Raw genomic sequence first — 72,089 nt, 5'->3', positions numbered from 1 at the left:
TGTCAGCGTGAGGTGGATTAGATTGTGATGTTTTTTTTTGTTTTTTTTTCATGGTTGTGGATGCTGTACTGCAGAAGTGTCAAAACTTTCTTCAATCCAGCTTAAAAGACTTTGGGCTTCTCCTTCCCTGTCATTTAGTTCTACTTTCAAATAACCCATTTCCTGAACACTCGGATTTTAATGCATCTAAAAGAACGAGTGTTCTTGTTTAAACTCACAGAGAATCTCTTTTACTGTCACTGTGGCATATAAAAGTAATTGTGGGTTTTCTCCTCTGGGTTTCTGAGGAAAAAGGACAGGAAGAGGAGCAGATAGTCTGGATGACTTTTAGTTTAATCGTCATCCTTTTCTCTTGAAGACGTGGTGGGTAGAGCCGTAAAGTAAAGATGTGGCACTGACTATTTCCCTTGAATGCGCTTTTTGCGGCTTGCGGTACTTTATTCTTCTATTTTTGTGTTTCATGTTTGCAAGATAGGCAGATCTTAATCTAAACTCTTAACATAGACAGTCACTTTCATCTGGCTCCATTTAAATGAGTGACCTTGCTCTGTTCCACTTATACTTAATGAAGGGATGTGCTTTTATTATTATTTTTTTACATATTGCATCTGCTCTGATGTCCTTTGGGAGACAGAAAGTACGCACTTGTCCGCGCAGTAACGTCTGCATGACAACATGCGCTTGCTATTTGTCCGGGAACGGTCGTTGCTGGTAATGAGACTAAGTGTGGCGAGGCGGACAGACAAATGAATGAAACGGCTACAGAATCACTGGCTCTGTTTGATTTGCCTCCACTAATTCAAATGGACCATCTGATAAACTGAGAGGATGGGATGTACATCAGAATAGCAAGAGGCGTCTCTTTGTTGTTCCCCATTCACAAGCATATCACACCCCAACCCCCACGAGAACACCCAGAGGGGAGAATGTTTCCTTATGTGTGTGTCTCTGCGTGTGTGTGTGTGTGTGCGTGTGTGTGTGTGTGAGAGAGAGAGAGAGAGAGCGAGAGAGAGAGAGAGAGAGAGAGAGAGAGAGAGAGAGAGAGAGAGAGAGAGAAAGAATGAGCCTGGTTGCTAAGAGGTGCGAGTTTTCGGGAGGTCCTGTTGAAAGCGAATGAAGGAGTACTTGTGTCAACATTCTGACGGCAATGATGAGCCACAAAGCCCCCTGGCCAAGCAGCCGAATGGCTCCAACAGCAGCCTGTAAGAAAGCAGGAGGTGCTCTCTCACGGCGCCCTTTCGCTCACTGCGTCCTACATCATTGGCTGATTATTGATCTCAGGCAGCTCTGCCTTTCCTTTTGTTTGAACAGGCTTGCAAATTTTGCAAGAGAAATGGAGGGAAAAAAAGGTTCAAACATTAGAAACTCAAATGCTTGTACTGTAAAAGAGTAAATGTCGAGTTAGTTTGCATGCTACTTTTGAAAATGGCTTGACTTTGAGGTCACTTCCTGCAAAGACACTGTAAATACCTCGCAGTGCCTTTCCTCTCAGCATGCATAAAAATTTGGTATGCTCTTCAGGAACTTATGCAAATTTTTAACAGCAAACTTAATCATCTGCCATGAGCTTTCCATAATCTTTTTTTTAAAGGATCTGGCAACGACAAGAACTAACGTGTCCTTCCACTGTTTCCAAGATTCTGAAGACGATCATCTGATCAGATATTGACCATATGAAGGTGCATTTTGATTGTGAAACTTGTTCCATTTTGCTGTTGCTGTTTCTTTCTCGCAGTTTCTGTTTATCAAAATTCTTACGCAAAGTGGGTCACTCCTCCAATAGCAAGAATCTTTGACAGTGTCTTGCTTAGTGTCTGAATGTGAAAGTGACAGAGGTTCTAGTCACAAGAAGAAAACAATAATCAACAGTTCTGTCAGTAATAACATTTTATGACCTACATAAAGTCACAAAGTCCACATGAAGGTGAACTATGACAAACATTATGGGGATTTTTGCAGATACGGACTGCGCGTCACTTTTGTTTTTAAAGAAGAAGGAGACTGTTCTGGCTAACATGAATTTGAAGAGATATTAATCACAATTTTTTCCACGTGAAGCTGAATATTGATGACTGCAAGGTCAAAAGAAATAAAAGACATTCACAGTCACCTAGAAAGCGTTTTTCATAACCTTAAGCCTTTTGTCTAGAGTCTAGACTCTAGAGCTTGAGAAAGTAGAGGTGTTTTGAGGTATTGATCTTACCTCAATACAGCAGCTAAAAGTGCAGCACTATAATTTTTAATTCATTGTTAAAATAAAATTGTTAAGGTTTTAAAAAATAGCAACCACTAAATATTTTAAAAATACATTTATTTAGTGTAATTTCTTCAGAAAACCTCATGGCCCCGGTCTAGAACCGCCCCTGGCCTGCAGGTCTGGCTCTGGTGCACTTTTCTTAGTAAGTGTTTTTCTTTATTGATTGGAAGCGAGGTTATCCAAACTGCTAAACACACAGAAATTAATGTAATGTAGAAAATATTTATGTATTTAGTGTTGATCTGTTAGTATGATTTGTTCTTTAACTGGACACTTATTTTGGCTAATGCTATTATTTATTAAATATCCAAACTCAGCATCCTAAGCAATAATAATAGTCAAACTAAAATCAAAATAAGATACTGAATCAAAATGTTCTGTGCCATATCAGAGGATGAAGAGATGCTGATTTCTGATTCTTTAGGTTCTGCGGTTCTTCTCCTGATCCAGTCTGTCTGACAAACAGCAGCAAACTGCGCCATGACGGACACTTTGTTTTGTCTTTATATTTACACAGCATCCATCCTCACTGAATTGTTCAGCTGATAATGCGCATCTTTTCACTCACGTCTGTATTTTACAGCGTTTTTTCTTCTACGGATATGAAATCAGGCAGAGGACATTTTAAAAAGACGCAGGTTGATAGCAGCTCACTGCGGCTGCGCAGTGTCCGTCTCTAGGCAACCGTGACCTTCAGCGTGGGTCCGTGGCGTTCAGGGGTCCTTCAGCTCCCGCCACGACAGTGTAGCTGACCTTAATATTGCCAGTGTTTTATTTTGGCCATTATTGTCAAACTGAGTGTTGATGTTTCTTATCGGCGTGTCTATCGGACAGTTATGTGTCGGTTCAATACGGGACGTACATTGAACGGCCAAATATGGGACGACGCTGTATTTTACGGGATGGGTGGCAATCCTATTCAGAGGTGCTGACGTAAAGTTTTAGGGGTGGGCAAGATACGTCACTGCTTTACATTAACAAGGAGAGACAGATGAACATTTCACTGTTCATCCGAGAAATGGTGAACTAAAACTTCCTGGACGTCAGACAACATCCGGGTCTCATTATGTGTCTCTGCTTATTTCCAGGCCCAAATGAGCAACTTCATGTTTAGAAACAAGCCGAGAAAATGCACAACCCGAGATTTAAATAAATAAGCCTAAAATCACTGATAACAATCGGACTTGACAGAAACTCAAAAGAGTTCCTGACTGTCCAGCAACAAAACGCGCATCTCTCTCCTCCCTCCATTGTTTACGTTTCTGTTGCTGCTGACAACTGTTGCATAGAAACGGCGGTCGCTCCCCAACATGCATAGAGGAAATAACATTACTAAAGAAAATAGTGACGAACAGTGATTTGGATAAGTAACTTTAATCTGATTACTGCATTTGAAATAGTAACGCATTAGATTACTCGTTACTGAAAGAAGAGGTCGCACAGATCGTCAGAACACTTGATTTGTCGGCCCATTACGTCACGCGCTGCCTGTATTCTTGTGCTGAGACGTCATAGGTTGTGATGTCACATACTGCTTTGTTGTGTAACACTGGGTATAAATAACTCCAGCTGGTTCAAGACAGTTGTAGAAGAGTGAAGAGCAAGACCAGTTAAGCAACAATGGATTTGAGGAGAGAAATGCGATTTTTAATCAATGTGAACACAATCCCGGCAATTGAAGAATATGTTTCTCAAATTCAAGAAGAGGCCTGGCTAGACCTGGACCATTTGTACCAGGACGAGGGAGTGACAGAGAGGACAAGGTACCTGGTCCAATATTTGACAGACGTTTTCTCCAACTTGGTAAAGGACGTTTCTGAGAACCTGGGCTACGGATATGGCGACCTAAAAGTTATGTTTGGTAGCCAGGTCTCTCAGGCCTTTGCCCGGGCGATGGGAGACGACACGGTCATCCACGGAGAGTGTGCTGCAGTGATCGACATGCTTTTCTTGAAGCATCTCATCACTGCAGCACACTCTCCGGTGGATGACGAAGACCCCGTGTCTCTTCTTCGGCCGGGCTTAGGCCTCAGTTCCTTGGTGCGAGCTGTCATCAGTATCGTCCACGAACTGGTGACAGCAAGACGCGCCAAGGGACTGAGGGCGTCCTTAGAGGAGCAGAGCAAGGACACAGTGCGATTATTTGTTAAGTCGTTGCTGTGTCTAGGCATCAGGGAGTCCAAGACACGGAGGTGTTTTGACTCCCTGATGGAGGTACAGGAGCGCATGGTTGATAACATCTATGCTGCCATCGAGGGCCATCCGGTAGAAATCCAGGTGGACTGGGTCCCTAGACTCACAAAAAAGGTTTTTAGGGACCTCAGGACAACTTGTGAATGTTCTGCCGGATGGGCTCTGGGCTTCATGGAGCACGAGGTCGTTGACGATATAATCGTCCGCTGCCTTTTGAACCAATTGGAGAAGCACCAGAAAAAAAGAGCCGGCTTTTTTACGAGACTTTTTTCTGGTGCACATAACATCTTTAAAAGGTATGTCACCAAGTGACATACCTTTTAAATGTCACTTGGTGACATACCTTTTAAAGATGTTATGCGACTATTGATCTCGGCTCCATGACGCCCCCCTGTGCCTCGGCCTCTCTGCTCCTCAGTCGTTCCAGGTATCAAGTCGCCTCTCTGTTCCTCCCTCGTCCTGGTATAGAGACGACACCCGGTTCCCCCGTCGATCTTTCCCCCGAGACGCCTCTCCGTGCCTTCATCGGTCCCGACCCCAAGAAGCCTCCATGTCCGATTCATTGAACTTTATCTTTAAATGTTTCTTAAAAATGGATGCACAGTTGGTAGCACTGTTGCCTTGCAGCAAGAAGGTCCAATTCTCGGCCCGGGGTCTTTCTGTATGGAGTTTTTATCATCTCCCTGTGCATGGTGGGTTCTCTCCGGGTACTCCGGCTTCCTCCCAGTTTAAAAAGATGATTATTAAGCACCAGCACCACTTGTGACCCCTCTATGGATAAAATTGTATTTTACAAAATGATCCAGATTTTTTAAAATTGGAATATGTCACTTTGACCTCCAATTTAACACAGAGGGAGATGGCAGCCAAAAACATACATTTTTATTATGAAATAATAAAAAATGTAATTGTAATGGTCCAGGTCTTTTATCTGCATGGGGGAAATAAAAGAAGTTGGTTCAAGACAGTTGTAGAAGAGTGAAGAGCAAGATCAGTTCAGCGACGACCAGCATGTAGAGACCCTGGGTTTGCTGTCAGAGCGCAGAGCACAGCAGCTCCATAACTCAGATTGCTGCACAGATTTGTGACACTTGTCTTAATCTTGCAGATTATAATGGCGTTGAGTTGTGCAGCTTTACGGACGCGTTCATTCATGGCTGCTTTTCCGCTTATTGCGCTGCTCATATTGGTCTCGATGTTTGCAGTTTTCTGGAGCGCAACGTGAAACTCAACGCCGCTCACAGGTAAAATAAGTAGATATTTATATTACAACCACATTTATATTAGCTATAATTTAATTGGTGAAAATCATGTCATTCCATTTTCGCCCGAGAAGAAATTTTTTTTCCTTCGTCCTCATTATGCTGTCCAACAACCATAATGAGGAAGATAGAGGAACAAAAGTCTCGACATCTGTCAGTTTACATAAATGACGGTGGCAGTAAAAGTCCAGACAATAAACAGTCCAAGAGATAATTTAAGGGAGAGTTTAAGGTAGTTAATTTCTGGTGGAAATTGCAGGGAAGCAAACTGGAAATCTACCTTAAGTCTTAATCACCAGAACATAAAGTAGTCTCTTGTTTTAAAATTAAAATGTTCTTAAGTGTGATGTGTTTTAAATATTTCTGGTTTTCTATAAGTACAATTATTTCACAGAGCACACTAACCTGCTCTTAACATTTTGGAGACTATGTTTCAACAATAGATTTATTCAGTTCTGAGTGAAGCTTACTGCTCCACCCTGAAGGAAAATACAAATGTTACTCATGTGTGATTTATCTTTTACACAACATTTGCATCCACTCGTTAGAGAAAGTCTTGTCTGGAGCAAGTTAAGTTTTTGACTAATATTTATAGCAGCTATCTTGGATTGAAGAAAGGTAGGGCTTTAAGATTTGTGTGATTTTAAGGTGTACACAGATTATAATTCTTTCTTTGACATAAAGTAAACATAGTTCTAAAATCTGTGTGAGTGTTGGAGGGTTGTGAGAAATGAGACTCATTCAATGTCTTCTCAGTATTTCACTCCTGTGTCTCTGATCAATTATATGCAGCTGTTTGAATCGATGCATATATATATATTGTACTAAATGTCTCTGGATATATTAATAGATTCTTAATTTTCAATTCACTCGGTATGGATGTATGGAAAAATAATCGTCAGTTATTCACCCGTCTTGCTTTTTTTTTATAGCTGTTCGGAGATCTTCTTAGTAGAGAAATGTCTGTAAAATTATGCATGTACATTATCGGTACATGCATCTAAAATGACCACTGTTTGTACATTCCTCCACAACTCATTTGGGCTTAGATCTCTGGCCCTAAGAAGACATTTGTCCAGATGTTTGGGGAGGAGAAGAACATATTACTTTGGAGTATTTCCCACATACTGTGTTGTGTGGCCAACTCTGTGCTGACCTCAAACATCAAAACAGCCAACATCTAAAAATAGGCTTAATTGTTCCTCAGTCCTGTGTCTGATGGGCTCATAGAAACCAACTGAGACAAAGCATCAGGCCCTCATTTTCATGCAATAACGAACCAATACAATTGATGGTTTTCATGATACTAAGGATCAGAAGACCAGATGCATTATTGGTATTTTTTTTTTCATAAATGCAATTTTTATTTTTAATTTTGATGGCTGAAAACCACCACAGAGAAACAATTTCTGTGCAGTAATATTTTATTTCAACTATACGTGCCGTGTTAAAAAAAAAATAAAAACATGAAACAAAAAAAAAACTCAAAAACAAAACATTATTATTTACACATTCACAGTACAACTTTACACATATCTACAGGCCCAAATACTCTGGAGATAAAATATACAGCTGGCTGTGCATAGCCATTATGCACAGTATTTAAAACAAACATACGTGAGATAAAATGTTTCATCTGCACATACATTAAAGTCTGACTGAAATATAAAGGCTTCAGTTTGGATTGCAACGAAAAGACCCAGGTCATATTGCAATGTACAAGGCAGTTGAGCAGTGTTTGATGAGTGCATGTCTGTGATGTCAGTGTGCATGTGTCGAATAGAAAACAGAGCATAAACACTGGTTAGATGACGGGCAGAAAGCCTCTACATACAATCATCACTTGTAAACAAAACGTGGCTTTGGGCTAAACAGGCAACTGACACTCAAAAAGACAAAAACAAAACAAAAAAAAACTGCAAAAGTCACCCAAATCATGTACCCACTGCTACAAGAAATGATCCCCCCAAATCGTCCTTTCTGGCAAACAGAAACAGTCCCCTTCCCAACACGTCTTGGGAATTACAGAATCTGCCCCACTGCCGGCTATGCCAAGGGACAGCTTTCATCTGAACATTTGAATACTGTGTTAATAATACATTGGCTGAGAGCAGGACGGGCTGCGTCGAGCCTTCTACTCAACAGTGCAATGCCTTGACCGCCCCTGCATCCTATAGTTCTGAAAGTACATTCACTGCATGGCACCACTTTGACGTGGAATATCACAAATCTTTGCAACACTGGCAGTAAAAGGGAATAAATAATTTTCACCCAATAAGTATTTTTTACTGTACAGCAGCTAAAAGTGCAGCACTATAATTTTTAATTCATTGTTAAAATAAAATTGTTAAGGTTTTAAAAAATAGCAACCACTAAATATTTTAAAAATACATTTATTTAGTGTAATTTCTTCAGAAAACCTCATGGCCCCGGTCTAGAACCGCCCCTGGCCTGCAGGTCTGGCTCTGGTGCACTTTCTTAGTAAGTGTTTTTCTTTATTGATTGGAAGCGAGGTTATCCAAACTGCTAAACACACAGAAATTAATGTAATGTAGAAAATATTTATGTATTTAGTGTTAATCTGATTTGTTCTTTAACTGGACACTTATTTTGGCTAATGCTATTATTTATTAAATATCCAAACTCAGCATCCTAAGCAATAATAATAGTCAAACTAAAATCAAAATAAGATACTGAATCAAAATGTTCTGTGCCATATCAAAGGATGAAGAGATGCTGATTTCTGATTCTTTAGGTTCTGCGGTTCTTCTCCTGATCCAGTCTGTCTGTTACACAGCAGCAAACTGCGCCATGACGGACACTTTGTTTTGTCTTTATATTTACACAGTATCCATCCTCACTGAATTGTTCAGCTGATAATGCGCGTCTTTTCACTCACGTCTGTATTTTACAGCGTTTTTTCTTCTACGGATATGAAATCAGGCAGAGGACATTTTAAAAAGACGCAGGTTGATAGCAGCTCACTGCGGCTGCGCAGTGTCCGTCTCTAGGCAACCGTGACGTTCAGCGTCGGTCCGTGGCGTTCAGGGGTCCTTCAGCTCCCGCCACGACAGTGTAGCTGACCTTTATATTGCCTGTGTTTTATTTTGGCCATTATTGTCAAACTGAGTGTTGATGTTTCTTATCGGCGTGTCTATCGAACAGTTATGTGTCGGTTCATTACGGGACGCACATTGAACGGCCAAATATGGGACGACGCTGTATTTTACGGGATGGGTGGCAATCCTATTCAGGGGTGCTGACGTAAAGTTTTAGGGTGAGCAAGATACGTCACTGCTTTACATTAACAAGGAGACAGATGAACATTTCACTGTTCATCCGAGAAATGGTGAACTAAAACTTCCTGGACGTCAGACAACATCCGGGTCTCATCATGTGTCTGCTTATTTCCAGGCCCAAATGAGCAAATTCATGTTTAGAAACAAGCCGAGAAAATGCACAACCCGAGATTTAAATAAATAAGCCTAAAATCACTGATAACAATCGGACTTGACAGAAACTCAAAAGAGTTCCTGACTGTCCAGCAACAAAACGCGCATCTCTCTCCTCCCTCCATTGTTTACGTTTCTGTTGCTGCTGACAACTGTTGCATAGAAACGGCGGTCGCTCCCCAACATGCATAGAGGAAATAACATTACAGAAGAAAATAGTGACGAACAGTGATTTGGATAAGTAACTTTAATCTGATTACTGCATTTGAAATAGTAACGCATTAGATTACTCGTTACTGAAAGAAGAGGTCGCACAGATCGTCAGAACACTTGATTTGTCGGCCCATTACGTCACGCGCTGCCTGTATTCTTGTGCTGAGACGTCATAGGTTGTGATGTCACATACTGCTTTGTTGTGTAACACTGGGTATAAATAACTCCAGCTGGTTCAAGGCAGTTGTAGAAGAGTGAAGAGCAAGAGCAGTTAAGCAGCAATGGATTTGAGGAGAGAAATGCGATTTTTAATCAATGTGAACACAATCCCGGCAATTGAAGAATATGTTTCTCAAATTCAAGAAGAGGCCTGGCTAGACCTGGACCATTTGTACCAGGACGAGGGAGTGACAGAGAGGACAAGGTACCTGGTCCAATATTTGACAGACGTTTTCTCCAACTTGGTAAAGGACGTTTCTGAGAACCTGGGCTACGGATATGGCGACCTAAAAGTTATGTTTGGTAGCCAGGTCTCTCAGGCCTTTGCCCGGGCGATGGGAGACGACACGGTCATCCACGGAGAGTGTGCTGCAGTGATCGACATGCTTTTCTTGAAGCATCTCATCACTGCAGCACACTCTCCGGTGGATGACGAAGACCCCGTGTCTCTTCTTCGGCCGGGCTTAGGCCTCAGTTCCTTGGTGCGAGCTGTCATCAGTATCGTCCACGAACTGGTGACAGCAAGACGCGCCAAGGGACTGAGGGCGTCCTTAGAGGAGCAGAGCAAGGACACAGTGCGATTATTTGTTAAGTCGTTGCTGTGTCTAGGCATCAGGGAGTCCAAGACACGGAGGTGTTTTGATTCCCTGATGGAGGTACAGGAGCGAATGGTTGATAACATCTATGCTGCCATCGAGGGCCATCCGGTAGAAATCCAGGTGGACTGGGTCCCTAGGCTGACAAAAAAGGTTTTCAGGGACCTCAGGACAACTTGTGAATGTTCTGCCGGATGGGCTCTGGGCTTCATGGAGCACGAGGTCGTTGACGATATAATCGTCCGCTGCCTTTTGAACCAATTGGAGAAGCACCAGAAAAAAAGAGCCGGCTTTTTTACGAGACTTTTTTCTGGTGCACATAACATCTTTAAAAGGTATGTCACCAAGTGACATACCTTTTAAATGTCACTTGGTGACATACCTTTTAAAGATGTTATGCGACTATTGATCTCGGCTCCATGACGCCCCCCTGTGCCTCGGCCTCTCTGCTCCTCAGTCGTTCCAGGTATCAAGTCGCCTCTCTGTTCCTCCCTCGTCCTGGTATAGAGACGACACCCGGTTCCCCCGTCGATCTTTCCCCCGAGACGCCTCTCCGTGCCTTCATCGGTCCCGACCCCAAGAAGCCTCCATGTCCGATTTATTGAACTTTATCTTTAAATGTTTCTTAAAAATGGATGCACAGTTGGTAGCACTGTTGCCTTGCAGCAAGAAGGTCCAATTCTCGGCCCGGGGTCTTTCTGTATGGAGTTTTTATCATCTCCCTGTGCATGGTGGGTTCTCTCCGGGTACTCCGGCTTCCTCCCAGTTTAAAAAGATGATTATTAAGCACCAGCACCACTTGTGACCCCTCTATGGATAAAATTGTATTTTACAAAATGATCCAGATTTTTTAAAATTGGAATATGTCACTTCGACTTCCAATTTAACACAGAGGGAGATGGCAGCCAAAAAAATACATTTTTATTATGAAATAATAAAAAATGTAATTGTAATGGTCCAGGTCTTTTATCTGCATGGGGGAAATAAAAGAAGTTGGTTCAAGACAGTTGTAGAAGAGTGAAGAGCAAGATCAGTTCAGCGACGACCAGCATGTAGAGACCCTGGGTTTACTGTCAGAGCGCAGAGCACAGCAGCTCCATAACTCAGATTGCTGCACAGATTTGTGACACTTGTCTTAATCTTGCAGATTATAATGGCGTTGAGTTGTGCAGCTTTACGGACGCGTTCATTCATGGCTGCTTTTCCGCTTATTGCGCTGCTCATATTGGTCTCGATGTTTGCAGTTTTCTGGAGCGCAACGTGAAACTCAACGCCACTCGCAGGTAAAATAAGTAGATATTTATATTACAACCACATTTATATTACATATAATTTAATTGGTGAAAATCATGTCCATTCCATTTCGCCCAGGAAGAAATTTTTTTTCCTTCGTCCTCATTAGCTGTCCAACAACCATAATGAGGAAGATAGAGGAACAAAAGTCTCGACATCTGTCAGTTTACATAAATGACGGTGGCAGTAAAAGTCCAGACAATAAACAGTCCAGAGATAATTTAAGGGAGAGTTTAAGGTAGTTAATTTCTGGTGGAAATTGCAGGGAAGCAAACTGGAAATCTACCTTAAGTCTTAATCACCAGAACATAAAGTAGTCTCTTGTTTTAAAATTAAAATGTTCTTAAGTGTGATGTGTTTAAATTTCAGGTTTTCTATAAGTACAATTATTTCACAGAGCACACTAACCTGCTCTTAACATTTTGGAGACTATGTTTCAACAATAGATTTATTCAGTTCTGAGTGAAGCTTACTGCCACCCTGAAGGAAAATACAAATGTTACTCATGTGTGATTTATCTTTTACACAACATTTGCACTCGTTAGAGAAAGTCTCCTCTGGAGCAAGTTAAGTTTTTGACTAATATTTATAGCAGCTATCTTGGATTGAAGAAAAGTAGGGCTTTAAGATTGTGTGATTTTAAGGTGTACACAGATTATAATTCTTTCTTTCACATAAAGTAACATAGTTTCTAAAATCTGTGTGAGTGTTGGAGGGTTGTGAGAATGAGACTCATTCAACGTCTTCTCAGCATTCACTCCTGTGTCTCTGATCAATTATATGCAGCTGTTTGAATCGATGCATATATATATTGTACTAAATGTCTCTGGATATATTAATAGATTCTTAATTTTCAATTCACTCGGTATGGATGTATGGAAAAATAATCGTCATTTATTCACCCGTCTTTTTTTTTATATAGCTGTTCGGAGATTCTTAGTAGAGAAATGTCTGTAAAATTATGCATGTACATTATCGGTACATGCATCTAAAATGACCACTGTTTGTACATTCCTCCACAACTCATTTGGGCTTAGATCTCTGGCCCTAAGAAGACATTTGTCCAGATGTTTGGGGAGGAGAAGAACATATTACTTTGGAGTATTTCCCACATACTGTGTTGTGTGGCAACTCTGTGCTGACCTCAAACATCAAAACAGCCAACATCTAAAAATAGGCTTAATTGTTCCTCAGTCGTGTGTCTGATGGGCTCACAGAACCAACTGAGAAAAGCATCAGGCCCTCATTTTATGCAATAACGAACCAATACAAATGATGTTTTCATGATTCTAAGGATCAGAAGACCAGATGCATTATTGGTATTTTTTTTTTCATAAATGCAATTTTTATTTTAATTTTGATGGCTGAAAACCACCACAGAGAAACAATTCTGTGCAGTAATATTTTATTTCAACTATACGTGCCGTGTTAAAAAAAAAATAAAAAACATGAAACAAAAAAAACCCCAAAAACAAAACATTATTATTTACACATTCACAGTACAACTTTACACATATCTACAGGCCCAAATACTCTGGAGATAAAATATACAGCTGGCTGTGCATAGCCATTATGCACAGTATTTAAAACAAACATACGTGAGATAAAATGTTTCATCTGCACATACATTAAAGTCTGACTGAAATATAAAGGCTTCAGTTTGGATTGCAACGAAAAGACCCAGGTCATATTGCAATGTACAAGGCAGTTGAGCAGTGTTTGATGAGTGCATGTCTGTGATGTCAGTGTGCATGTGTCGAATAGAAAACGGAGCATAAACACGGTTAGATGACGGGCAGAAAGCCTCTACATAACAATCATCACTTGTAAACAAAATGTGGCTTTGGGCTAAACAGGCAAACTGACACTCAAAAAACAAAAACAAAACAAAAAAAAAAAACTGCAAAGTCACCCAAATCATGTACCCACTGCTACAAGAAATGATCCCCCAAATCGTCCTTCTGGCAAACAGAAACAGTCCCCTTCCCAACACGTCTTGGGAATTACAGAATCTGCCCCACTGCCGGCTATGCCAAGGACAGCTTTCATCTGAACATTTGAATACTGTGTAATAATACATTGGCTGAGAGCAGGACGGGCTGCGTCGAGCCTTCTACTAACAGTGCAATGCTTGACCGCCCCAACATCCTATAGTTCTGAAAGACATTCACTGCATGGCACCACTTTGACGTGGAATATCACAAATCTTTGCAACACTGGCAGTAAAAAGGGAATAAATAATTTTCACCCAATAAGTATTTTTTACTGTACAGCAGCTAAAAGTGCAGCACTATAATTTTTAATTCATTGTTAAATAAAATTGTTAAGGTTTTAAAAAATATCAACCACTAAATTTTAAAAATACATTTATTTAGTGTAATTTCTTCAGAAATCCTCATGGCCCCCGTCTAGAACCGCCCCTGGCCTGCAGGTCTGGCTCTGGTGCACTTTCTTAGTAAGTGTTTTTCTTCATTGATTGGAAGTGAGGTATCCAAACTGCTAAACACACAGAAATTAATGTAATGTAGAAAATATTTATGTATTTAGTGTTAATCTGTTAGTATGATTTGTTCTTTAACTGGACACTTATTTTGGCTAATGCTATTATTTATTAAATATCCAAAACTCAGCATCTAAGCAATAATAATAGTCAAACTAAAATCAAAATAAGATACTGAATCAAAATGTTCTGTGCATATCAGAGGATGAAGAGATGCTGATTTCTGATTCTTTAGGTTCTGCGGTTCTTCTCCTGATCCAGTCTGTCTGTTACACAGCAGCAAACTGCGCCATGACGGACACTTTGTTTTGTCTTATATTTACACAGCATCCATCCTCACTGAATTGTTCAGCTGATAATGCGCGTCTTTCACTCACGTCTGTATTTTACAGCGTTTTTTCTTCTACGGATATGAAATCAGGCAGAGGACATTTTAAAAAGACGCAGGTTGATAGCAGCTCACTGCGGCTGCGCAGTGTCCGTCTCTAGGCAACCGTGACGTTCAGCGTCGGTCCGTGGCGTTCAGGGGTCCTTCAGCTCCCGCCACGACAGTGTAGCTGACTTTATATTGCCAGTGTTTTATTTTGGCCATTATTGTCAAACTGAGTGTTGATGTTTTTATCGGCGTGTCTATCGAACAGTTATGTGTCGGTTCAATACGGGACGCACATTGAACGGCCAAATATGGGACGACGCTGTATTTTACGGGATGGGTGGCAATCCAATTCAGGGGTGCTGACGTAAAGTTTAGGGGTGGGCAAGATACGTCACTGCTTTACATTAACAAGGAGAGACAGATGAACATTTCACTGTTCATCCGAGAAATGGTGAACTAAAACTTCCTGGACGTCAGACAACATCCGGGTCTCATCATGTGTCTCTGCTTATTTCCAGGCCCAAATGAGCAAATTCATGTTTAGAAACAAGCGAGAAAATGCACAACCCGAGATTTAAATAAATAAGCCTAAAATCACTGATAACAATCGGACTTGACAGAAACTCAAAAGAGTTCCTGACTGTCCAGCAACAAAACGCGCATCTCTCTCCTCCCTCCATTGTTTACGTTTCTGTTGCTGCTGACAACTGTGCATAGAAACGGCGGTCGCTCCCAACATGCATAGAGGAAATAACATTACAAAAGAAAATAGTGACGAACAGTGATTTGGATAAGTAACTTTAATCTGATTACTGCATTTGAAATAGTAACGCATTAGATTACTCGTTACTGAAAGAAGAGGTCGCACAGATCGTCAGAACACTTGATTTGTCGGCCCATTACGTCACGCGCTGCCTGTATTCTTGTGCTGAGACGTCATAGGTTGTGATGTCACATACTGCTTTGTTGTGTAACACTGGGTATAAATAACTCCAGCTGGTTCAAGGCAGTTGTAGAAGAGTGAAGAGCAAGAGCAGTTAAGCAGCAATGGATTTGAGGAGAGAAATGCGATTTTTAATCAATGTGAACACAATCCCGGCAATTGAAGAATATGTTTCTCAAATTCAAGAAGAGGCCTGGCTAGACCTGGACCATTTGTACCAGGACGAGGGAGTGACAGAGAGGACAAGGTACCTGGTCCAATATTTGACAGACGTTTTCTCCAACTTGGTAAAGGACGTTTCTGAGAACCTGGGCTAGGATATGGCGACCTAAAAGTTATGTTGGTAGCCAGGTCTCTCAGGCCTTTGCCCGGGCGATGGGAGACGACACGGTCATCCACGGAGAGTGTGCTGCAGTGATCGACATGCTTTTTCTTGAAGCATCTCATCACTGCAGCACACTCTCCGTGGATGACGAAGACCCCGTGTCTCTTCTTCGGCCGGGCTTAGGCCTCAGTTCCTTGGTGCGAGCTGTCATCAGTATCGTCCACGAACTGGTGACAGCAAGACGCGCCAAGGGACTGAGGGCGTCCTTAGAGGAGCAGAGCAAGGACACAGTGCGATTATTTGTTAAGTCGTTGCTGTGTCTAGCATCAGGGAGTCCAAGACACGGAGGTGTTTTGATTCCCTGATGGAGGTACAGGAGCGAATGGTTGATAACATCTATGCTGCCATCGAGGGCCATCCGGTAGAAATCCAGGTGGACTGGGTCCCTAGGCTGACAAAAAAGGTTTTCAGGGACCTCAGGACAACCTGTGAATGTTCTGCCGGATGGGCTCTGGGCTTCATGGAGCACGAGGTCGTTGACGATATAATCGTCGCTGCCTTTTGAACCAATTGGAGAAGCACCAGAAAAAAAGAGCCGGCTTTTTTACGAGACTTTTTCTGGTGCACATAACATCTTTAAAAGGTATGTCACCAAGTGACATACCTTTTAAATGTCACTTGGTGACATACCTTTTAAAGATGTTATGCGACTATTGATCTCGGCTCCATGACGCCCCCCTGTGCCTCGGCCTCTCTGCTCCTCAGTCGTTCCAGGTATCAAGTCGCCTCTCTGTTCCTCCCTCGTCCTGGTATAGAGACGACACCCGGTTCCCCCGTCGATCTTTCCCCCGAGACGCCTCTCGTGCCTTCATCGGTCCCGACCCAAGAAGCCTCCATGTCCGATTCATTGAACTTTATCTTTAAATGTTCCTTAAAAATGGATGCACAGTTGGTAGCACTGTTGCCTTGCAGCAAGAAGGTCCAATTCTCGGCCCGGGGTCTTTCTGTATGGAGTTTTTATCATCTCCCTGTGCATGGTGGGTTCTCTCCGGGTACTCCGGCTTCCTCCCAGTTTAAAAAGATGATTATTAAGCACCAGCACACTTGTGACCCTCTATGGATAAAATTGTATTTTACAAAATGATCCAGATTTTTTAAAATTGGAATATGTCACTTTGACTTCCAATTTAACACAGAGGGAGATGGCAGCCAAAAACATACATTTTTATTATGAAATAATAAAAAATGTAATTGTAATGGTCCAGGTCTTTTATCTGCATGGGGGAAATAAAAGAAGTTGGTTCAAGACAGTTGTAGAAGAGTGAAGAGCAGATCAGTTCAGCGACGACCAGCATGTAGAGACCCTGGTTTACTGTCAGAGCGCAGAGCACAGCAGCTCCATAACTCAGATTGCTGCACAGATTTGTGACACTTGTCTTAATCTTGCAGATTATAATGGCGTTGAGTTGTGCAGCTTTACGGACGCGTTCATTCATGGCTGCTTTTCCGCTTATTGCGCTGCTCATATTGGTCTCGATGTTTGCAGTTTTCTGGAGCGCAACGTGAAACTCAACGCCGCTCACAGGTAAAATAAGTAGATATTTATATTACAACCACATTTATATTAGCTATAATTTAATTGGTGAAAATCATGTCATTCCATTTTCGCCCGAGAAGAAATTTTTTTTCCTTCATCCTCATTATGCTGTCCAACAACCATAATGAGGAAGATAGAACAAAAGTCTCGACATCTGTCAGTTTACATAAATGACGGTGGCAGTAAAAGTCCAATAAACAGTCCAAGAGATAATTTAAGGGAGAGTTTAAGGTAGTTAATTTCTGGTGGAAATTGCAGGGAAGCAAACTGGAAATCTACCTTAAGTCTTAATCACCAGAACATAAAGTAGTCTCTTTTAAAATTAAAATGTTCTTAAGTGTGATGTGTTTTAAATATTTCAGGTTTTTTATAAGTACAATTATTTCACAGAGCACACTAACCTGCTCTTAACATTTTGGAGACTATGTTTCAACAATAGATTTATTCAGTTCTGAATGAAGCTTACTGCTCCACCCTGAAGGAAAATACAAATGTTACTCATGTGTGATTTATCTTTTACACAACATTTGCATCCACTCGTTAGAGAAAGTCTCCTCTGGAGCAAGTTAAGTTTTTGACTAATATTTATAGCAGCTATCTTGGATTGAAGAAAGGTAGGGCTTTAAGATTTGTGTGATTTTAAGGTGTACACAGATTATAATTCTTTCTTTCACATAAAGTAAACATAGTTCTAAATCTGTGTGAGTGTTGGAGGGTTGTGAGAAATGAGACTCATTCAATGTCTTCTCAGTATTTCACTCCTGTGTCTCTGATCAATTATATGCAGCTGTTTGAATCGATGCATATATATATATTGTACTAAATGTCTCTGGATATATTAATAGATTCTTAATTTTCAATTCACTCGGTATGGATGTACAGAAAAATAATCGTCAGTTATTTACCCGTCTTGCTTTTTTTTTTATAGCTGTTCGGAGATCTTCTTAGTAGAGAAATGTCTGTAAAATTATGCATGTACATTATCGGTACATGCATCTAAAATGACCACTGTTTGTACATTCCTCCACAACTCATTTGGGCTTAGATCTCTGGCCCTAAGAAGACATTTGTCCAGATGTTGGGGAGGAGAAGAACATATTACTTTGGAGTATTTCCCACATACTGTGTTGTGTGGCCAACTCTGTGCTGACCTCAAACATCAAAACAGCCAACATCTAAAAATAGGCTTAATTGTTCCTCAGTCGTGTGTCTGATGGGCTCACAGAAACCAACTGAGACAAAGCATCAGGCCCTCATTTTCATGCAATAACGAAACCAATACAAATGATGGATTTCATGATTCTAAGGATCAGAAGACCAGATGCATTATTGGTATTTTTTTTTTCATAAATGCAATTTTTATTTTTAATTTTGATGGCTGAAAACCACCACAGAGAAACAATTTCTGTGCAGTAATATTTTATTTCAACTATACGTGCCGTGTTAAAAAAAAATAAAAACATGAAACAAAAAAACCCCAAAAACAAAACATTATTATTTACACATTCACAGTACAACTTTACACATATCTACAGGCCCAAATACTCTGGAGATAAAATATACAGCTGGCTGTGCATAGCCATTATGCACAGTATTTAAAACAAACATACGTGAGATAAAATGTTTCATCTGCACATACATTAAAGTCTGACTGAAATATAAAGGCTTCAGTTTGGATTGCAACGAAAAGACCCAGGTCATATTGCAATGTACAAGGCAGTTGAGCAGTGTTTGATGAGTGCATGTCTGTGATGTCAGTGTGCATGTGTCGAATAGAAAACAGAGCATAAACACTGGTTAGATGACGGGCAGAAAGCCTCTACATACAATCATCACTTGTAAACAAAATGTGGCTTTGGGCTAAACAGGCAACTGACACTCAAAAAAACAAAAACAAAACAAAAAAAAAAAACTGCAAAAGTCACCCAAATCATGTACCCACTGCTACAAGAAATGATCCCCCAAATCGTCCTTTCTGGCAAACAGAAACAGTCCCCTTCCCAACACGTCTTGGGAATTACAGAATCTGCCCCACTGCCGGCTATGCCAAGGGACAGCTTTCATCTGAACATTTGAATACTGTGTTAATAATACATTGGCTGAGAGCAGGACGGGCTGCGTCGAGCCTTCTACTCAACAGTGCAATGCCTTGACCGCCCCAACATCCTATAGTTCTGAAAGTACATTCACTGCATGGCACCACTTTGACGTGGAATATCACAAATCTTCGCAACACTGGCAGTAAAAGGGAATAAATAATTTTCACCCAATAAGTATTTTTCACTGTCCTTTTGGGGGACTTAAACTCCCAAGTGGAATTAATCAAAAACTTTTTTAGACAGACATCCTGCTAAATTTCAAATTGCTTGTAGAAAAACATTTGCAGAACATGTGACACATACAGAGAACCAATTAACATTGCCAACGATACATACTGTACTAATTTGTTTTGTGTAATAAGGCACACAATGCACAGATTCAGGTTCAGTTGCCTAAAAATATTTATACCCTTTATTTATATTATTTAAGTATATACAGGACCTTGTCATTCCCAGCATGACTTATTTGGACACATTAGTGAATGTTGAGTTGATTGTACACTGGCCTTTTGCAGAAAAAAACTGCACTAGAAACACAGGCTGTGGAGCACGTGACAAGAATATTATGTCGCTGGACTGTACTGACTTCAGATTTGTTTTTCCTCCTTCGGTTTATTGCAGGGGCAAACTCCTGGTAGCCTTGTGTTATTAGGGGGCATAAGTCTAGAGAACAGAAGTAGGCTGAAATGTCAACATTGTATAAAATTCTTTTGCTACTTTCACAGTGGTACATTTAATGAGAGACAAGAAACACTTGAAAATAATGTTTAAAAGTATTTCAAAGCTGGGCGAGATTATGTATTTTAATACTACTACTAATGATAGAAGACCAGTAGAACTCCTAGACTTGGGCAATTAAGATAAGGATACATTTCAGTCCTGGAGAAAAACATTCTATCCAATGTTCTAGTCTCAACAGTGTGTTGATCTGTACTTTTCCACCTCTGTTTACAGTATAACACATATACTCAGACACAAGCAAATGTCCACACCCACATCAGCCGTCCTAGCATTGGTTGAGGAAACAATGCATTAATGACGAATGCTCTGTCTAAAACCCATAGCAGCAAATGTCAAGAAGTCAAATTTCCCAGTGAGTAACAGAGTTCCTGCTTTCAGCATACACCCAACTTAAGCAACTTCAGCCCAACCCAACCAAATGATCATTAGTGTGTGACACAAAAATGGATGCATCCTCGATTCAGATTGTAATATTGGAATAAAAGACAGTGACTCGAGTCTTCAACACATCTTGAGGTGCTTTCACTGACATGTGGAAACTCAAGACCAAATATGTACGCTACCTTTTCAGAAAGCTACTTCTCTGGTCGACTGAGACACGTTCAAGCGTTCACATCCTTTTTCACCTTGCCTGGTACTCAGTTTAGTTGCTTGTAGTCAGATGTAGCTAAAGCAGAATGCACACAATGAATATTAACTTTATTTCCCCAGGCGTATCACAACCACAGTCATCGCCTACCTCTTCTCTGATCAGTTCACATTAGTGGGAAAACAGTGCTCAAGGGCAGTGACAATTGAGAACCATTCTTCAAGTATTCTACTACTTTTGCCCACACACGTGTGCCTCACTGGCCTGTTGAGGATGCCCTAAACCTTATACCTTACATTGGAACAGGTGGCACCAAACCCCAGGAACACCAACAATGGTGAGCAGCAAATTCACCATTGTCTGCTATTCATTTCCATGTGGCTACTGGGTGCAGGGAAGCAGTTGGGGTTGGAGGGAGGCCCAGTAGGTTTCTTTGGCCATGTGGTGTTTTGCCTTCCCAGTGCAAGTGAATGCACATGCCATTTAAAGAGCATTTAAACACCTCAAGTTGATACACAAACACACACAAGGCCTTATCCCATCCAGTCACCCCAAGCCCTTGAGCACAAAGCTCTACAGACCAAGAGTCTGTTTAGAAATGTCCATGGTTGTCCATGTTAATAACTGTACTTGTTGACCACTCGCATCTGTGGAGTCTGTGGAGGAAACCCATTGGGCTTTGGGGGCACATCTGGCTTTAATGATGGGGTCCTTTTAAGCCCTGTTCGGGGAAGCGAGCCATGCCCACTGTAGCTGCTCTGTCGAGAAACAGAAGGTGGGTGGGGTGAGTGCATCCCTGGTGCCACCATTGCACCATGAGAGTCAAGTCTAGAAGGGGGTGTTGGGGGCATGTATCCCCCTCTGTTCATACTGTGCTGGCGAGACACAGACACCCCCATGGTTACTCCACTTGGTGAGGTCGATAAGGACTGCCTGTGAGAGGCACTCCGGTGGAGTTGGTAACCCCCTCTTTGCCTTTCAAGTGTCCCACCCATGCTTAAGCTTCCTGTGGGTGTAGTGGGAGTGGAGGGCATGGGAACATCAACCCTTTTAGTGGGGCTGTGCCTTGGTAGAGAGGAGGAGGGAGAATACAAGGAAGCTTCACGGCTGGGCACAGCTGGGGGTACTTCAGTCAGTTCCTCCATTGGCTCCAGCATGAGATGAGGCCTTGGGCGAGGCCCTGATTCTTCTTGTAGAATGGCTTTTGGGTTGGCCACAGAGTCATTAAGATGTTTTAAAAGGTCATTCAGGGTATTCCTGGCATCCACAGACCTCTTCTGATCTTTTCTGTTTCCTTTACAATCTGGAATCTTTAATTGCTTTTCAGAAGAATGTGGCAAAGTTTCATCCCCATGGTCAAGGTTAGGCTGGTCATGTGTAGCATTGGGCAGCACAACTGCACTGGGGATGTTGGAGTGTCCCAGAGCAATATGAGGGTGGTTGGAACTTGCATTAGAAGGTGCAGGTGAAGAAGAAAGAAACTGTGGACTCTTTGCTGATGGGTGGGCTTCCTTACGGGGCCCGCTGACCTTTCCATGACCCTTTTCCCACTGGTTCTTGATGGGCTGTAGGCCTTTCTGCTGAAGTACAGGAGTGGACTCTGGAGTGGGTAGAGCAGCCAGTTCTGGGGGCTGACAGCCATCCCGCAGAATCATTGTCTTAGTGTCACCATTGGGCGTATTCAAGTCTTTACCATTGCTCAGCAGATTGGTGAACAGCTTGGGAGAATCAATGTTGGTTTGGTATTCCTAAGATCATGAAGTAAAGGAAACACAGTAAGATAAGACACAGCTTTGCTTAATTTTTAGGTACTTGTTAAAACATGTTGAAGAATAAATTATTTTTTCTGGTTGTACCTTTACAGGGCTGTCAAATAGGCCATTGAGTTTGACAAAACTCCCAGTTGAGTCAGAGCAGGATGGTGCAGACTCCATGTCCTTGTGGACGTGCCTTGGTTTACGAAGGACGGAGTCTCGATAGCAGAAAACCATCAGCCCAGCCAGGAGAGCCCCCATCAGAAAAGCAGCAAAAACGCAGGTGATGAGGATGTTCATGTGGACCATCTGGTTACTGTCACCAGTACGGATATCCCATACACCTACAATACAGTGATACAATGGTTAACACCTCAACAAATACAATTCCCATTGGGGTTATTGAATGACACCATATACCAGAAGAAATGTTTGTGTGTGAAACAGTCATCCTGGATTTTTCATTTTTACACTTCTCCCATACAAAGCACCTACATGCAAGTCAACTACTTCCAAATTCTTCAAACTAGTAAAGCACAGATGAAGGACACATACGGTGAAATTTGGCAGTCACTGCTCTGTAACCGCATCCATTTCATCTACAGGAAGCACTGTTAGTTCAAAAGAGTTGACTTGACCAGCATTCCACAAGAGACTGTCATGCTTCGAAGCATCAATAGGAAGAGAGTACTCTCTTATCTGAGATGGAGCCAAATTGACTTTTTTTTTTTTTTTTTGCAGCAGGGTCTTGGTTGGAGAATAGAGATTCAATGTTTGCATTCAGAGCATTCAGGAAGCTTCTGCTCCACACAAGGTTTGTTAGTAACCACAGACACGGAAGGGGGTTAGTGATCCACTGTACAGCCACAGCAGTGGTGTGGCATAGGAGGCCCAGTCAATTATCTACCAGCCAGGATAAACTGTCACTAAAGATAACTAAAAGATTTCTAAAAAAAAAAAGGATAGAAACAAATAAAGAAAGAAGGTGATAGGAAGTAAATAACTTGACAGAGAACAAAAAAAAAGCAAAGAAAATGAAAGTGGTGACACAAAACTAGAACAGACAAAAGCAACACAAATAATGTCGAAATTCTGTGCATTATGTGCTCTCCACAATTATTGGCACCCCGGGTAAAGATAGCGACAACACCAAAAATCATGGAAACACGTTATGGAGACATCTGCTGAGACTTTTCTTTTTTGCAGTACTCAAACAGGTGAGTTTGGATTCTGTATGTTTTTCAGCCTTTTTCTAATTGAAATAGTGCTCTGACTACAAATATAGATAAGTTCATATGTGTATCTATTATAGTCATTTGCTGAATTGTAAGATAAACACAAATTTGTCAAGCTTTAAAGACACTCTCCTGTATGTTCCACTCAGAAAAATGACTGAAAAAAAGGATTGTGTGGTAATATTTATACCCCAGGTCATGGATTAAACTTTAAATACTTCTAAACTTCTTATTATTTATTTAAGAATAGGCATATATTCATAAACCCAACATATATGCATATATTTATATAAATACACATAATACACAAAAAACACTTATTTAATAGGATTTCTGTGTAAATTGTGACACTGGGTATTCAGAAAAAAGTAAATGATAACACTGAATAAATGTAGTCAAATTAAAGTTTGTTTTCTCAAAGCTAAGGCATTTTTAAGGCTTTCGATCTATCTCTACCAAGGTTGCCAATAGATATGAAAGACGCTTCTTGCTTTTTGCTGGTAACTATTAGACCAGCTGTAACGCAGCATTTTTGGCCTCCCTAAGAGCCTTACCCTCTGGCCCCCCTGGGAGAGAGTTTAAAGAATGGGATGTGGCTGGGTCATCCTGTAGCACAAAGCCTGAGCCGTAGAGCTCTGGACGAGGCCCTGAGCTGGGGCTTTGACTGGGTATGAGTACTGGGGGCTGTATGGGCCCACTGGGTTGGACAGTGACTGGTGCAGATGAAAACGCCATGTCTGTGGTGACAAACAAACGGTTAACAAATTGTGCAGGAGTGTAAAGCATACTGTTATCCCAATTAGTAGGCATGAGCAGAGCATTTGTGAGAGAGAAAAAAATAATGAAAAAAACAAAAAGAAAGCAAAACAAGCAAAAAAAACAACAACAACACACATTTACAGACCCAAAACAATGCATCACTGAATATTCTACACAAGAAGAAAAATATTGGATTAAAGTGTTCAGAGGAGTTGGTACACAACATTACGAATGCTAAGAGTTGAACGGTTGGCATGCATAAGAGAAGATGGATGAATCAGGAAAGAAAGTGATGCTATGAGTGGTTCTGTGCTGTGGTTAGAGCACCTATGTGGACTACGTGGTTTGTGACGGTGAAAAATGAAGCGTTAGCATTCAGTAGTTGTTTGGAACAAGAGATGAAAAGTAGCAAGGATGGAAAGAATAAGGGTGGGAAATGCTGAACTCAAGGGAAGAAACCAGTTGAGTAAAAGATCAAACTAACCAGAGGTAGGGTCGCCAAATGATTTGTAATCTGGTGCTGAAGTAGTGCCCAAAAACACTAAAAACAATTAAAAGGACAAGAAATCATTATAAGGGATTTCAGAGGTAAAAATAAAACTGAACACTTAAAACCTGCTTTGACAATATTTAGCTTCCTAGCAGTGTTTTTATTTTTATTTATTCTGACTGGAAGCCCTCTGGTTCTGATCAATACTGAGGTTCAGCCTTGGTCATGTTTAGCCAATACACATGAAGAGAAAATTGCATTTAAGTGAGATTCCTCAGGATTACAATTGTCCACTCATAAAATGTAATAAGACGTCCATCATTTGCATGAGCTAAAGCATGACCTTTTAATTGTACATGTCCATGTGTGGGCATTACAGGCAGCCATAGTTACAGGTGGCCATGTACTGTATGTAGATGTGTGTGTTAATACTGCGAATACATGTAAGGGGTAAAGTTACTGGAGTGGTTACTGGTTGTGAGTGTGCAGGCTTATGGGTGTATGCAGAGATGGGTTTGTGTTTCATTTTGGTACAGTCTGTGTAGGTGTGAGCACAACTGAATGTGTTTGTCCGCGTTGCAGGATCAATGGCACGGCATGGGGATGAGAGTCATACCTTGACAGTCTCCAAGGTGAGTGGTATTTCCATATTCAACATCCTGTTCGTATCCTTTCCTGAAAATACGGAGGGAAAAAACTTGGCTGTTACTTAAAAAGTTGCAAACGGCTCACGCAGTCTTGTTTTCTCATAGTTGGTATTTTGTTCTCTTTTTTTTGGCAACCGGCGCTTGAACTCACACAACACCAGGCTGTATCCTCTCACAGGATCCATGAGGCTTCCAGCCACAGTAAGGATCTCTTGATGCAATGCATGACCTGGCAGGAAAACAGTGGAAAACAAGCTTAATGATTATGGAAAGAACATCGTTATCATTTATGACTGACTGAACATTAACCATACAGCAGCCTAAGGTCAAACCACTATGATGCCCTTTATGATGTTTACATGAAAAACACCTCAAATAAGGTCAAACACCCAAGAGCGACAGTACCACCCCGTGCAATGAGTACGGTCTCACTTACTTTTGGCAGGAGGAATGCCTTTCACAGCGACTCAGGGGAATACGGATGACACAGCTTGAAAAGGCAACATAAAGGCTGTGTGTGTTATTGTCCACATGAAGCGACAGGACGCGCTTGTCATCCTCACGGTTAGACGGGCACCTGGAAGGAGACGATAGAAACCTGTCACCAAACTCAATCCTCTAAGTGACAGTCGATGGAGACACTTGAGGTGTAACTTTTTGTCCAAGCCTAACAGCGATTACATTTTTTACATGTGACGCTTCATCAGATAAATAATCACTTGCACTGCAATTGTGGAGAATGCGGGCAGGCAGACGCTGCCATGTGTGCCGGGCGCTTTTATTTTAAGAGCTGCTGACTCACCAACCGAAAGACACAAAGGGGAAGAGAAACGGAGAAGAAAAGCAAATACAGGTAGGGAAGAAGGTTAATGTAGACCTACTTGGCCCTGTTGAAGACATCAATCTCCTCCAGCAACAGACTCTCATTCAGGGACAGAAGGGAAGTCTTCGCTAAGACCTTAAGAACGACCCCCGACTCGGCGCCAATGAAGACCACCGTGTAGTTCTTGTGGGGTCCTGCTTGGCCGTCTACAGCCAGCGCTGTTAGTCGGTACCTTCATAAATAGCAGAGAAACATCAATGAAATTATTATATTGCTAAATAAAGTTTATCTTGAACATCGTAAGTTTAATCAAAACCAAATGCCAAAAAGTCAAAATACAAGGCAAAGCAATAGCTCTCAAGAAACACATTTCTTCACAACTCACTGTGTGTCTAGTCCTGCACACTCTTACTGATATTTAAACGTCATCTGGGTGCAGCTTTCCCTGGTATTGCAAAACGGCTATCTATTTGGGACTGAACCAAAGATCTACAGTGGGAAACATTTAAGGCAAACAGAAGTGTCACAACACACATCCCTGCCTCTATATGGACCCATAATTTATAGCACCCAAAGGGGGGTGCAGCCCAATTAAATGCACGCGTGTCATCTTTTATCTAAGTGAATATTTTGTTTAGCTTTTAAATAGAACGGACATTTTATTAACTCCCAGTATTTGTAAGTAAAAAATGTAAACTGGAAAACATGTTTGCACCAAAAAGTTGTGATATTCACCCCATAAAGATAAGAGCTTGTTTTTTTTGTGCATGCCTCATGTGTGATTCCAAGTTTTGTGAACTTCAAGTTGAGATTGTTTTATATTTTGAAAATATTGTTTTTCACTATTGATATTTTGGTGAGTATATAGCTATCACTTGAGTAATGAAGATCAACACAAACCTTCCTTACTGAAAAGGCATGTTCTTTTCCCATAGCCATCTGAATTACACATAGTTTATCCTAATGTGAGACTCTTATGTATATAGACAATCGTTGTTTTTCTTTTTGATTTAAAAACCTTTTGGTCCCTCTGAAAATCATAAATAGTCATAACATGACATAAAAAAAGGACAAAAAAAAAACTAGAGAAACATTTTAGGTTTCAAACAGGTTAAAGGAAGCCTGTATCCACAAATGTGACATATAAACATGTCAGTAATTACATAAAAAAACTTGGAACAGTACCATATATCATACTGACACATACATCCATAAATTTGTGTGTCAGAGTGTAGGACTTGTGTTTCCATCCACAGATGTTTTTCCATGTCTGCTTACCGGACACGTGTCTTGGTGAACCAAGGCTCGTCCCCAATCGAAGGCACAGCTGTGTCCATAAGGGGGTGGGACTTGATGAACTGCAGGGTGTCGTCTGGAAACTCCACAGAGCTCTTAAAGGATGCAGCCTGACCATGACCTGCACAACTCCCAGGCCTAAGAAACGGAGAGTGCAAATGCACAGAGGGCAAAAGGTCAAAGATCGGGCCTATACAGTCAAACACAAAGGAGCAATTATAACATACAATGAGATGAATGAAAGACGCCGGGACAGTTTAGGGAGGGGGGGAGTAGCAGGTGTCTTTTGGGGTATGGAAAAGGCCTCAGCTGGAAGCATAAAATATACATATGCATGATTATTCCTCATCAATGATTTACAGGGGTAATGAGGTGCAACGCAGACTTTGTGTTTTGGACGCAAGGCAAGGCTGCCGATATAAGTGCCAACACTAAACTAGCTAAATATTCAATGCATTTAATTATCCCAAATTAATAATTTAATCACCAGCAGATGGCAAGTGTGTGTGCTGGGTCAAAGCTAATAACCTGGTGGCTTGCTTGTGAAAAAGGTTTGATTTCACTGGGTTTAACCATGACAAAGAAGGACTAAGAAAGAGAAAATTGAGGTGGTTAACAGCTGCTGCTCAAAAAAAACTTCACTAACTCATAATATGCTTTAACCACTTTTCTGCGCATGCCCTTTCCCTGTTGGGATCGTGTGCTGAACAGTATTGCCTTGAGTTAAAATTCTAACCGAGGTTTCGGCAGCTTCTCCTCTGGAAACGGCGTCCACACAGAGTCAGGGGTCTTCTGCTCCTTGAACCGGCCCATGAAAACTTTCTCTATATCAGTCATGGAGAAGGCACACACTGCTGACCCCGGAATACTGTGAAAGGGATATGGCACCAGTCAATGGGGATATTTGAAGAAGCATACAGGCCAAGATCCTCCCTCTGTGCCTCACCTGTTCATCTGTGTGGTGAACACGCCCACCACGGAGGGAACGCCGTTGACATCGATGATGTCGGTGATGGACTGAAGCACGTCGAAGTAGAAGAAGGACTCCCCCGGCACGGAACAGTTCAGCCTCGCCTTCACGAAAGAGGTCCAGTGCTTCTCCAGCACTCGCTGCGACCCCCCGACGTCATTTTTACAGATCCGGGCCACTCGGGAATAAACAACCTGCGGGGGAAAAAAAGATGGTTGGAGAGAGGACTGAGGCGAGCGGAAGAGGAAGGCATCTTCGTGAGTGTCACTAAAAACACTTCAGGTTCTTGAATAATAAATAACTCCATCCTGTAGCAACTCAGCACAAATCACTTAACACACACAACTCATATTTAACTCAGTGTGAGGAGACTGTTCACCCGAATGAAACAAACACAAAAAAATTTACTTAAGCAGCATTGTGCAAAAGTATGTCTGATTGCACATATTACAGGGGCAGAGAGCATAAATGAGGTACATGAAGCAGTCAGCTTAGACGCTTTTAATAATTCACAAGTGCAAACCTCCATCAGAAGCCAGGTGTCACCCCAGCATTAGTAGAAGTAAAATATTTAGTAGCTAGTGGCTGATGGAAGACGCCAGCTTCCTGTGGCTGGCCCAGCTCCACCCAGGGTGAGGTATGGTCAAATGCAAAGCTGGTCTCCGACGTGGACCGTCCTAATTCCCCTCACATGACTGTGTGTGTTGGGAGTGTGAGGGAGACACAAAATAAAAAGCCTGTAGGGGGAAAATCCTTTTACTGTGTAATGGTCTTACATTCGAAAGTCATTCCCAGTGAACGCTGGATGTTGAAATTTCACTTTGAACTGGGATGTGGTTTATAGCCGTCTTTCCATCACCACTGAGGCTCATTTATCGCAGCGATTCTAACCCATCCATTAAAGCAGGGAAGCCCTGCACACTGTGTTTTGGAGGAACATCTACGGTGTTTAGATCAGAGGTTGGACAGTCTTACCTTTCCCAGATTGCTGTGCTCCACGGCAATCTCCCGGTAGAAAAAGTACACGTAATTCCCAAACTCGGCTGCATGCAGGAAATGAGGTTCTGAGGTGAAGAGAGAGCGGGGGGAGGGGGGGACACAGGCAGAGTTAAAGTGTATTTCTGCACCGTCACCACTGCTGTGCATGTTGAATATTTCAGAGATTTGTACAAGGCCGTATATGACAGGGGTGACCTAGATTGCCTGGGAGAGAACAGGCCATATTCCCGTGAAGCTTGGCAAGGCAGGAAAGCTCTCCATCACTCCAAAAACAGCTCTGACAGTCACGTACGTACATGCTAAGGCACCATGGGCATTTATTTTTTTGGCATGTATTTCCAGAGAAGAATTCAGAGTGACAGATGGCTTTTTTATTACTAAATGATACACTACTATAGTTTTTGCTGGAAATGTTTCCTCCTCTGCAACAATATTCTCAAGACTTGGTTGAAAATCAGCCAATGACATGAATCACCTTCCCTTAAAGGGATTTAGTTTATAGTTAGATTTTTATTCATACAGTTCAGTTCAGCTTTTACGCTAGGAGTTTTTACATCTTTTTGATTGATCACAGAAACGGCACTTTATGGAGCCCAACCAAACAAGATCAACCAGGAGATGAATCTGTATGTCCTCATGGCGGTTAATAAACCTCCTCATGCATTGGCTACACAATGAGATTTCTGGTAACTGTGTCGTAAATTGTGAAATGGACTTGTAGAGGACTTCATAAAACAAGCATGTGTGGAAGTAGTTTAATGAAAAAAGCTTGGCATGCAAGAAACCTCAGCTAAAAATGGTCTCATTTACATTTCAAGTTCAAATCAGTACATTAAAGTATCCAAAATGGATAGCTGGAATCTTGTCGTCCAAAGACCTATTTTAAGATCAAAGTAGATTTTTACTGATGCCACCAAAGTGACTCTTCTTAATACCTCAGCAGAGTCAAAAGCTCATCATCTGCCATTTAAGGTTTTTTTTCTGGCTTAATGTAATATGCTAATTTTCTGAGAAACTACACTTTTCATTTTTATCAGCCACAAGATGCAATTATTAAAGTGAATAGAAATGAAGGCTTGAAATGTTCACCCACTGTGTGAAGGAATACACGTGTTAAGTTTCACTTTTTTACGATATTCTAATTGACTGACGTGCACCTGCACTGTTCTGCACAATTGAAAAGCACAGAAAGGGCCATTTTCTCACCTTTCAGCCATTTGGAGTCATATTTGATGGTTCTGAGTGCTGATCCGTCACCCATACTACGGTAGATGACAGAGTCACTGGCCTGGAAGTCAGCAACTGTTGCAGAATACAGCTTTCCCTCTGAGAAGCCAAAAACAAATACATAAACGCTCACAAAAAGGAGAAAGAACAGATACCACTGCTTCTTGCCGCTTTTTTCTTTTATCACACTTAATTGGCTGAGCCGTTATCGCTGCAGGTAATTTTGCCGTGGCAAAGACACAGAGGTGATAATGAGAACATAAGTAGAAACCCATTAGTTGTTCTCCTGCAAGACTACATGTGGGCGCGGGAGGGTCTGTGTTCAACCCGTACCAGCGAAGAGCGCCACGTTGGTCTGCTTGGAGTCGAACGGGCACCGCGCCAAACCATTGATCTCCTCCCCGTCAAACTCGAGGTTATCCAGCTAAAGGAAACACAGAGATCACTCACACATCAGAGGAGACCCAGCGGAAACATGGGCACATCTAAGCAGCTGCATAAATTAGTCAAATTTGTGCAGCTATAAACGTGTTTGAAATGAAAAGCTGAAACTGTCCCGGTCCACTGACCCTGTAGTATCTGCACATGGGGTTGAAGCCATTGGTACCACAGATAAACACCAGGTCATCATTTCTGGGAACCAGCACTTTAATAAAGTTGTGGCACTCATCCTGGAAACAAACACACACACACACACACATAATGAAAATCCACCCGCTTCTTTCATCACAGTGGACACTTTGTCCCTTTTTTTTCTCCATACTTACTCTATGTTTTCCCTTCACAGCACACATCTCTCTGTCACCTTGGCCCGATCGCCATGTTAACTTCTGTAAAGACACACACAGCGTATTAGACATGTGCATGTCAAACAAAATACACAGACTTGCACTCAGAACCAGCCCCTCCCTCATCCCCCCGTCTCCGTTTTTCCACTCTCATTTTACAACCTGTCCGGTTTGTGATGAATGGTTCAGTATTTTCTTAGGAGCCCTTTCAGAGTTTGTGGATTGAGAAAGCAGCTTGTGGCAAGAATCTTACCCGGTAAGAAATGATCTCATTCCTGTAGGATTCTCTCAGACTGACGAGGTACACCTGATCCCTGCAAACACACAACAACGTCACGCGCACGCTTCAGTCAGAACAACAAGGAAAACGCTGAGAGGTTCCAATGCCGTGGTTATTTTAATCTTCTTTTTTTTTGCAATTTTTTAAGGCTCTGGGTCAATTCACAACTTCACCAATTTGTAACCCAGTTTGCACTACCATTTTCTCTATTCTCAATTAAATTTCACACCTGTAAAAAAAAAAAAATCATTTTGTAACCTCAAACTAAAACCAGAGGGTATCAGAATGTTTGCTTTTTGTTTTTTTTTTTAAAAAGAGAAAAATACTGAAATAGGTCTCCTTCAACATACTTTAATCTCATTAAAATTTTAATACAAATAAAAATTACATGTGAACTAAACACATTATTAAACTCTGATCTCATTGACTGCAGTTCTAATTTGCATTGTGGTCAGAATGCAAATTCTGACCACAATGCAGAATTATCTCTTTAGCATCGGGTGATGAAAAAATTTATTCCAGCTATTATTCTAAAGGCATTTAGAAAAATAGCTGCACAATCGCAGTACAAATATTTGACACCAATTTTGCTTAATTTCAAGTACATGGATGAGGAAAATTTCACATTTCAGACCAAAAGAAAGTTGGTATTGGCCCAATCGGACTCTTCAGGCAGAAAACTGCGATCGGTGCACCGCCAGCTAAGAGTGATGGCACTCTGATATGGTAAATTTATGACAAATTACGATCCCCACATCAAACCAAAGCAGTTTAGTTATGTCCAACTGGTAGACAATATTCAATTAAGTCACACTCTGAGTAAATATTTTGCCATAATAAGAAAAATCAATATCCAGTATGAAATATTTTTCTCATCTGACCTTATTTTCATTTTAAAAATAAATTACAGATTCAGAACTCAGTACCAGAAAAGCTCCAAATTGATACCAGGTGGGGAAAAAAAGCACAAAATAAGATGGTAGATATATTCATTTACGTGAACTGTGTTCTGTTGATGATGGCGTGCCAACAGAGACCATAATGTCTCTCTTGGCAGGCAGAAGGTCTTAGGACTGCAATGTGGGCAGCATATGTCCACAACATATTTTATCTACACCTGCTGAGCTGGATGTACATCGCCATAACTCAATGTTAAAAACACAAAGGTCAAAGAAAAAGGGGGATTTTCAATAACAAGCTAGACATCGTCAGCATACAGGGAAACTTCATGTTCAGGATTACCTCTATTGAATATCCTGAATGCTCTCTCTGTATGAGTATTACCAAGGGTTCGATAAGTTAACTCAAATGCCGATGGCTTGTTTAAGGTGGTCCGTAAAAACAAGCAACAGAGGGTAGATACAAGTAGATAATCAATGAATTATAATTTGAAAATGCTAGTAAAAACCATCCCAACACAGCAAGCAGATCAATATGGTGAATGGTTTCCTTTGCATAAGGAGATGAAAAAATGCATTCCAGCATGTTGTCTGCAGAACACTGAAATGGCTCCGAGGAAATAGAGACAGGCAACAATTAGGGCTCGCTTTGGTTGATCTGGATTTATTTTCATTCATTGGACGATTGATCAGCCCTTGGACAACATATTTCTGATTAATTTTTTTACTGAAGGCACAAACTGGCAGGAATAGGATCACACCTGACAACAAAGCACCATGTGGTGGTGGCTGCAGGGACTTTAGAGAGACTTTTCATATTGTTGGTGTCAAAGCAATTTTGAGCAACAACATTAGTGCTAGCTCTGGCCATAAATACAAAAAAAGACATGTAAGGATGCCAAGAAACCCCCCTGAAAGCACGTCAGGCGGGCGTGATGGACGCCTTTGCTGAATCAATACCAGCCATATACATCAGATGCAGGGCTGGAAGCCACAGATCCAATAACACTAAGAGCTTTTTCACCCGCATGCTTGTGTTTACGTGCCAAGCAGTGACTGAGTATATTGATGTGGGGGGATGTGAGAAAGGGAAAGACGACAGATCGAGATGGCAAATGTGTGTGCGCGTTAAAAATACCTGCCAGCGATGAATAGCGTGTCCTGTATTTTGGTCATCAGCTGAAAGTCGAGGCGATGCTGGGAGTCGTTGACAGAGGGCCTGCCTCTGAACACAGGGTACCGCCGAGTAACTGCAGAGAAATCAGTCGGAATAAATCTCACTGCGTTAACGTGACTGCTTTGATTAAAATTAAGTTTATATTAAGGCTTGTATTTAAGTCACTGCAAATCACAGTTGCACTATTGTGTACGTTCTCAACAATCGAACCTGTATGTCATTAGTTTCCTGTGTTGGGCGGAGGCTGCTGATGTCAGCGCTTTTGCTTCGTTGTTCGGAAATGGAAATGAAATCTTCCTAACGCTACAACTGGACATACAGCAGAGTGATTTTATGAATGTGGCACCATGGAGTGTGAACTGCTGACAAGGCAAAAAGGATGGGACTCTGCATTTTGTGTTAATTCGGTGTAGTAAATTAAATGAATAAAAAAATCTGGAGACTGCAGAGGTGGGGAGGTGTTACATGTGATATGAGCGTTTTGCGCGTGTCCACTCACAGTGCGCGTCAACGACGTCGAGGGGCACGATGTCCTCCGGGAAGCTGACTGCGAGGAGAGTGCGTGAGGCTGCCAGCAACAGCAGAAGCCTGCTGAGCAGAAGCGCAGCTCCCTGGCCCATGGCTGCTCACAGACGACGCTTCCTGTTGCACACTGCTGGAGATGTTACCTGGAGACATGGAGAAAAAACGCAGGCTTGTTGTTTCGTTGGATGTTGGTGGATTTCGTGCTACGGCTCATCAGTGACGTCAACTCTAGTCCTACACACGCATCTCTCCGAGAAAAGCAGGCGAACGTATTAAAAAGAAAAGTTCAGCTGTGACGTAATGATGCACACTTAAGGTTGCCTCTGATTTATTGATGACTGGGTTGTCGATGGCGAGGCTTGGCCACTTTCCTCCCCCAGCCTCTTGCTGCATCTGCTCTCTAAAAGGAAGGTCAGCCAAATGGAGCGGTGGGGGGGGCTTCTCGGTGTGTGTTGGAGGCAGCGGAAGCTCACCCTGCGAGGGACGCCTGCTGTCGCCGTACATCTGTGCTCTGATTCGTTTTACCTGGCCGGGCCCAGCACTAATCAGCGCATTGGCGCTTTATCACCACTGGTAGCGCAGCCTCTGCTCTGACCTCAGCAGAGTTTTATCAGTGCTCTGCTGGCAGGTGTCACTCTGTGCTTTCTGTGGCGGTGGTCTGCTCTATTTTTATAGCAGCACAGTGATTCTCTCACTTGCGACTGCACTGCGACATGTGTACACTTGTTTTGACACGGTTGTAATTTTAGGAGATAATGGTTTGCACAGTGTCTGATTGGAGATGTGATATGCCCACGGCTGCAACGGCAATAATTTATCGTGGGCGTGGCGGGGGGTTTAATGTGTAAGCCGGTGTGTGAAGGAGTACTTTAGGGACAGACTCTGTCTGTGCATATTAATGACTGGTGTACATTCAAATATTTATAAGGCAAACAAATTATTCATGGAGGTAAAGCCTGAACGGATATAAACAATTTACTGAGAGACGTCACACAGGCAGGGGGATGGATTAGCGTGGAGCACACTGAGGTACCCAGACACATACATGAGGCTGCGCATGCATAATCACACTTTCAAATGCTAGAATGCAAGGGCTGTGTTGGACGCACAAATAGGAACGCGCACACAGAGAGAAAGTATCGACTCATTTTTCAATTAGCCCCAAAGCACACCTGCTCCACTGCTGTCTGTGTGCCCGGCCCTGCCAAGCCATTAGCGCTTTGATTGATCCACACAGGAAACATGGCTGATCAGCGGCCAGAAAAGACAAATCTATAGCCCTCACCCTAATTAACGTAGCAATGTGAAGACGTTGTAAACTGAAATATGATTGGTTCAACTTATCAAAAGAACCACATATTTGATGCCGCCGCCGGAGTGATTCTTCAGGTACAGAAAAACCTTCACCACACGGGTGTCAGGTACCAAATTAGACTGTGGAATCAAAGGAGGAGCGTCATGTGAGCACGAAGAGTGCATAAAGACGGCCTTTATGCTAACACATTTATATAAAACATGCTGCTTTTTCACCCTGATCCTGTGTTGATCGAAACAGTTAGTGCTGGCTGATCAAAGGGAAGGGTTGTTAGCTGGAATTAGAGTAAAGCCCATGTGTTTTAGTCATGAGCAGTGTGTAATCATGGCTATTCAGCGCTCTGTGGGATACTGAGGCCTTTGAAAGAGCAGTGTCATTAACTCTGAGTAATGTAATGCCTGTACGAGATGATGCTTAAGCTTCATCAGTCCACATAATAGTTAAATTAGGGGTTTGATGTGTCAGCAGAAATTGAAAGATTTCTGGGACCAGAGGGTTATTTTCACAGACATCTATACCGAGCACCTGTTAGGATCCTAATCAGAAGGAGAAGTGATGTTGCTACTCTGTAAAAAAAAAAAATAATAATAATAAATGCCTGCTGGTGTCCCTTAAAAGCATCACATCTTTTTTTTTCAACTACCTTCCTTGGATGCACTCTTGCACTGAGAATTGTGCTATTTTAAAATCTCGTGCAATAAACTGCTGAGTTTCGAAGAGAAGCTTGGGACAGGAATAGATACCAAATGCTCAACAGTGGGGGGAAAGCGGGAGAGCTATGAAAAGTAAATAAACTGAGCTGTGCAGTTCTACTTTATGGTGCTTTCATGAAAGCTGCAGGTACACATATCCCAAACTCGGCGGTGTTCGCAGGTAGATCATTTTTTCACTTGTCAAAAATTTTGCAGCGCTTCTCTCCATTGCCTCGTCAAAAACATTCCAGTTTTTTTTTTTTTTTTTTTTTTTTTTGTTTTGTTTCTTTTACTAAACAACCCAGGAGGAAAACACTCCGGGGTGACACTCGGATATAATCTTCCTTGCACGGCTATCGCCACCGAGCTCTGAAGGAACTTTCTACAGAAACTTTAGTGTAAGGTCAGTGATCTAAAATTTCGTCTTATTCTCCTATGAGGCCCAGTTTGTTTTCAGTTGCCTTCGCGCTCTCTGGTTCCTGCCCTCCAGTGTGTGCACGGGGCCGTGTGCACGTAGCTGTGCGTGTGCGTGCGCGCACAGCGCCTCAACAAGTCTGGAGACGCTCGACTTGTCACGCAACTCAGTGCCATTCAGCGCTGCCTCGCTCTGCCTCTGTTATTACAGGCTTTTCAGTGTCCTACAACCACGCACTTTCACTGCCGACGCCGCTGGCTCCGGTCCACGGTGTTATACATGGGGAGGGGGGAAAAGATAGGGGGAAGGGATCTGCTGAATTTCTGTTTCTACTGACAGTGGGTGACTTGGGTCTCTAGCCCAGTTATGCTGGTTGCAGCTCCAGCTTTAATGTTCCCAGCTTAATGCGACAGATTAACACTTATCCTCCTCTTAGCTGTGTTTTCACTGGCACATGCAACCTCACCTCCATTGTGACACTGGATGGAAGTCGTCGGGGGTTTTTTTTTCTTGCAAGGAGGGATTGGGGATCACAAGAAAGTGTGGCAAACAGCAATGCATGAGATTTCGTAAATTGTGTGCGAACTTGTGGCGTGGATGTAATCCCAGCAGAACAACGGCTGCTGCTCCTCCGCTTGTCATCTCACACTACGTGAGCTGTGAACCTAACGCAGAAAACCAGATAACTAAGGAGTGGGGCGTCAGGCATTCCTCCGCCCTGTGCATGCCAGCATGCGTGACTTTCAGGCCTAAAGCTGTGCACATCCTGTAACATGGTTTTTGGTGCTCTCCTACTTGGCTCGGTGAAATTAATCCAGATGCAGCTCCACTGGAAGGCTGAGTCGGCCAGATGATTAGAGCAGCTACAAAACACGCTCAGAAACTAAATCTATTCCCTTCCCATTTCAGTAATAAGCATAGCACTCCTAACTGCCAGCTATTTATGCCAGGATTACGTCTGACGGGCTTGGTCGGACTTGTTGCTTCAGAGATTCGGCACAAAGGGAAGTTGTTTGCTTCCTTGAATGCACGCTTCCAAACTTTTCCTCTGAAGCTCGACGAACAGGGGAGTGAAACAGGAGAAAGGCTGCTCTCAGCGGTGGTTCTGCACAAAAGCCGTACGTTGCAGGTGTGACGAAGAAACAAAAGGGGGCTTTGGCCAGTAGAACACAATAGAACCGCACCCCCCTCTGGCCTGTGGATCCACGATCACTGGATGTTTCTGATCACTAAGCAAACAAACCGGAGCCAAATGGTGCACACATGGTCAAGCTTTTACCACTCTCTCTATTTAGCCCAAGCAATCAGCGATCAGCATTTTAGGGAAACCATAAAGAGATAAAAGTGGTCACTGTATGGTTTAATGGCGGCTGTTCCGGGGTTACGGCCGGCTGTAGAGGAGGTTAATGGTGGTCGCTCTGGTCACTGAGCTCTGACCCTGTGTCCAGCCAGGCGAAAGCGGGACACAGACCAGCTGTGCTGTCCGAAAAAGGTGGAAAAAAATAAAAAAAATCAGGGCTTGTTTCATCTGGCCCATGGTGTGGTGTTCCTCCACTACATGCAGTTTGTAATTACAGCATGAGCTAAGCTCTGTGATCTCTGTGGCAGGAGTTCAGATCCTTTAGACTTTTGGGGATTTAGATGTATTTCTAAAGGAGAGTGCGAGATTATCTGGCAAATATGGAACCAGCATTTAGACCGTGAGTCAACTATCATCATGCTTAAACATTCATTGAGAAAACAAAAGAAGCATCAAGTTAGTTTGGGAGAAGCTGTGTCTGTGTGTTAAAGATGAAATCAAATGATATGAAGAAACAACAACAACATGAGCACCTCCTGTTGCTTTCTCTAACACAGCAGTGTTTCTGAAATCCCAATCCGCACATTTCTTCTTCCACTTCAAATTGTCCAACTTTGCATGGGGATGTTTCACCCCTGTCCTGACTACAGAGTCCATGCTCCAGCCCCTGCTCTAATGCATGCATTGTGCAGACCGGAGCATGAAGGCATTCGGGTTCAGTCCGTGGTAAATCCTTTCATGGCCCTTTTAGTCCACATGTAGGACTCATACAAAAGAACAACAAAGACTCGGGGGACAGCGGTGGAGTGACAACGGTGATGGGGCTGCGTTTTTTTTTTCTTTTCTCTTTTTCTTTAACTGGCTTTATTCATGCCCAGAGCGGGGCTTCCATGCCCCCTCTGCCTGCAAAAAGGTTAGCAGCGCTTCTGCTGTTTACTATTCAACGTCAAGATGGCTTTGAAAAAAAAAAAAAAAAAAAACTAGGATGCTTTAAAAATAGCAGAGGCATCAGAAAAGGAACCACCTTCCTGGTAACTGTCCGCCCATCTCCTCTTATTGTTTAACAGCCCACTCTTTACCAACCCCTCCAGTCATGTGCACCGCCACCAGAAGTTGATTTTAAGACACGAAAATAAGAGAAAACACTTTCATAATTTTACTCAACATTTCATCAGCAGCTTGGTTTGTTCTAGTAACAGCAAATATGGATGTTTGTATAAAAATAAACGTTGGAATGCATGAATTTTACGCACAGCCTCAACGGGCTGTAACCCTCTTTCCACAGTCAATCATCAACGAGAAATACTTTGATTGCATGGACGTTCCAGCCATTGATTATTAGCTTTTTGGATAAAAAAAAGAGCAGTAAACCGTCCAGTTAGAGATTTAAGGTGCGCCTTGGTGATCGCACACAGCTCTGGTCTCAAAACGCAGGAAATTAGACACTTTATCCTGAAGAAAATCCCACATGTCACCTACCTTGAGCAGCCAAATTCACGCATGAATGAGATATTCCGACTGAACGTTATAATCCTTTGATAATCCATATGCGAGGAAAAGCCCAGCCTGTGATATTCCTGTTGTTTTAAGCTCCATCCGGAACCCCACTTTTTTTCTTTTCTCTCCCTCTCTCTTTTTTTTTTTTTTTTTTTTTGTCCCTCCTTCATCCAGATGCGCTCTGTGATTTTTCAGCTCCGCTCTCCGCTGGCAGGAGCATTCTGACTCGGTCTCCGTTCCCCGGGCCCCCCTTGCGCTCTGATGAGTGATCTTCAAAGCTCTGCCACGACCACACAGCCCCCACTATACCACCATCCCCTCCCTCTCTCTCTCTCTCTCTAGCTCTCTCTCTCTCTCTCTCTCTCTCTCTCTCTCTCTCTCTAGCTCTCTCTCTCTCGCACACCAATACACCAGCCCCTCTCGCTACTATTAACTTTGGAAACCAATGAAGAAGGGCATAAACAGGAACGCTGTTCTCCTGACTCTCCAGCTTTCTGACTTTATTTGCACGAATTGATTTGGCGAGAGCCGTGCACAGGACGAGCTCCCAGTCCGCCGACGTCTATCGCAAACTCATCACCTCGTCTGTTTACATAAAGCAATCCAAGTTGCACGTTTACGTTCAACCGGTTTCACTCATTTAGTTATGTTATGAAAAGTTGCGAGCAAATGTCGGGGTGGCCCCATGTTTCTCCAACACGCAGCGGGAACAAGCGCCCGATCTGAGCAGATTCATTTTGTCACCTAGAAATAAATAACGAGCAGACTCTGGCCTAAAATAAAATAATAATAATAATAATAATAATAATAAAACAGTCCAGGGTCCCACTATTCCCCACTATTCTTCTCAGTTTTTTTTAAATTTATTAATTAGAAAATAAAACTTACAGCGCCCCTGTCAGAGGAAATAGGCTACATTTGTTTTCTCTAGTTTTCCTCCCTCTTCGACTTTCACCGTACAGTGTGTGGCGCAACAAAAAAGTACATCCACGTATCATCTGCAAGGGACTCACCTCATCTGAAACGGCTAATATATATATATTATATATATATCTAAATATCCTTTTTACGCGCCGCTTTTGGTAATCCAAAAAAAACCCGAAAATCTCTTGTGCGCGTCGTAGTGAATCAACTTCTCCTGGCTGGGAGAAAAACAAACTAATGCACGGCAAATGGTGTAATTCGACCCGAGCAAAGTCAATCCATCCACTGCGAGGACCGCAGCCTACCAATAAGCAGCGCTCTTGCTCCAGTCCCTCCCCCCCAACAGTCATCCATCTCGCCTCGGTTGGTTTGGGCTTCTCTCTCTCTCTCTCTCTCTCTCTCTCTCTCTCTCTCTCTCTGCTTTACTCTGGCTTCCTTCCCTTTCTTTCCTGAAGCCTGGAGAGAAAGGAAAAATTGACCCCCCTTTTTTTCAGTTGTGCTTGTGACCCTATATTGCTGCCCCCCCTCCTCCCAAGTGCTGAACCGCATCCCCCCCTTCTTGAAGCCAGAAAGAGAAGGATCCCATTTAAAATCATTTCAGCTGAGTTGTGTCAAGTCAGTTAAACAGCTCAGGACCTGTTTGAGTTGAAAAAAGAGAATCATGTTATTCTTGAGAACTATGGGTTAAAAAAACAAAAAACAAAATGAAAATAGTGACTGAATCACTGAATTACATTTGAAGTTTTACCAGAATTACTTTTTGTATAAATTCTTTCCTTTTTTTTTAGTTTAATATTAAACTAAACTAATACTAGTTTAATATTAAAACAATATTAAACGATTGTTTTAATATAGTCGATAAACAACAGACACATTCAAACTCACAAAATAAGAACTGTCGCAAACAAGATCTTGAATTTCTGTTTTAAGGTTATCGGGCCATATCTTATCAGTCGAGACGTCTCGCTCCTCCACTTTAGATGCCAAAGCTCATCAGAAGATATTCACACTGATCCAGATGTTCACATACACACGAGTAACACATGCGATTATTTAAAGCTCGCTACAAAAGTGAGATAGTTCATGATTTCTCGAGCGGGTTACACGAAAAGGTTAGAAGTAGTTAATATGTTACCTGACGTAAGTAACTTATTTGTTATAAATTCAGATTAGCTGGACTTGGAAGCCAAAGTTAACATGCAAGAATCCAGTTGGACACATGCAATCTTGAGCCATGTTTAATACCCAAAGTCTGACTTTCTCACCTAAAAGCGAAATGTTGGGGAAAAACTGAAATATTTGATCAGTTAAAAGAAATTGTATCTTTTTGAATTGTGAAAATGCCTTGTTTTCCTGGATAATGTGGCAGAAAGTGCGTTTGCATATTTGGTTCTTTGTTTGCGTTTCAGAGAGGAAGATAAATGGTGGCACAATGCCTCCCAGGTTGTAGGACGCATGTGGTTGGTAATGCGAATTACCCATGTAAATAATCGTCTGCCACTCTCTAAATAAGAGCTCAATGGTGACATAACAGTTTTAAGGGTTCACAAAACAGCGTTCAGAAATTATGTTATTAAGGTGGAAACATTGTTAACGTGGTAAAAGTCCACTTAGGCCCACTTAATCAAGTAGCTGCTCCATTCATCCACTAGAATCAACAACGAGTCTGGATTTATCCTAAATTAAACTATCAAGAGTGTTCATCTGCTGCAGTGGGTTATTTAAAAAACCTGAACTGTCCCTTTAATCAGCCTCTTTTTGTAGCCAGCTTTTACACACATATCTAACGCAGTTTTGTGTGTGCATGTCAACATCAACGTATCAGTGTGAGCATCTTCTCGTTTGCATGCGAATCTGAAACGGTCCTCAAAAAGTGACGGGTCGTTCCAGTCGGGTCTGTGAGGCCAGACAAAGGAAGTCCATTTACACCGAGTCGGAGAATCAGGTTAGCAGATGCGTGAGAATCCACCCGCTCTGAACTTCCTCACCCACCGGCACACATGCTCCTGACAGCCCCCATTATTTGCTCCAATACTCAGATCTGCATCTCAATACTTGCTGATCCTGGTTTGGCATGTTTTTGCCCCGGCTTGCTCCACCCTCTTCCTCTCTTTTTGAGTCTTCCACAATATTCTATCTGTTCTTCTGCAAACCCTTTCTTCTCCTGAGGTGCCACACGCTGTTGTTGTCAAACGCGTTCTGATCGTGCTGAAGTTATCTTAGCTGATGCGCTTTCTTTTGTTGTTTATGTGACTTTCAATCAGCGTCTTATTGTCTTTCTCTGCACCATCTAATCATTCCGGTGTCGCTGTCAGTGCTGGTTAAGTCTGTGTGCCGTCCCGGTTTCCTGTGGGGACTGAATCAGCATGAGACTCTACGTAGGAGAGGATGTATCACATAGATAAATCAATGTGTCTAGCAGAGGGAGGTCTTATCTGTCAAAATGGATGAATAAATATCTGGATTTGTGGGTGTGCAATGATTGGCTTATTGATTGGCCTTTGTATTGCAGGGAATTGGCCATTTAATTGGTTATGCAATGACAATGTGATAGAATTTCAGAGTATCCGTTTCTGTCTTACTCTAAATACTTAAGAGCCGCATTTTCAGTCAAACCAGTTTTCACACAGACAAAGATTTCACATTAGTACCTTGCAAAAGTGCTCAGCGTATCTATGTGTGAATTTTACATGACTCACTCAAAGTGTAGCATCATTTTTAAATGATTGCAAATTAATACCTAATTTGTTAGGTTTTTTTTTACAATATTGTAAATATTTTGGCATGAATCTTGCATAGTTAGTGGCGTTCCTGGTCACTGTAGAGAAGCTGCAATGATGCACAGCTCAGCTGAGAAAAACTGCAGCTATTAGTCTTCCACTCCACATGTCTGACTGATGTGGTTGAGGGAAAATCAAATGAAATCTCATTCGTGGTTTTACCAACAAAGCTGGATTAGATTTGTTGGTAAAAGCCGACAAAGCAGATAAAGCAAATAAAAACTTAGACTGAAGTTTTTGATGGAAAACTAACTTATCTCCATGAACACATGGTGGATCATGTCGACGACAGCATTATGCTGAAGGAATTTACTTCTGTAGAAGATAGGAAAGTTGGTCGTCAATTTAGGGCTGCAAAACAATGAGACGGTGGACTCTCAGTCTCCTATCGAGTCATAAAGAGTACTCATGAGTTTGAATGGCCCAGTCAAAGTCCTGCACTAAATTAATTTGAGAATTTGTGGTGAAATTTAAGAATTGATGATTAGCGACAACTCTCCATCAAATCTGACTGAACTTGGAATATTTTGGAAAGACAAATAGGAAAACAAATTTCTGAATATAGACGCTCTGTAAAAAAAAGAAAATTTGAAAACCATTCATCCTTTTTCAACCAACTACTTTCATTGGACTGCTCCATGAAATTGTAGTAAAATCTAAATCTGTGGTGGTAACACAATAAAATGTGTCCACTAATTTGCAGTAGATAAACTGTCTGTGCTAATTCGACTTGCTAAAATCATGTCTTTTATTCAAGAAGTCAAAGCGATCTCCTGAGTGAATGGAGACATGGTTATTAAACGGCGACACAATTACAAACATGGCAGCAATAAAGGTGAAACAGATGGGTGAATCACAAAGGTCCTTAAGCCACAGAGAGCGAGAGTGGACAGATGAATGAGTTGATATTGGGAGATGGGGGAGATAGATGGTGGGAAAGTAGAGTTATGTGCACGGAGGGTGGAGGGGTGGACAGAAGACAGAAGGCCTGTGTGACTCCCTCTGTTCTGATAAGCTCCCCCTGGGACCTCACAGTGTGTCGGTCGACCCCAGGGGGTGTGAGTGGGTTGGCCCAGGGGTGCAGAGCAGAATGTGTTGGGCTTGGCCTTAAGACGCCTGTAGAAGAGAGGTGTGCTACCCTCCTCTCCGATATTTATTGACTTCATAGCTCGTCCAGATGGCTTTGAGTTGAGATTCAGTGCCAAGCTTAACCGCAATCAAGCTTTCGTCAGCTGACTAAACAGCTATAGAGTATAAAATTGAAACATAAAATAACACGCCGGCCGAATAGAAAAGTCACTGAATTTAATCTCAGAAGGGGAAAAAACAGAGGGACAAAAACAACATCCTTAATGGTTCCGCACTGGCTGGAGTAAAAGCTCCTGCTTCTTGGCTTGGCATTAAGTGTTCTGTCAGATGGCTGCCTCTGACTGTGGAGACAGTCTGGATTGAGCCTACACGCTGACCCCTGATTGATTAAGAGGCCATTTCTGGCGCTTGCCTGGCCTGGGGCACCATTTGTCACCTGACTGTGCACTCCTGTCGAGATGCCTCGCGTCCTCCAGTCGACATGCAGACTTCTTTCCACTAAATCCCCACCTCACCCACATCCATCGGGGCCACCCGTGTCAGAAATCTGTCCCGTCTCTCTGGTGTTTTGGATTAGAGCAAGCACCAAATGCTACGCTATACCACAGAGAAATGTACAAACGCCGGAAACACTTTCCCCGCAAAGGATGTGTCACCGTTGCCGTCTCAGTAGGGTGAAAATTAAAACGGGCCTAATTAGGAAAGAGTAAATATAATATTTATCTTTTAAGTGTAGTCGCAAATTATTGAGCACTTTAGCAGAAATGAATTGCATGAAATCATGCACAGACTGTTGAGGTTATTGGAGTCGTGCAAGCATGAAATTTGACAAGTCAGACATTTGGCAAGACTAAAGACGCCTGTGTGACTAGGAATTTCTTTTTGAAGAGTAATAACATGGGGAATTGGAGATATAAACATTTATCCTAACAAAACATCTGTTAAAAACATAATCTGTCTTCAGCAGATCAGGAAGTGCTTGATTACTTTAGTTATTATTTCTGTCATTTCAAAAACAGCATACAAACTTTCTATTAAAACATTTCACTGGAATATTCCTTCAGTCATATCCTTCAAAATTAACAACAACAATAAACAAAATTGTGCTATGAGATGAAATGTGCAATTTCTCCTGATTTTCATGGCAGCTATTTGGGACCCAGCTTAGGTTTACGTAAAGTGGAAAACTGGTTTTGTCATATTTAGTCAAACCAAGTGGGCCTTGGTTTGACTAACATGTGGGTTGGTTAAACCCACAAGTTGGTTTAACCCACAAACATGTTTGGTTGTGGGTTAAACCACAACCAAACATGTTGGTTGAGGGTTAAAATGTATGTTTTCTTCTCAAAATGATGTTTAAAACTTAAACAGCAGTTTATCTATGCATAACATTAAATTAAACTGATATGCATCTTCCAGCTGATTGCTTTTCCTGATTTTTTCAGCTAAGATGTGAAGGTTTATGAGCTTTTTTTTATTTGTTTCCAGATTTTCATAATTTCTAAGGATTCAAGTGAGCATTTTAAATGAGGCACCTGATGTGCATGTGATGAACCTCCTGGTATCCAAATTGCCCTTTTCCATGTGGTTTGAATCAAAAATATTTTTAAATGTTTTTGTTTCCACAGTCAGTGTTTGAAAATGAAACTTCCTCACCAGGAAAGCACAGCATTGCCATGAGTCCAGAAATAAAGGTTGATCTACTTCTCAATAGTTGTATGATTTCAATTTATGTGACCAGTCACAGTATCAATATGGACAAAAGTCTACAAAAAGATCAAATCAGAACAAAAGTCATAACGCTAACCCAACAGGCTGCCACCAGGAGTGCACCGCAATTCTAGAGTAAATTAATTATTTGGTATTATTTAATATTAATCCTAATGTAGAAAAAAAGTTAACAAAAATGGAAAGATTTAATCTGACTTTCAATCATGAGCTCATTATATTTTCAGGAATCGTAATGACTCTTTTTATGAGGTTGAGTTGTAGATTGATTACAAGTCTATCAAATTAACTAAATGTGCCACCGTTACAGAAAACTGCTCCTTTACAGAAAGTCTTCTTTACAGAAAGTCACAGGACGATGGTTGGGTTCATGCTTCGTGATTCCTGTTGTTTCATGCTTTGACAGCAGGTGGAATCGAAACATATATCTATAATTTACAAAATGACCTGCGCTCACCTTTCCCACATTGCTCCTTCAGCCCTGAGATTAGATTGCGGGAGGGACGAAAGCAAATCTGTTTTGTCACAAGTTGTTTTCCGCTGTGAACCTGAGGAAATTACAATATCCCGGCCCGCCTTGATATTGGAACCACGTCGACTGCCACATTAACTCCAGGAAATACACAGAAAGGGAAGGAATAAATCCTGATATGATGTAATTGTGTTTATCTGAAATTTTCCAGGGGAAATGAGAATGTAAATCGTATTCATAGCTGCTGCTGTGGGCAATTTGCCACCGCAGATGAGCTGGGGGGCCGCATCGGTGAAATTCTGATGATTGAGTGGCACACATGACATTTCTTGACTCATTATTTATTGATCCCACATCATTTCCCACCTAAATGTTTAAATCCGCTTGGCCGTCGAGAAGCTCTCGCACGCGTGTGGAAGGCGTGTGAGGCGGGTCGCGAGCCAGAGTTGACGGCGACGTGGTCGCCCCGTTTCAGAAGATGAACGATGAGAGGCTGACGACGTTCTGCCACCTTGGCACCATTGAGATTACATTCCTAGCAGTTCAGACAGACCATACCTAACACTGACATTCACCCTGCGTGGGAGAAAATCCGACGTTCAGGGGCAAAACTTTTATTGCGCCTGATAACGATAACAAATGCTTCCACCCACACACTTGGCTCTTTATTACAGCATTGATCTCTTAACATCTCAATAAAAATCCATCACTGTAAACCAGTTAATGAATCCTCTAAACATTGCAGTGAACCACACAGATGATCTACGACCTTCTCTTTTGTGCTTGATAATAAAAGTAAGAAGTTAAACAACTCGATAGGAGAAACTATTACTTTTTTTTTTTTAAAGTGTAAATAAGATTCCCCTTGTCTTAGTCTGGCCTGGACGCGCACAGATACCGACATTCACACTGACTTATACATGCAGACAAGTGCCATGTGTTGAACTGACTGTACAACAAACAGCTGGGCGTTGGAGCGCTGACCTCAGCTGTGGATGCAGACGGACACATGCTCAGAGGGCAGCTGCAAGGTGCCAGTCAGGAGGCCCCCAAAGGCAACTGCACCCACCGCAAGATCCGCCAGTGTCATTTGCCCCAGTCGTCTTCTGCTCGTTATCTGTACCGTCAGGGGAATATTCTTCAACTGTGCCCAGTCACCCTGTGCACAGGAGCACGCATACTGTAACTGCTGGCCTTTTTTCCCTCCCACCTGCTTACACGACAGCAGCTTCATTCACGAGACGCCAGTCCTGTCCCAACCTCCCGTTCTTGCTGTCACTCAGCAGTTAAGTCCTTGGTGCTTTGGGACTATCTGGGATTTGAGGGAAAAGCCTTCTATCCTGGACTTTCTCCACAGCAAATGTCTCATGTCAGCAAAACACCATAAATACTGCAAACGGCATCTTTGGCTGCCTCCTCAACCTTCCACTGCCTTTTTATTACCACAAGGACATACACATGTGCTTGTCTGCGTGCACATGTGAATGTGCACATACATACACGTGTGTGTATATGTTTGTGATTTTTATTAGCTAAATAAATCATCAGAAGCAGCATGAAGTGACTATTTACTCTGACATACATATAAATGCATTTATATGTATTTGTTAAATATCCTTTCAGGTATTTCTACTTGTGTGGGTGTACGTGGAAAATGTGCTGCAGGGATGTGATGCTACTTGCCGATTAACCCCTCGGTGGATTTTGAAGGCTAATCTAGGGGAATTAAGTTCCCAGATCTCAGGAATGCCGTGGGCTTTGAGATCCAGGCCAGGTGTCCACACACACTCAGCAGGGGTGTGTGTGTGCGCGTGTATGTTAGTGTGTTTGTTGGTGCCTTTGTGTTGTTGTTTTTCACTACAAATGACAAGAATGGCCTCGCCTGCATGACAAAAGCAAATGTTGGGTTTTTTACGACAAGGGAACCGCTATGCAGGAATTCGCTGGACCGTCCTCAGCTCCTATCACATCAACTCTTTATATAAACGAACGTGTTTTCAACCGCGGAGCAAATGTTTATGCCTACGCCCACATCGTATTGAGCTACCCCATTTCACGGTGTAGAGATGTTACCCACTCCACCAGCTCCATTTCTTGTGTAATCAGTTACACGATCCCCACTTATCTTGAGTCAGCATGCACAGACCTGTGAAGTCCTGAATACCTTCAACGCTGTGCCACATATTCTGAGAGCAGAAAGTAAATTAGGGCTGTGTTTGTTACCCAAGGTGTTCCTGGGATTAATCTCTCTCAGTGCCCGGTTAGTTGGCTGTGACAAACCTTTCGGCCCCCACCGCGACGAGGAGGAGACGGTGCCAGCATCTCCTGTCCCTGTAATAAAGGTGGCATTAGTAGAGGCAGCTTTAACAGGGACAGCTGAAGAAGGTAATCTCTCCAGGTCAGCCATCACACAAGCTGCAGCAGGCCCTGTTAACTTCAGCCTAATTAACACACACCAACAGGGAAATCTTCTCTACTTAGGCCCACACATTCAGTCCTCCAACCAGCTGTTTCAGGGTTCTTACTTCCCTGGCTCCACACTCAGGCTTCAACTTGCTCAGCTTTCTGTGTCATGCCTCTTCGGGGAATCACAAAAGACATTGCTAACCTACGATGGTAAATTGTACGTGATTGAGTTTTCCCAGAGAAAATTCTGTTGTGCGTGTCACAATCCTGCATGCGTGTGCGTTTGTGTGTGAATGTGAGACCAAATTCTTTCACGTATCCTTTTGGGTCAGCCGTGCATTTTGAGCACTCTTTCTTTTTTTTTTTTTTTTTTTTTGTTTAAAGGAAACATTCTTGTGTTTGTTTTGAAGAAGCTGAGAGTAAATCCAGTGAAACATAAATACTGTGATCATCATTAGCTGATATTTTCAGGTTAATTTGAAATGAATTTTAGAAATCTCACTACAGGACGTATCACATGGTGGAGCAGTAAACTATAGAGGTTATAGTTCTCAATGCGACTGTCCTACGTTCGATTCCTGGCCTTGAAACCTTTGCGACTGTCTTCCCCGTTCTCTTTCTACCTAATTTTGATCAATTAAGGTCGCTAAAGGCCCCCAAAAAATAAAATTATATATATATATATGAAAAAAGAAAATGTCACTAGAATGAAATGTGAATACAGATGGTTTTTGAGCCTTGTTTTATGTGAGTAGGTAAACCTGAATGTTATTCTATCGACCTCGGCAGCTCCAGTGGCGAAGTGGTTTGTTTGGTTACGATCAGAGCCAGCTCAGTGCCACATCGTTTCATCACTAAAAATATCCGCACCAGAATTTGTCTCAAACAACCTTAAACTCACGTCTTAATGTCAGTGCTAATTTAAGTAAGATGCAGTGCTTGTAAATGTTACGCTAACCATCATCCTAAATCTGGTTTATAAGCCTTGGTGAGGAGTTACACACACTGTTTCTAAACAGGATTTATAAACGCCTCCTGGTGATTTAAAAAAGATCCCAGAGTGCGCAAGAACATACTTTGCATATAAACTCAGTTTGTATTAACTTACTTTGTACTTTATTATAGTTCTGTATAAACTTTGATTATGAACCCAGTTGGAAATAGGGACTACAAACACAACTTAACATTGAGGCCTGACCTACATTCACCATGTAAATGAACAATACTGAAACAAACAAAATAAGAAGATTGATGTTCTGTTTGTCCATTTCATTCCATTTGTCATGTCAGAATCAGAACTTGTAGTTTTGCAGATTAAAAACGAGACGAAGCTAAAGGTTTTAACTGGATTTTGGTCTCAATTAAGCCTTTGTTACGATCACCTCTACTGTGTGGTTTGACTCAACTTAACTCTACTGTACATAATTTGGGGATTTTTCATTAGGATTAAGTAACAGCTCTTGTGGGCTTATAGTGAGCGGCCCCAGAGTGGGACGTGATCTATATGGGACATAAACACAACGCAACAATGTGGACATGGAGGCCATGTTGAACGGTTTGTTCAGAGTGTGGCTTTTTGTCCGATAAGAACCAGAAAAGGCTTCTGGCAAAAGACCACCAGCCATTTCTCTTTCTCGCGATACATGCACAGCGTTTGCATGTTTGGTCCTCATCAGAGTTCGATTGAGCATTCACTCCGCCCAGAGCAAACTGGACTTTCTTGATAAACGAACTAAATTAACTAAATAAATTAAAACAAACTGAACACTGCTGGTATGAATGCTCCTTGAGAAAATACAGCAAGAGTCTTGAAAATGTAGAAAATAAGAGAATATGGACCCAGAGCAGAAATTATTAAACATAACGCACTTTTTTGCTGAGGGACTGCTGTAAAACCAAAAGATAAATTAAGATTAAGTCTTTTATTTAAAAAGGAAGAGGAAAGTAGCTGAGAAGTTTAACAGATGGGAAATTTCAAATTCTGAACAGCTGATGAGTCAGAAGATGTTCATCTGGTAAGACTCTGTGAGAAAGTAACTTTTTCTCATGGCTGATGATGTGCATGTTGTGCACAAAGTGTTGGACTGATTAATGTGCTATCAATGTCAAGGTTCAAACTTCTTTTACTCCAGCATGAAGTAGGAAGTAGAACGAGATCTTTATTTCTGCTAACTTGTTTATTCTCAATCAATAACTGAAAAAAAAAAATAAAAAAATAAACTAATATCACCATTTACTTTTGAGCAATGTTAAAAGAACAAATAGTGAAGAAAATAAAGCTTCTGGGCATCTTTAAGGCCTTAACAGTATGTCCAATGTTTTGGTTTAGCTGTTGAATGGAGCGAGGACATGTCAATCTATAATAGGAGAACTACAACTTGAGGAAAACAGAAAATATTTTTCCGCAACCTCATAAAAAAAGACAGCTGGATAAATATCTCTTATTTATCCAGATTGTGAGCTGTTGTGCAAACAGAAACTGCTGCATATTCATACATTTTGTTATATGAGTTTTCATGTCTGGACTCATCATTTTAGAGTCACATCAAGGAAGCATAGAAATATTTTGCCAGCTGAGGGAAGTTTTATTGCTCTGGTTTAACCCTAACATGCCCCTCAAAGCCCAAAGGCAGTGAAACGGTGCCTCTCCTCTGTGAAGGGCATGTCATAACATCTGAACTGCATTACTGTCAAAATACCTTGAAGTTTCTGAGATTTTACTCAAAGGCCTACTGTTAAGAATATATGAAATTATGTTTCATATGCCGTCTAATATCTTTACTCATGTGAAGCCTAATTGTTTATAGCGTACCGACATGTTGCAAGAACGATGAAAGGAAAGAAGAAAAAAAACGTTTTCCATTAAATCTCACTCCTAACAGCAGTGAGATTTCACTCCCTTAGTTTCCCATCTGCTTGAACGTTCTGTTTATTCAGTTTCTCGTTCATTTTGCACACCAGTGTTCAAGCTGACACACCTTCGACTGCTTATTGCACTGTGAGAAAGGGGATGGGTTGTATTCGGAGTCAAAGTTCAACAAGATTCAAAACTTGGCAACAAAGGGAAATAAAAAGCAAGTCAGCGTGAAAGTGAGTGAACTCTTATTTCTAAATCAGCTGAAGGCGTGGCTTACAGTTCTGGTTGTTTTATGACTTAATTAGCTAAAAGAAAAGCTTTTTTTTTTTGTCCAATAAGAATCCACCACAACAGTGCAAGGATAGTTATTCTGAAATCTGAGCCGGAAACAGGCATTATTTGCCTCTGATCAAGTACAATCTCACATCATAATTCTTCTGTCCATCACAGAGGCCCACTTTTTGGGAAAGGGCCCCGGTGCATGTAATCGCATTGCCCTGCTGGAAGATATAGGCAGTCTGCAGCTGTGAACCCATCGACACGCTTCCTTGTTTTATGCAGCTGTTTGAAATTCCAGCACACAACATACACACACAAAAAAATAAACATTGGTTTTCTAAATATCTGTAAGCAGCATATTTTGGTCTCTGGTCATGATTATGTTGTACTGACAGTATTTATAGGTCAGTCTTTTTTTCTCTTCAACAATAAAATGTTACCTTAATCTTAAAAATGGATTCTTCAGCCACTTAGTGATCATTACTCTTGAAATGAAGCCAATAAAAAACTGGTGGATACTAAAAATGAATGGAAATAGTTGCACAGAAATGAGCAGCAATTCTGACATCCATTATGTGCTTGTTTAATCCTTTCAGTGTGTTGATTGTAGTGTCATGTTTTGCAATCATCTTTTCAAGAACAACAACAATAAAATAAAAAAAAAGACGAAAGCTTTGATATTTTTGGGGTACATGCAGTCACCAGTGGGATGTTCATAGATATGAACCACCCAGGAATCCTGCATCAGCGGGCAGCAACACTGACGCATGCAGCTTTAACCAGGCTGTTAACTGCTTGTTTGAACTCTTTCAGCTGCGATGAAAGTTTAAAACAGACATCCTTATTTACGTTGCCTGATTTCTGTAACCTTAAACAGACCCCCTCAGCTGTACAATTTCAGCACAACCAAGTCAGTCTGAGACGTCCACTCTGACCGTCACACACATCAAGAGGAGTGGAGAGCACTTGGAGACAGTTGCGTGTGGCGGCTGGCGGCTGGCGAGCTGACGGAGATGTTGCAGCCGTGGCGTCTGATGCCCGCCCCCCCTGCATCCCCCCTGTTTTAGCCCCCACTCTTCTGTAACAGCACTCATCACCCCCCACATCCCACAGCGCTCTCTCTCCCACACAGGCGCTGGCTCAATGACGCTGTGGGGAGGAGGCGTTGGGGTGGGGGTGATGGTATCAGGTGTCATTTAAAAAAGCAGTTGTCAGGGCTGGCTGAAAATGGAGCATGACTTTATTCTGTCTAAATTGTATCCCGGTGAATCAGCGTGTCCTCTCGGTGCCCTCGCCTTAGTGGAGTGGCCATTTCCGTGTAGCTTTTAGAATCACTTTAATGGAACTCTATTAAGTGCTCTGTTTTTATGGGATTGATTTGTCCTTCCTGTTGTGCCAAATGAATTTTTCTATAGATTTTTGGGTTCCAACAGAAAGCCAGTTGATACTGAATAAAATATAACATTTTATGTCTCCTACAGGTTGGTTGTGTTATATGATGCAAACCTTACTAGTGTTTCTCTTAAAAGGAGCAGTATTATGTATTTTTCTGGTACATAATGCGATTTTATAGCCAAACCAGGAAACTGTTAACTATCATTAAAAATGATAAATATCTAAAGTTACCTTTTTTTTTAGAAATTCTACTTTGTAATTTGGGTCTCTGCCTCTTTAAAAATGCCTGCTTTTTCTGAAACTGTCTTGAGGAAATGATCACAACATGCTCCTCTGTTAACCCTTTAATGATGTTTTTACCAGCGTTGGAATGAGAAGTAGTTCGTATAATGAGCTCAGCAGAAGTGCCGTTCCACCAGGTGTTTGCTAATTGCTGCTGGCTAGTCTGAAGGAGCTGAGTGGGTGGTGTCACGGGGGAGGGGTGCTTTGCGAGGCAGAAACTTCAGCTCTCGAAGCCGGCACCAGACGTTTTGCATATTGAAATGGTGGCCACGGGAGATTAAAGGATTTCTCAAACATGCATGAAATAATCAAGACAACATTCTAGGTATATTTTTGATGTAATAACATTTTAACAAGATTTAAGGCTAAAGGAAAATAAGGGCCATTTTACACAATCCTGCCCCATTAAGCTGACTGATATCAGCAGGACTGAAACACAGCACTCTCACGCGATCCACCTTCGGTTGAGCTTTTCTCTTCCCGTCTATTAGCCTCACACAAGAGTGCATGTAAGCGTACACATCCAGATGGTCGGGATTAGAGGAGAGGAAGCTGTGTGAGCACACAGGGTTTTGGAGTCACAACAACAGAGCTGGACTTGACCTTTGACCTGCATGGCCATTCATCTGTTGATAACATCAGCCTGCTCCATGAGTTAGCTCAGACGCGTGCACAAGCAGTTGAAGCACACCGCAGACGGACAAACAGACAGACAGAGAGACAGAACAGAAAACCCCTGTCCTGGAAGGATTCGGCTTCAGATTGTGATGACTATAAAGTAAAAGGATGTATGATAATTAATGGCTTCCATTAGAGGGAAAACCCTTCCTCTGCACTTTTCCTGGTGGAGGGAGAGCTAAAGCAGCTTAGCTAAGGGGGTTCTGTCCTACCGGGGACTGCAGACAAGTGGCCTCCTGCATGTTAAATAAAGACAACCCCTCACCAGTTTCTGATCCCCGAATCCTGATCTGAAATCAATACCTCCTTCTAAAAAAAAAAAACACCTTAAAAAGTGATTCATTCCCTTTGAAAATGTCCACATTTGATTACATCAGAGCCACCAACTTTAATGTATTTTACTAGGATTTATTTGGATGCAAAGTAGTACATATCTGTCAAGAGAAAAGAAAATGAGAAATTATTATTATTACTTTTAAATAAAGCTTCTGTGTAAAGAAGTGTAGATTCCTAACTAGTCCCCTGAGTCGTTTCTTTGTGCACAATTTCTGTGCTGGTGTGAGAGGTGAAAATCTTCAGAGGGGAAGGAGGGACTTTTATTTAGCTTTGCACATCTGACATTTTCACCCATTCTTCTTTAACACAGATACTCAGTTACATTTTGACATAATCCACCGATGTCCAAAGGGTGGCCCTGGGGCCATTTGCAGCCCCTGGACTGATTTTGTCAGCTCAGCACGTCAGGTGGTCGGTGGAGCGATTTAATTTGTCTGATAAGAACAAAAGTTTTATAAACTGAAATCATTCTGAAATGGTGGAAAATGTTTGGTGCGACAAAAAGTATTCATCTTTTAGTATTCATGCTTTTTGCACGCTCTACAATTTCATAGGAGCACAAACTTTTACTAAAAATCTGACTTCCTGCATTTAATTATTTTATGAAAGTTCTCTTAGAACGGCAAATGTCTTCAAGGAAATAATGGCCCAGATCATGTTTTTATTTATAAGAACACCAAAATCCTTCACCTCAACCCACCTACTAAAATATTACATGTTTACTTTATCAAGTGGAGGAAAAAACAATTTAAAAGATTTTTCTTTTCATTCTTAGTGAAGAAACACATAATTTTGTGGCCGGTAAGTATTTTGGACATGACAGTTTTGGACGCTGTGGCAAAACATTTTGACAACCATGAAAGTGATTTGATGCAAACCATTTGCTTGCAGCTCTAGTTCTTTGTTTAGATTTGTGTTCCTGTTGGAAACTGAACCTCTGGCCCGGTCCTAAGTCTTCTGCAGCCTGCAGCGCCTTTCCTTCCAGGATTACTCTGTATTTATCTCCCACCATCTCCCCATCAACACTGACCAGCCTCTCTGTCGGCGCTAAAGGAAATGATTCCCACAGTGTGGTGCTGCCACCGTCATTTTTCATGTCGGGGGTGGTGTGTTATTTGTCCAGCCCACATATTGACTTGCGTGAAGGTCAAAACATTTAGTTTCAGGTTTATCTGATAAATGCACCTTCTTCATTGTTCCTGCCGTGTCCCGCGCATGGCTTGTGGGCAAATTAGAAAAAAAAAAACACACAACTAATAGTGTCCTGTTTATAGATTCTCTCTTCTGAGCTTGTGGCTTTCCCAGCACCTCCACACTTTCAATGCCTGTGTGCTTGTCTCATTAACGCTTTCCTTGGCAGAATCAGAATGATGATAGAATAAAGAATCAGGCCAGTCAGACTGGAGAAGATGTCCATGAATTGGTAGGTTTGAACAATACGAGACTTGGATTTAACTTTGAATAACCAACTGAACTTGGATGAGTTTGAATTCATGTATGATCAAACTGAATGGACCTTTTTGTGCGTAGAGAATAGGTATAAATAGATTGAACTGAACTGAAATGAATTGTCTGGTGATGGACTAAAGAGTGCAACAGTAGCAGGAAATCTTTAGGCACTTTCAAATCTCTCAGTTTAAATTACAAAAATGGATTCCAGAAAAAAAGTGTGTGTAAAAGATATCCTGGTTCTACAAAAACACCTCAATCAAAATAAACTGAAACAAAATAAACTAAAACTGTGTCCTTTCAGAAGGATACTGAAAAATATAATCCATCAACTTCTGCATATTCAGAACAGGAATATTTGACAGTAACCAAAACTCAAGCCCTTCTTAGTCATCTGCTATTTTATTGTCATGTTATCGCACAATGTGTGTGTTGCAGTGTAAGTAAAATATCTTTGAGGTGGGATGTTTTATATGAAGCTGCATCATAGTGTGAAGGTGCTTTTTCTTAAATCATTCACAGTAGAAGCTGAAATTAACTCTATAATTAGCTTCCCTTTTTCCAAATTAGGTGAGTGTGACGGCATCATTCGCTCCATGGTCCCGTGGATGACAGTGTCAGGTGCAATCACTTTCCACCCTTTCCTCTTCAGGGTGGAAAGGTCTTTTATTGTTTCTCATGATTATTGTGTTTCAAAAAAATTTCGTCTTGAATTGACTTGGCTTGTGTTTAGTGAGGCAGAGGCTGCAACTTGTATTTACTGCTGGTTGTGTTCAAAACCAGATCCCCAGGCGCATTTTCTCCCCCCGATTCCCTTAAAAATGACATCATAACTCAACATAAGAAACTGGAGTTTTGATAGTTGTTAATCGATTCAGAATCGTTTGCAACTTGATGCGTTGAGAAATGCGACTGATGACCAAAACCCGCAGCGCACAACGAGAAGCTTGGGGTGAGATTTTATAACCTTAGCCTGGCCAACTTCCTCTCTGAGCTTTCTGCTGTGATCCTTGGTCTTTATGATGCTGTTTTCCATTGATGTACTTTAAACCCTCTGGGGTCTTCATCTAACAGCTGGGTTTATATGGAGAATAAATTACACTCAGTTGGACTCTGGTTTCTAATTATGTTATTTTTTTCAGACATCATACTCATACTTAATAATATTTGAGGGTAAAGAACTAAGCTAGGTTAAAATGCACTTGGCTCTATTTTCATATTTATATATGTAAAAATATGAAGCTACAGTGATGCACTATTTTGTGTGGGTCTGTAGCAAACAATTGCAATAAATTTTTGCTGTTTTATGTGAGGAAGTTCAATCGGAGTTCGTATTTGATCTTCCTTCTTTGCTAAAAAAAAAGAGTAAATATGCATAAAGAAGGAGTAAATATAGATTATTTCAATCTTCATAATCTATTTTATGAGTGTACGATTTCATTTTTACAGAAACTAAAGTTGTGGGTGGCAATGCACTTCTGCTAAGGGACATTAATTTTATCATCTACTGGGCTGGGTGGCGGACGAAGTAGAGTCATTTACCAAAGGTTATGAGCTGCAGTCACTGATCCGAACAGATGATAACTCATACCAATGAGCTGCTTTATCCCCCAATATCCCATTTTTATATTCAAGGATTTTCTGTCTGCTTTATTTTTTAAGCCTTTTCCCTTTCTTTCATCTTTGAAATCCCTCTAATTCACACATCCGGTGCTTGATAAAGGAGAGCTGAGCAGCATGTAGCTGTCAGCTGGATGTTGTACCATTTGCCATTTTCAGCGGATCATGGTATCAGCTATACCATATCATGCTATGGAGCTTTGGAAACGAGACCGCAGCTCTCGATGGGGGCTTTCAAAACAATTATCTGAACGCCACATTCATGGGACGATGATGCTGTTGTCCAGTGGCCTGCACTTTCTCATCTGTCTAAAAGGCAAATGCTGCTGATGGAGCATGTTTTCTCTGCATCAGCCTTGCCCTTGTTATAAGCAGCGCTGAATGCCAGCCTGCTATGTAATAGCTTGTCCTTGTGTTTGGAGTCCAGCATCCGCAACAACAGGTATTGTGCGACAGTGAAGGTGGGAGGCGGGGCTCGGGAGTTGTTTGGCAAAATAGAGAGAGCGTGGATGGAGTTTTGGAAATGAGAGTGGGGGGAAAATGTGTAAAAGGATGTCAATTCCTGCCAGATTCATCATTTATTTTTATGGCAGCCAGACTTGAATTTTCTCTCAGAATTCACAATCTGTTCATAGAAAGTTGGACAGACCCGTCTCAGGAGTTAAGCCAGTGAAGAGCAGACAAGGTTTTCTCCAGAATGTTCATCACTTATCAGGGCTACCCGCATTGTTGAGTTTGACATTGCTTTTGCAAACATGCACACCAAAGTGACACAAATTTTAGTGACCTCTGGTGTAACCAGGTGTCATTACCACCAACGTGAATCATGTTATTTACTCTTATCCTGAGCTAACCCTTATCTGGTTCTGGGTAAGAAAGTGCTTGATACAGAGAAACTTCCTGCACTCGGGTGAAATCCAAAGAGTTACACACCAAACCCCTTTGGTTCTGCAATCCTGGCTTCTTGCTCTAAAAACAATAAAAATCCATGTCGGTGCAAAGGTAGCAGCCTGGTTGAACTGGTGTAAATTTCCTCCTTTTTGCAAATGCAAACGGCCATACTAGACTGTGATATTTCTATATGTCATTCTGTTAGTTAAGAGAGCCAAGTTGGCTCTCTTAACTAACAGAATGACATGTTTTAAAACTAAAACTTTAAAATGAAAATTGTAAAACAGTTTTTCGAATGTGTCAATAAAGTATCTGTCACATCCATGTCCTTGGAGATCACCCTCACCTGCAGGGGGAAAGCTCAGCATTAAGCAATATGCTTTTGTATTTCAGCCCATCTTTTTCTCTACAAATTCATGCAAGCAAGTTTCCTCGAACATGAACTTCATAAGGCCTCACAAACGAATGAAAGCCTATCATCTTGTGTGAAAATCAGTCTCATCCTACAACCCTGCTGATTTGATTTAGTGCCATGTGATTGAGTCATTCACTGGGGTTTTATCCTCACATCCTCAAGGAAACTTGAATTCTTTTATTCAAATCGAATTTTTTTTTAATTTTTTTACAACATCAAAATTTAAGGCCTCATTTGACAGATTTTATGTGGGCTCTTCCCACTTTGTGACCAGAATCTCACCAAGTGTATTTCTCAAAAGCCAACATGTTCCTGAAAAATATCTGTTCCTGGTGTGTATTGCCAAGTCCTTGTGAGGATTTCATCAAGAGTAAGTTTTGTTGTTGTTGCTTTTGTGCCCCTGTTTGAGTGCTTGCATGTAGGGGCAAGACTTCTGGCTTGAGAAGAAGCATATGTGGGTGAAAAGTGAGCTAATGTGTGTGAACAAAGTTCTGACTATGAGCTGATGAATCAGCCTGCAGCCCACGGGGGTCGAGCCTGTGGTTTTAATCTTCTGAGCAGAAGTTGTGATTAGGCAGCAGAGTCAGACTGATTTGTGTGCCAGTGGCATGACAAACCTTATGTGAGCGCAGGATGAATGCTCTGTGGTAAACTGGAGTTCCCCGACATCAAGCCTTCAGCCGTTCTAGATCACTGTTTTTAGGTGCAGCTGCTGGCTTGTGATCTGGACATGAAAGAGGAAGAAGGACGACATATTAACATATTAGAGGGAAGAAAAGAAACAAAAAAAAAAGAAAAGTCATTAATTCAACCTATTCTGTGCGGCATACAGTCTTTTGATTATGAGAGACAACATTGCTGCCTCAGCATGCCCCGCGCTTCAGGCTGCATCCCTGACACACCTGGCTGAGTCAGCTGAGTCAGGACATGTGTGACTGGAGTAATATGGGTGTGTGCATCGTCATTTGAGTGAGTTAGGGATGAATATGGGATTAGAAGGATTTTCTCCTCCTTGCTTGCCTGCTCGTTCTTTGTCTTTCTCCCCCTGTGGACTCTTGTTGTGCTTCTCCTCCTTGTGTTGTAATAGTTTTTGTTTTTCAGGGCTCTGTGAGCGGAAACAGGCCCACCATTGTGGGTTCGTGTTTTCACAGCCCCGCATCTCACTGACCACAGGAAAACACCCTTTGTTCTCCACTTATGATCACTGAGTGGACATTGCTTATTTTGACTCGTGGCCGTGTCAAACATTTGCTTGTTTGCTATGTGAAACATCAAAACTTCCAGTTCAACGTTTCATACCCACTTTAACAACTGACCATGTGAATTTATTTTCTACTTTCGACTCGTGGCTCTCACTCAAAACTGGCACTGATTTCCATCCTGAGCTGAATTATGGCGTCAACACGCAAGACTGATTGAGAATCGTTTCCTTCACACCTTCTTAATAAGTGGTTGGTGAGACTTATAAGAGCATTAGTTTAGGCGTTTGAAGACAAACATTGAATGACCACCAGCTGACCTAAAGTGACACATTCCTCATTCCTAGATGAAAAAAGGTGACCACTAACATAATGCATTGCCAAAATCAGCACTCTTGTCAGCTAGTTTGAAGAAAATTAAAGATATACTGTAAGAATAGGTCTTTATTTCTGTTAAAAGTTTCTATAAACGTTTTGTTATCTTCCTCAATGGGACAGAAATGAAAGACTTTGTACATGGGTTGACATCAGGACCCAATAGGTGTACAGAGAGTTTTTCTGTACTATATAGATGCGTCAACATTTTTAGGCCAGCTTGTGTCTGATTTCAACTTCTTTAAAAGCAAATTTCCACATCAAACTCTGTCATTTCAGATCATATGACTTGATCCATAAAGGTCATCATAAGGGTCATCAGGCATCAGATGACCCTTATGAATAGCAACAGGTTGAAACACAATGTCTCAAAGGAGCATAAAGTCATTGCATCATACAGACTCTTCAATGCATGTTTGAGAAATCCTTTAATCTCCCATGGCAACCATTCAGCTGAGACAAACGCCTAGGTTGACCGACTGCCGCCTTTAAAGACGAAGCTCCTCCGCAGAGCTGCAAGCCAAGCTTCCAACTCCACCAATCAGCTCCTTCAGACTAGCCAGCAGCAATTAGTAGACCGCTGGTGGAACTGCGTATCAAGCTACTTCTCAAAGCAGCGCTGGTGAGAACCTTGCTGGAGGGTCAGTGAAGGAGCCATGTTGAGATCACTTCCTGAAAGCTGCGTTTCGGAAAGAGCAGGAGTTTTTAAAGATACAGAGGCCAAATTTCAAGTTGTCAAATTACAAAGTCAAATTTCTTTTGAACCCTATTTGATATATATAGCATTTTTACAACAAGCTATTTGATTGTGCTATAAAATGTCACTATGAGGCTGGAAAAAACATAACCTAAGATATTAATATGCAATTGAAACAAATCGAATGTGAAATTTGATAACTATTTTCTATCTCATTAAAAAAATGAGAAAAATAAATGTATATGTAATGGTTGAACCACATGGCCACAAAACTGGATTGGAAAGCAGGAAGGATGACTTGTCAACATGAAACGGAGAAATGGGGTGTAAACTGGTGGAGGGACGAACGGATCCGGAGCCCAACTGAGCATTTAAAATGTGTGACATCACACAAATGCTGCGCTCCCGTGTCTCACACTGGAGACATAAAACTTTCTGCTCCTTGGTTTCTCTTTCGGACCGGAACAGTTTGTCGTGAGGAGAATCCTTGAGAGCTCGCAGATATCCAGCGCAGCCTGTGCTCAACTAAAATCATTTAGTGCCCATTTTGTTTTCGCTCTTCTTCTTCTTCTTCTTTTTTTCTCGCCTCTGTGTGTGATGTAGGAAATGTAGGAGATGTTTGTCTTTTCAGACGGGTTCCGTCGTCTTTTGTGTGTCTTGTCTGAAACAGCATGTCAGCCAGGCGGGGCAGCTCAGGGGAGGATGTGCGTGTGTGTGTGAGAGAGAGACAGAGAGAGAAAAAGAGAGTGTGTGTGCTGAATGAACGTAAAAAAACCGGCACGCCTGCTTGCACATACACACCCACACACACGCATACACAACAGCCTTTGGCCTAATGGGAGCTGACACTCTGACAGGCTCTCTGAGCTCTTTATCTGGGTCTCTTGCCTCAGATTTTCTTTGTGTTTGTGTATGTGCGCGCACGTGGGGGTGTGTGTGCGTGTGCGTGTTTGTGACTAGTGTGTTTTCGCTTGCACGCGTGTGTGTGCATGTGTGACCCCAGCGGTGGTAGTCGCCAGGCCCCAAGAGAGTTCTTTAACCTCCTAAGAGAGTTAGTCTCATTTACATTGAAATGAGAGAGTGGCAGGGCCTCTTTATGGACTGTTTGCTTTTTCTCTATAGAAAAGCCTCAACTCCTCCTCTCCTCCTTGCACACAAGTGCACACACGCATACACGCATGCATACTCACACACAAACACACAGGCACAAATGCAGACTCGCATTAGATACATGGGAATTTGCTTTGCTGCAGGTCACACAGTTTGTTTTTTAAACCGTAGGGCTTTTTACGCCCTTGTTAAAGGCTGGAATTGTATGCATGCGTGTTTTTTTATGTAGATGTGAGTGAATGCGTGAGTTGTGATAGTGCTGTTAGATGGGGTCTGTGTGGTTGGGGCCATGAAGCTGTTAGATGGGTTGTTAGTTCTCCTAATGACTGCTAAACAGAGCTGATTTGAAGTTCACCAGGTTCCCATCAACGAGCCGGTCCCACACTCTGGGTGCTGAGGGAGGGAGAGAGAGGGAGGGGGCTCTAAATCTGAACATGTGTCTGTGGTTGCTCAAGGCAGAGAGTTCCCAAAGTAGGTGGTGGTTTGTCAGAGAGAGCCCAGGTCTAATTATAGCAAGCAGTAAGTGGGGGTGTGGGGGAGGAACACTTTGATGATCCATACAATCATTATTATTCTGTCAGGGAGGTAGCGTGCTGAGCAGGGCAGCATCTGTCCCCTCTCCCTTTGCTCAAGTCTGCTTCTCCCATTCGGAACAGACTCCGTCCTTGTTGCAAGCTTTTCATGCCTTCTTGTTTTCCTTGCTATCTCCCTTCTTATCTTTCCGTAAGGGTGTTTGATAAACTAAAAAAAAAAAAAGCAGAGCAGAGTGTGCTGTTTGAAGTCAAGTGGTTGGGGTAAAGAGCAAACAGAGCTGATGTTTTCCACCTGTCTTGCTCTCTGTTCTCTAATTCCTGCCCTGATAAATGATCACTTGCACCAGCAGCCGGTCCTCTGGCTGCGGCCGCGGCTGTGCAGCTCCGGAGCGGGTGACAGTGTTTCTGTTTCAAGATCGCAGCAAAACGCACGGCTGGATGAGCGTTTATATCTGCTCTCCATATGAGTTTCACACAATTACACCGTCTGTGTTTATGGTGCGTTTCGCATCCGCAGACAGACACTTCAAAACAATGCACTGTAACTCATTTATTCAACATAAATACATGCAGCAGTTGTTTGTTTGTGTAGATCAAGTTTGTGTCTTGCAGGTGGTGCAAAAAAATACTGCAAAGCCATCACGTTGTGTAGCTTCAGGTGGTGAAGATGATTACATTTACCTGAAAATCTATAGAATCCGTTTGTCTTTTCAATAGAAATAAATAGACAGAGTTTGAAAACTTCACCGAGAGAACGAAGCATGCAATTTAATACTTTTTGGCTGGAAAAAAGCTCTTGAATATTCTGCAGTGAGTTTAGAGTAAGGTGCATTTTTTTACCCTTTTATGAATGGGACACTGCCCTGCACAGGAATGCTCTCGCAGTTCTTAGCTGGACCTTTAAACGATTCTACAATTATTTTAGGTACTGGTATACATGTTGTAGCTGCACACCACTTCCCTTTCCTGCTTCGGATGATTCATAGTGTGTGTGTGTGTGTGTGTGTGTGTGTGTGTGTGTAGAGAGTCCAGTCACCGCAGCAAGAGCAAGCCACTTTCAGGCTCCCTTTGATGAGATCCAGATGGGAATTTTCAGTGGATTGCCCATTCTGGTAACCATTATAGTTCCTGAAATGTTTCCAGAATCTTTTCTTTTCTAATCCTAAAGTCTATTGTGCCTTAGGATAGTTTTATTCTGCAATATACAGTGTTGTTAACTCGAAAAAGTCAAACTCTTAAGGTTTTTTTCTTCGATTTTGCAGTATTCTCTCATCAGGGCTGAGTTAAATGGCGATTCCAAAGTTTACCTGTGTTCACTCGATTCTTCGGGTGAGAGAAGTGCGTTGGGTTTTGTTCCAGACTTTCTCCTAGATGCCTCATTTGAATCGCCACAAACCAGATCAAAACGAGTGCTTCACGTACAATCGTTGTTTCTAGGAAGCTTTTTCCACAATCCAAATATGCGCTAAAGCGTTCAACCCACACAGGGACAGTCACAGCCGCTCTGAAAGCACAGAGTCAAACACAGTGTTTTGAGTAGTGGCAAACAGACCCAACGTCCTCCAAGCAACAGAGCTTTCAAGTTTGGCCAAGTGGTGTACCGCTCATTCTGTTCGTCAGCTCTCCTCTGGGTCTGAGAAACAGATCCAGGGTCAACTTGCTGTTCACAAAAGCCTATATTCAACACTGAGTCAAGATGCTGCCTGAATAGTGTGGTGACAGATTTCTTCCTAGTTTTCTGTCTGGACTTCCTGCTTGGGGATTATTGTGTTTGACTTCCCTGGTTAGATACCGCAACAACAGTTTCAAAAGGAAAACCAAATGACTTCAATATGCAGCATAAAATACATGTACTTGTATTTGGTGTATATTTACTTATTTGTATGGGTATGAGATACACGTAAGAGTCTGAAAAAAAAATACATGAAGTTGCTATGGGTTGAATAAATTGTGAAAGTTTAAGTCTTGAGATCAAGTAGAGTTAAAAGTGTCTCTCCTGCGTATTTATTAAAATGTCCTTAACACTGAATTTTCAGTCAAAGAAAGATTTAAGGGTTTTTGCTACCTAATACATTTTAAAAATCTTATTTTTCATTGAGGAACCATCATATTTTGACTCTTTATCAGGGTGTTATATCACTCCATTTTGCACTATTTCTAGAACCCATCCATCCGTCGGGGTCTGAATCGATGGATGGGTTCTGGGTCTGAAAAGACGCATACAACAAGAATTGTACAGCTAATGTTGTATTTTACCAACACTTGCAGGTTGTTGAGATGTTGTAAAATTAACGGCAAATACTTCAGCTCATAAAGTCTCTGTCCTGGCCATGAAGTTAAACATCAATATTATTTTCTAAAACAGAGATATTAAAAAAGAGAGATATTTTGTGGCTACAGTTTCGCATTTTGCGTTTTTGCAGTAACTATTACCATTGTTGTTTTTGGCTTTATTATTAGTTGCTTTAAGAACAAATGGGAAGAGTCTTCAAATTTGTCCAAAATCAGGTTTTGCACACTGTTCTTTGATAAACACCTTTAAAAGTAAACCTCCAAATAAATATATGCTCTGTGCATTACTGTTTGAGTCATCGTGCTTTGAAATAAATCCGTAATGACTCCTTTCCGGTGCGGCTGTGTTTGTTTAGAAAGTAATTTATCTGGATTGGGCCAGAGAGCCATGTTTGCATAAATGAACGCTCGTGCTGAAAAAGGTCAACAGCTGATGAATCCTTTCCTCGTGTGACGAGGTCGGCCCGTTACTTCAAGAACATATGTGTGCCTCCTCCGCATTGTGCACTAAGACAAAAAATAACAAATGTGCATTTAGTTTAGTGAATAAACTAAAGGATATGCCAAACGAACGCTGCAGTGCAAGATAAGGTTACGCTTACCAATTTTAACAGATAAACCTTTCAATTTCCAGGTTGAACAAACTTCTTGCCTTAATTCAGCCATATGGATTCAACAATGTGTCATTAATATTCCTCTGTGTTACTTAACTATAATAATGTGATGACTCCACTTCCATTCCACTGTATCCAAAAGGTTTTCTATTGGTCTGATAACTGGTTACTAGACTGACCAATGAGTTAAATCCCATCCAGGGACTGATACGCTATTCGTGCTCACACACGTTTGACCAGGTGTACCTAATAAAGTGGCCCATAAGCGTGCCATGGACAAACAGAACCAGAGCAAAAAATGAAAACAAAACATGAATTTTTTATCGGCCCTCCACTTTTTTTCTTTTACAGCCAGTCTTTGTGCTTATCTCTGGCTCCGTTTCACCTCTCCCCGCCTTTTACTGCCCACTAAAAAACTGCAGCTGCAAACTTTGCTCAAACCACTTTACAGTCGGTCACCTCAAATCTCAGCAGGCGGCCAGCCAGGCAGGCAGCGCACTGGAGTCGTTGTGTAAATTTGTGTATTTTCTTTTTTTTGTGTGTGTGTCAGACTTCAGCTGTATTGAATAATTCACCGGCAGGTCTATATATGGGGAGATGGCTGGCGGGTTTTGTATTTTTAGCTACCTCTTGGATTTATGTAAGGCTCTTTATGTAATCATAAGGTTTAATGGTGCGTTTTGCTGTCAGACCTCACTCATGATGAGCAGATATATGGACGGGGGAAGTCTTTATCCATCACTCGCAGCAGAGTGATGGATCCAAACATCCAAACAGGTTGGCCCACTTATCAGCTCCACATATGTTGTATGATGTGTGAGTGGACTGCATGTTTGTGTATTTCTAGTACGCTGTAACTACGTGTCAACTTTGCCTCCATTAATCAAAATCCCCCCAAAAAACGCTTGCGTCACCGTCTTTTATCATGCTGAACAGACCTCGGTAATGTCACACCTCGGGCCAGTCCTGCACTGATGAGATTGAGTCATCAGCCAGCGTGCGCCGAGCAGCCTAAATGGAGGCCGTGAAAGAGTTATTAGTAAACACATTTATCTTCCTGATGCTCGCGGTTTGAAAAGGCTCTCCAGTCGACACGTTCCGGCATCCTGCAGTTTCTTATCTCAGGCTGAATGGAAGTCGTGGTGACAACCACAATTAAGGGGGACAGCACAGGATGAGAGCGGGTCGCATGCGTTGTAATTATTTAGTCACCAGGGCGAGGCTATTGACACCAAAAACAGCTCACAGAGGCTCACTGCTGAGACTTATCGAAGGTAGTGATGGTCACTGGGGGTTTGTGTCTGACACGGTGCAGCTTAATTGGAAAGGTGGAAATACCTAGTAATTAAGATTAAATTAGTACACACACATACATAGCCACTTGGAAATATTCACATATTGTTGTCTAATGCTATTTTTTTTGGAAAGTAAATGGATTTAAAACAACAAAAACTCAATTTGTTTAACTTATTAAACAAAATACCTTAGTAAAAATATGTTTTCTAGACGACGGAAATGTAAGCAGGTAATAGCTAGTGTATTCCCACCCTGGGTCAAGTAACTGGAGTGAGACATGTCTTGTTGGCACCTCCCGGTCTCTTATCATCAATCTGAGAAAGGTTGGCCCCACTTCTTACCTTAGACTGGGAGATGACCATTTCTTAATTCCCAGAAAATGATCTTATTGGTCACGCTTGTCATGTAAGCTCCAGTTTTTTTTTTATTTTAACATATACATACACATCTCTGGAAAAAATTAAGAGACCACTTACAATGACCTGTTTGTCTGATTTTACTTTTGATAGTATTTGAGTAAAATTAGCTTTGTTCTTTTTATTTGATGAACTCCTAACAACATGTCTCAGAAATTCCAAGCAAAAATTTAATATTTATGAAAATGAGAAATGGACAAAATAACAAAAAAGATGCAGTGCTTTCAAACTTCAAACAAGTTCATATTCATCAAGAAACAACAATATTAATGTTTTAACTCGAGAAGAGTTCAGAATTCAATATTTGGTGAAATGTCCATGAGGTTCTCAATGGGGTTCAGAGCAGTCGTCTCTTATTTTCTTCCAGAGCTGCATAGATATGGCCTTACATTTATGGTGGATCGTATTATGGTGAGCTGGCCCGGTCCTGTTGCATGATAGCATCCTCTATCCATGACATTTCCAGCTCAGTGTTTCACAGAGATGGACTTTTACATCAATAGTAGCTGCAGTCCACTGTAAGTCCCAAGATTTCAGTGATATGAGTGATTTTGGAGACTTATTGCAGCATCTTGCAATCTGCTTCTGGGAAGAACGTGCCTGGATGGCCACAGCCTGGACGGCCACAGCCTGGATGGCCACAGCCTGGATGGCCACAGCCTGGATGGCCACAGCCTGGACGTGTTGGCGGTTCTGCTCAACGTCCTCCACTTGTCGACTGTATAGTGACCTCTTGAGGGCGCAAATTTTGTCTATTTTACTTGGGAATAAATTTGAGAGTTTCCTTTTTTCCCCCATTACTAGCAAGTATATTTCTTGTTACATTTTCCAGCAAGTTTAAAATGTTTTTTTTTTTTTGGTATTGCCACAATTTATGCTAAATATCCAAAGAAAAGCAAAAGCTTCAAAAAAGGTGTCCTAATTTTTCCACATGACTAAATCAGGGACAAAAGGTACGAAGATGGATTTAATTAACAGATATTTGTCCCACTATGAATCTGCACATCTTTTTAATTAAGGTGCAGAGAGAACCTTTTAGAGTCAGCTCAGAAATAAATCATAAATCAATTTAATTAAACCGAGTCCTGTTTGTATCCTGCGCTCTATGATGCTTCACCTCCCCAATCACTGTTTGCTGTTCAGCTGTGAAGGTGAAAGTATTGAAAGTTATCCCCAGAGTGAGTTATTATTGCAGCATGGGTCTGGGCAGGCCCCTCAGAGCTAAAACAACAGTCTTGGCTTGAAAGTCCTTTGAAAACAAAGCTGAACTCTCGCTGGCACCGGACATTTATTTATCCCACAGATACAGGCTTCGTTGCTCGGGGCTGCCTGATATAGCAAGCTGAGCTCCGTTTTTTTTTTTTTTTTTGTATTTCCACTTTGGATACGCAGGCTCTTAATAGTGCTGCTCACACTGAAGTAAGCTGAGATGCTACAGTTTGTGGTTGTGTGTGTGAGTGATAAGTGATGGAGAAGCTCTGCCTGAAGCAGTCCTACTTTGTTCAGTGATCGAACTGTCCTGTTCTCGTTTTTTCTGTTTCACCACCGTTGTTGTTGATATTTGTTTGAAATCTGCTGCAGCTTTTCCATCCCTCCTCCCCCAATACGAAACACACTGGGGCTCCTCTGACATATTGATCAAATACACATAAGTCAGAAGGCAGAAAGAGATTGAAACGAAAGGCGGCAAAAAGTCCCAAACACATTTCACAGAGTTTGAGACTTGTTTGCGTGTGTGTGTGTGTGTGTGCTTGTTTTCCACTGGGTCAAATACATTCTCTGGGATATTTACGCTGGGACCTGACTGATAACATAATTAAGGTCGTGTAGTGATCTGTGGCGGCTGTGTTCCCGCTGCACACTAAAGCGAGCCAGTAAATAAAGCCCCGGCTCAGGAGGCCATCCGGTGACACGGCATATATTCAGCCCGGCCGAACGTACACAAGCAGACAAACAGATTTAAATGAGGACGCAGGCAGTCATGTCACACTGAAAAAATGCAGCCGTTATCTGAGGCCGTGCTCATGAGGTGAAAGTACAGTTTTGCTAAAATGTGACGAGATAAAAGATGTTTATTTAACCACAAGCATCCTTTTTACAGCCGGCGGAAACAAAGACGCCAAGAAAGTCATTGTTTTATGACAGATTAATGATTACTTCACTATGTACATTTCATCCACTCAAGAATATTGAGTGAAGAAAACAGAATAATGTTTTTTTTCTACAAGTAAAAGACCAGAGGGTGAGCAAAAAGTAAAAACTTTTTATTTTTTTACTTTTTAGTAATTTCAAAAATAAGCACTGGGATCTCTAATCCACATCAGACATGTTGGATAAGTCCTGAACTCAGCCAAATGGGGTTCAATTCCTGACCTGGCGATCCTTGTTCACATGTTTCCTGCCTTTTCGCTGTTTGTTTTCTGACTGAGTATCATGAATAAACACCCTTGGTGAAATATTTTTAACTAAGAAAAGCTTAGATCCATCAGTACGGTTATGGCAGTGGTTGTCTGTTTGACCACTTTTCTCGGTAAAATTTTTAGAGCCTTTATTAAACATTTTTAGCCATTGAGATTCAAGCCATTCTGGATAAATGTGTTACAGCCAGATGAAACAAAGTTCACCCTTTAGTCTTTAGTTCGTAAAGACAAGACGTGTCTTTATACACCATACTCACCAAAAAGCATGGCATCATGGCGTCATGATGGGGCTAAGACACTGTCAGTGACACATTTCACAGAGACAACAAAATAATAATATGTTTTCAAAACCTGAAAACATATTGAGACATGATGAGGTTTTGGAACGAATGAAGCAGGTTGAATGTACCAAAAATCTAATACTTAAAAACTGCGCCCATGCCAAAGAACCAATTAGTTTAAATTAACTCCACAGAATCTGGTCTCACTGTGTATCTTTACTTCACAGCCCCCTGCCGACTTACTCTCCTCCACAGCTGTTCCTAATCCCCCTGATTAACTCACCTGCTTTCAATTGTATTTTACTCTCTTCCCTCAGTGTGAAGAGCAGCTGGTTTTCATTGCTCCTCCTGTGCTCCATGTCCTGACCTCCTCATTCATGAAACAGGAATTTAAAATCCATATTCTTGATGGGTGGGAGGGACCTGAGCACAAGGCGATAATTCAGAGATCAAGGAAACTTCAGTCAGAAAGACCCCAGGATGGGATTCAAAACTTCCTGCAAGGCACCGGTTTCTGGGATTCAAAACTTCCTGCAAGGCACCGGTTTCTATCGCTGTCATAATCTCAAAAGAGGTACTTTAAAATACTCATTGCTTTAAACACTCAATCCTTTATTTGTTCCTTTTATAATTTTACTGCTAATAAGGCCTGAAGCAAATTACTACCTTTATTAATTCCTAAAATTGTCACCTTGTTCACACTTTTCATCTGATAGTGAAGATTTCTCAAAGTTATGAAGTTACAAACACAAAACTTTAGAAACGGTTCGTATGCTTATTTCCATTTTTGTGTATGTACAGAGTTTGATCCATCCGGCCCCTGGAGTCTTCCAGTCAGCTCTGAAAAGATCTTTTATATTGATGTTCTGAATGTACTTGATTTGAATTTTTTATGCCAGGAAGGAATGGAGGTACCGCATGGTATTCAAACTCGCCAAACTTTCCCAGTAAGACTTTGAGCCGCCTTACCATCAGAAGTTAAGGCTTTGACTAAGGTCATATTGAAAAACTATCCTTTGGTAGCTGGTGACCTAATTATGCTGTGAAAACTCTTAATTTTAAATCTAATTATTATGTACTTAGTCAATACTCAACATATTTTCAAGGTGTTGGCGCTTTAATCAGACAAGCTGCAGGGTACAATCAGGTCAGCCTCCCAGGCCCAACGTGACAAAGAAAAGAAAAACATCTTCATAGCCGCACTTTTCCGGATCGTTTGGAATCCATGTTAAACTAACATGAAGGTATCTGGACCGTAGGAGGAAACTGGAGCTCCCTGAGGAAACCCACACAGTCTAAATGATAAACATACCAAACAGAAAAGACTCCAGCTTTACTTTGAATCTACACTACATGCTCTGACATGACACTGATAAAATCCCTGTGTTAGTGGGGGGGGAAAAAAAATATTCTGAGTTTTTTTTAAAGTCAAGTCAAGATATTCCTACATCTAAATCCTGGAAACATATCCACTCAGAGTTCTGTCAATAAATATTAAATATTCTGTAGAGC

The 72,089-nt window shown here is 41.7% G+C and overlaps 1 protein-coding gene across 5 annotated transcripts; it reads right to left on the bottom strand.

The window, feature by feature from the left end:
- Positions 1 to 19,847: 19,847 nt before the first annotated feature.
- Positions 19,848 to 40,942, bottom strand: sema6dl (sema domain, transmembrane domain (TM), and cytoplasmic domain, (semaphorin) 6D, like). Of its 5 annotated transcripts, none has more exons than XM_055044867.1 (20): positions 40,757 to 40,942; positions 34,499 to 34,667; positions 33,961 to 34,072; positions 31,897 to 31,957; positions 31,623 to 31,685; positions 31,425 to 31,526; positions 31,189 to 31,279; positions 30,835 to 30,954; positions 29,605 to 29,693; positions 28,606 to 28,823; positions 28,396 to 28,527; positions 27,642 to 27,797; positions 26,422 to 26,595; positions 25,977 to 26,117; positions 25,692 to 25,769; positions 25,510 to 25,568; positions 24,888 to 24,944; positions 24,199 to 24,381; positions 22,512 to 22,753; positions 19,848 to 22,403 (listed from the first exon to the last, which is right to left on the bottom strand). In XM_055044867.1, exons 2-20 carry the CDS (start codon positions 34,617 to 34,619, stop codon positions 21,273 to 21,275), a joined length of 3,330 nt encoding a protein of 1,109 aa, XP_054900842.1. In that variant the 5' UTR covers positions 34,620 to 34,667; positions 40,757 to 40,942; the 3' UTR covers positions 19,848 to 21,272. The 5 variants fall into 5 exon arrangements, with proteins under 5 accessions (XP_054900842.1, XP_054900841.1, XP_054900843.1 ...); XM_055044866.1 differs by lacking the exon at positions 40,757 to 40,942 and adding an exon at positions 39,726 to 40,712; XM_055044868.1 differs by lacking the exons at positions 24,888 to 24,944; positions 40,757 to 40,942 and adding an exon at positions 39,726 to 40,712.
- Between the last annotated feature and the right edge of the window lie 31,147 nt (positions 40,943 to 72,089).

Source organism: Poeciliopsis prolifica, unplaced genomic scaffold (assembly GCF_027474105.1).
Source record: "Poeciliopsis prolifica strain line A6 unplaced genomic scaffold, Auburn_PproV2 SCAFFOLD021, whole genome shotgun sequence".
Lineage (NCBI taxonomy): Eukaryota > Metazoa > Chordata > Actinopteri > Cyprinodontiformes > Poeciliidae > Poeciliopsis > Poeciliopsis prolifica.
This window is presented reverse-complemented; position numbering and strand designations above follow the sequence as displayed.

Coding starts and splice junctions, on each gene's coding strand:
- sema6dl (XM_055044867.1), bottom strand. CDS start 34,619: ATGGGCCAGGGAGCTGCGCTTCTGCTCAGCAGGCTTCTGCTGTTGCTG. Junction 34,073..34,498: donor CGACGTCGTTGACGCGCACT/GTGAGTGGACAC, acceptor ATTTCTCTGCAG/TTACTCGGCGGTACCCTGTG. Junction 26,596..27,641: donor TTCACCAAGACACGTGTCCG/GTAAGCAGACAT, acceptor CTATTTATGAAG/GTACCGACTAACAGCGCTGG.